General features: G+C 32.7%; 2 protein-coding genes across 6 annotated transcripts; one reads left to right on the forward strand and one right to left on the reverse strand.

Annotated features, from left to right (window-relative positions):
- Nucleotides 1–28859: 28859 nt before the first annotated feature.
- On the forward strand, nucleotides 28860–55652 carry LOC131046031 (argininosuccinate synthase, chloroplastic). Of its 4 annotated transcripts, none has more exons than XM_057979679.2 (11): nucleotides 28860–28970; nucleotides 32490–32637; nucleotides 41680–41744; nucleotides 41878–41959; nucleotides 43184–43322; nucleotides 44927–44975; nucleotides 46694–46876; nucleotides 48323–48397; nucleotides 48480–48665; nucleotides 53343–53431; nucleotides 54843–55652. In XM_057979679.2, the coding sequence occupies exons 2-11, from the start codon at nucleotides 32517–32519 to the stop codon at nucleotides 55396–55398; spliced, it is 1545 nt and encodes a 514-aa protein (XP_057835662.1). In that variant the 5' UTR covers nucleotides 28860–28970; nucleotides 32490–32516; the 3' UTR covers nucleotides 55399–55652. The 4 variants fall into 4 exon arrangements, with proteins under 4 accessions (XP_057835662.1, XP_057835664.1, XP_057835661.1 ...); XM_057979681.2 differs by having other exon boundaries at nucleotides 28861–28970; nucleotides 41689–41744; XM_057979678.2 differs by lacking the exon at nucleotides 28860–28970 and adding an exon at nucleotides 29044–29298.
- LOC131046032 (uncharacterized) lies at nucleotides 39175–58131 on the reverse strand. Of its 2 annotated transcripts, none has more exons than XM_057979682.1 (3): nucleotides 57923–58131; nucleotides 43877–43967; nucleotides 39175–39530 (listed from the first exon to the last, which is right to left on the reverse strand). In XM_057979682.1, exons 1-3 carry the CDS (start codon nucleotides 58014–58016, stop codon nucleotides 39338–39340), a joined length of 378 nt encoding a protein of 125 aa, XP_057835665.1. In that variant the 5' UTR covers nucleotides 58017–58131; the 3' UTR covers nucleotides 39175–39337. The 2 variants fall into 2 exon arrangements, with proteins under 2 accessions (XP_057835665.1, XP_057835666.1); XM_057979683.1 differs by lacking the exon at nucleotides 57923–58131 and adding an exon at nucleotides 57080–57360.
- Between the last annotated feature and the right edge of the window lie 6705 nt (nucleotides 58132–64836).

The following is a 64836-nucleotide window of genomic DNA, read 5'->3' on the forward strand; positions in this document are numbered from 1 at the left end:
TTTTGCTTCTCCTTGGAGGACTGAGCAACCAATGCTTTGTTCTTGGACCTTAAGAGCATGTCCAACTGAGAAATATGAGACTTCTCACGAGACAAACGCTCACAAAATACATCAAACGTAGGCATGGTGAAACGAGATCCCAAGCCATCCATGGTGGAGTAGAAAGCAGAGGCAAAAAACTAAAAATGACCTCGAAGCTTCGAAAGAATCAAGTGAATGTACTTTGTGTCTGTCTTGATCTTGCCACATCCCTGAAGAACAGATCTGGTAGTCTTGAACTTGTTCAAAAAATCCTCAATGGTGGGAAAGGAATCAGGTGACAAGGAAACCAACTCTGCCTCAATCTATAATGCATGAATCTTATTAACCCTCCCGAAGAGAGACTCAAACTTCAACCACATAGCGCAAGGAGTGAGCAACTCATCAAGGTGAAACAAAAGACTTTCGGAGACATGCAAAGAGAGAAAACCCATGACCTCATCCATCTTGTTTCTGTGCTGAAGAAGATCATAAGGACGTTGCAATAGAGGTTGAACCTCATCCAAACAAGACCACAACCCTCATGCCTGGAGAAGCCTCATGATGCGGGGCTTCCAGGTGTGAGAGTTGTGTTATGTCAACAACTCAATTGAAGGATATGCCATGAAAACTCTTCACCTGCACCTGCTTGTGGTTTTTTTATTATGTGATCTTTCAGAATAGACAGAAGATGCAGAAGGGTTTGTTTGTTTTGAGAGTTTTGGTGTTCTGGATTTCTAATATAAATGACAGAAAGCGAGAAAAAAACACCCCCCACAATAGATAAACCCAAACCCTAGTACATACTGATGAGAAGGAAGTAGTGCATAAGCAAAAAAACTTCAAACTGAAATCTCATGTACTTGATGAAAAATATAAGAAACAAGATCAAATATCTGGATAGATAATTCTGAGAGCTTTCTGACGCCTATTCATTTTCGAAAAACGGAGTTCGTTTGCCCATTCTACGGCCCCGGAAGTGCAGAAAAGAGACCCGACTTTGGCTGAAAAAAAGTATAGTCAAACAAAAATATCGAGAAAAAAGTCCAACACCACGAGGTCTAGCTCAGAACCATCTTTGCAATCCTATTCATTTTTGAAAAAATGACTCTGTATGCTCAAGATATGGCTAAAAAATGAACCCCCCCTTAAAGAGACAAGAGGGTGGAGATTCGATGGCAGGGCCTGACAGTGGTGACGCTCTGGCGGTGCTCCGACGGTGCTCTGGTGATGGAGTGGAGGAGGCGGGGCTGCGGCTGAGCGGCGGTGGTGGGCACAAGCAGAGGAGGCAGAGCAGCCTTTGAGCGGCGGCTAGTAGTGGTGGGCATCGATGGCAATGGGGGCCGGGGGGGGGGGGGTCGACGGGGGCGGAGACTACCGACGAGGAGACCTGTCGGTGGCAGGGGCATGCGCTAATAGGTCCGGTCAGCCGGACTGTCAGGGGGTACGGGGTACCTTCCGAAGCCCCAAAAACTTTTTCTTTTTTTTATTTTGCAAAAAACTTTTTCGCCATTGGAATGATTTTTTATTTTTTATTTTTTTTTTCTATTTTTTATTTTAAATCAAAAAATCGGCTTGTATGCCATAAAAAGGCAAAAAATATTTTTTTTTGAAAAAGCATTTCTCGAACCGCATGCCAGGGTCGTACGGCCTAAGTATTGAAGGAAAAAAAAACCCAGAGGCTCAAGAGTCAAAACTAGGCAAGTTATATATGACTATAGGGGTTTTTGGGCCTTTTGAGCACGATGGTGAGGTTCGTTTAGGCCCAAAGTGCTCAGAAAAAAGGCCTATCCGTAGGTGCATAAAAAAACTTCTGAAAACCCTAGATCTGCTTCCAAGCAAAAATTATCAAAACAAGAACAGATAGTTGCAAATTTGAAGCTCTGATACCATGTGAGAGTTGAGAAATACAACACCACAGGAGCCCAAATGATCTTTGCGAGCTGAATAACCTGTTAAAAGGAGATGCAAGGAAGCAATAATAGAAAAATAAATACACAAAAAATATGCTCAAAGAGATGAGAGCTCAATATTCACAAAATGTGTAATGTAATAATGATACAAAGAAAAGAAAATTAACCTCTAATAGGTCAAGAAACCCTAAAAGGGAAAACCTAGGCTTGCACATAATAATTAATAAAAGAATTAATTATTATGCACCTAATGTTAGCTTAAGTGTAAAAAGAGATAATAGGGAACTTAAATAATTAAACAAATGTTGTTTAATTAATCAAGTAAAGACCCAATTACTCTAACACTTTTTCCTAGATTTTTTTTTAAAACATTTTTGAGAAAAGCAAAAAGTAAAAAGAAATATGATTTTCTTTCTTTTCTCTAAAAGAGATTAAATAAATAAAAAGGAATCTGCATATGCATATTTGGAAGGAATTTTGATCAATGCAAAAAAAAAAAAAGATTTTTTTTTTATTAATCTTTCTAAATAATTAAGAGATAATTTCTTGAAGCAAAATTTTCATAAAAAAAATTAAAAAATAAATCTAAGAGAGAGATAAAATATATTTCTTTTTGAAAATACAAATTTCACACATGCAAATAAGCGAATGCAAAGAAGGGAACCTGGATTGACTAAGCTTTTGATGTTGAATCCTCTCTAGCCTTCTTAGATCCTTCCTTGTAGCTTGGTGAGAATTCTTCAAGAGCAAACTTAATAATTCTACAATGAAATGTGACTACAAACAAATTCCTACTACTATTAACAAGAACTTGAGAAATTATTTCACACCAAAAACCATGAACTCCCCTATCAAAAGTTTGACATACAATATATAGAAAGAGTGCACCATATTCCACTTTTGAAAGAACTAATTGAAATGGAGATTCTTTTCTAAAAAAAAAAATTCATGCAACATTGATTGTTGACATAGTGGGAGTTACATGCAAGAACATAAATTTGAAAAGACTCTTCTAGAAACTTCCCTTTTTCTCCTATGACATATGCTAGAATAAATAATTTATAAATAAATCTTATGACCTCATATGTGTCTTCACTTATTAATTCTTTTTATTTAAAATTCCAATCATATTCAATTTATCTTATCCATCTAACATTACTCATAGAATCAATAATAATAATAATAATAATAATAAATTAGGAAAAGAGGGTTATGACATATGATTCCTTCTTAAACAAACAAAAAAAATCAGATTTTATTTTGTGAGAGATGTCAAGCAGGAGCGAGACTCCTGAAAGTGGTGAAAGGATGCCATCAAAATGTAGAACTGTAATGTCATACTTTAAAAATATTGGTGGTGCATCAAATGGAACTACAATTCATCAGTAGTTGCATCAAATATTAATGAAGAAATACATACCTCAAGGGAAGATCAAATTGAGAAAATTGACTCAAATGCCAATGTTGTAGATTATGTTCCAAGGTATACCCAAGGTAGCTAGAATGAGTTAGTTAACTTAGATGAAAATGTCACAAATAATGTTGTTGCGAGTACACAAAAGAAGAAGAGAAAGCCAAATAAAAAATGGAACATGAATGGGATATGACCAAAGAATTTTTAGATTTCTTCGGTGTCAAAGTACCCATTCATTGAACCAATAGAGAATGCAAGAAAAGATGGACCTCAAAAAAATGCAAGTGTAAGATTTGCAGTTATATATATAATAGAGACAAGAAGTTGTAGATAAAAGTAGACATTATATAAAAGCATATCAATAATGTTAATCAAAAAATCATAAATGAAAAGGAACAATCAATGATAAGATGGGAAATAGAAGAAGAAAATCTTCATGTTAAGTATGTCGTTGAATATGATGAGAATATGCAAAGAATAGCAAAGCTTGTTGAATGTGGAGGCTCAACTAAAGCTTAATTTGGAAAGATCGTGACAAAAAAACAAAGCCAAAACTATTTAGTTGAGTATTGTTTTTCATATCTTGACCAGAGTTTGACCTATTACAAGCTACCTTGAATAAAAATAGTTTACTATCTTTTGTGGGTATTCCAAAATTTCCTCAAACGCATTGGTCAATAAATGGTGGATTTGAATGGACAAGTTGTCTTATTAAGGTGGAAAAATAAGATGTATATGAAAAAATAAATGGTTTATTATGTTAAGTATGTCATCAAATATGATGAGCATATGCAAAGAATGGCAAAGCTTGAAGAATGTGGAAGTTCAATTGAAGCCTAATTTGGAAATATCGTGGCAAAGAAACAAAGTCAAAACTATTTAGTTGGGTATTATTTTTCATATCTTGACCAGAGAGTGTCCTATGACAAGCTACCTTGAATATAATAATTTATTATCTTTTGTGGGTATTCCTAAATTTCCTCAAACACATTGATCAATAAATAATGGATGGGAATACACAAGTTGTCTTGCTAGGGTGGAAAAACAAGATGTATAAGAAAAAATAAAAGATTAAACCTTTATGACATTATCTTTAGATGAAGTTACTATGGTAGATATAATACTTCTTGGGTATGTATGCATGGGTATATTGTACACAAACATGTCCACCAACCTCATCTACTCCACATTATTAAAATGAATGTGAATCCCACATCCCAAAATTAAATTTGAACTAGTAGAGAAATATTTGAATGAAATTGGTGGTATGGATGACTCGACAATTTCTAAAAAAGGTGGTGTGTATAAGAGCAGATGGAGTTGTAATGATGTAAGGTCGTATGAATGGTCTTTGTGTAAAGCTTCAAACTACTTCTTCACCATACATGATTGACATTCACTGCATGGCCCACAACATGAGTTTAGCATTTCAATTTGTGAGCAAGTTTAATTTAGTAGAAAAAGTTAAAAATCTAGTTCACAAAATCTACTCATACTCTTGTCAAGTCCCAAATGGTTTGCATAATTTTAAAATTTTGTTAAAGTAATAACCATATGAAACAAGATTCTTAAAGATTTTGATACCATATGTATCTCCTTGCATGGACTAGCACAACAAGTTTTTAAGAATATCAGTCCTTGATTGGACTAATGTACAAATAACGTGAATTCATAGACAAATCTCTTGACCTTTTACATGTAGGTTAAGTGATGTAGAGACACTTTTAAATTTATATGATATTCTCCCTATTATGCTAGAAGAAATAAAAATTCTTGTGAAAAATGTTCAAGAAATAATTATGTACATATATTTCAACAAATTATTAAATAAAATCAACAAATATTGTCAAACCATGATATTGGGATCTGTGGAGAATGAGAGAGTTTTTAGTCTATATGGGTTCTTGAAATAAAAGTTAAGAAATAAATTAGACAAGAATTTGAAAAATTGTTTGAGGATGTATACAACTAGGTATGATATCTAAAGTTTTCCCTATGAAAGGGCACTCATAGTCTAGTGGTCCATATGTGACAGAATAGGGTTGTGCAACACTTTGAAGCATGGTGGCAGTGGAACAAATGACAGTGATACAATGAATAACACGAGTTATAGTGTTTTAAAAAGTGGACATATGTAGAGTAAAGTGTTGGTGTGAATAAAGTCTTATACCCAATGTTTTTGTTATTTTATAGTAGGGTACTTATTCTTATGACTTAAATTTTAAATAGGTCCTAAGTGGTGTTTTTAGAAGTCTTAGTTGTCTGAAGAAGACACATCATATTGTCTCTTTATGACTTTTATTTAATTCAAGTTACCTAAGTCATTTAATAATTTTTTGAGGCTTTGAGAATGGGACTCATCTTAATTGTTAAAACAAATAATAAGATAAACATGGCTCTTAATATCATGGTCAAATTGAGGAGATGAATTGCCAAATGGAATTGGAAAATATTTAGCATTTTCTACATATTTATACTTATTATTGTATTTCATGAATCATATTCCAAAATCCAAATTATCATTGATGATATCATTTATCTCTATCATTGAATAGTGAAATATAATTTGTATTCTTCAAGTTTACATTTATAAATTAATAAGTTAATGCATTATTATTTGATTTATTGTAATTCTTATGCATTATAACAATAAAAAAGAAGAAGAGAGTACATAGTACACTAAAAATATGCCACTAGTATGAAGACGTTCCATTTATGAACTCTACACATAATTGTGAAGAAGTGCCAAATTTATGAACTCTTTATAAAATAAGAGATGTGCATAAGCGTTAGGCTCCTGTCAATGATGTTGGTATTGTTTGTTATCATAAATGTATTTGGTTGTGGTGATCTATATTTAGTGTACTTTATAGAGTTGTTTAATAAGGAAAACCTTAATATAATGTTAAAATATGTAGTAGATGCACAATACCTACTTAGTGATTTATCATGAATGCTTAACTTACAAATATATATGATAGAGACAATAGTAAAATAGAGTTTTAGTGAACATAAGAAACTGATTTTTTAGTAGACGTTGATGAGAAAAGACACAATAAGTAAATGAGAACCTTTTAGTAGACTATTATGAGAGTAATTAAAATTATAAGTTTGTACAAGTAATTATGTAAATCTAAGTTATTTGTAGTGATAATGACATACATGAGCATAAATAAACAATATTTCAATTATCAAATTCTATATATAGCAATAAGAAATGAAGCAAAGTTTGATAAATTGTTATGCAACTTAAGTTTGTGGTTGGTCTGGTAATAGAATGTGACCATTAATGTTGAATCCATATGACATTATTGAAATAAGAAATAATCGTAGCCCAGTTACTAGAGATCCATAATTGTTCTTATTTGTTTCTCCCTTTGTTCCTGTAAAGTTTTTGTTCAAGTATTTGTCATAAAACATTACTTGATTTTGTAAACAATTGCAAAATGTAAAAGCATGTAAGTAGTAATCAAGATCAGTAAAGAGTTGTATGTATACCTTTCCATTTTTTATTTTGATTCTTGGTCAATGGAATTAGCATTAATAATATCATTTCTATAATTTAATGTGAAGTGTCATGTTACTGAGAAGTTGTGCAACATAAAAATAACTGCCAATTTGTCTTGCATGTACTCTTCATATGAATTTTTTTTAAAAGTAGGTAGCAACAATTGAATAATTGATTTGTCTACAAAACAGTGTATTGTTTGTTTGTTCTGAGCCATTAGAATAGTTTTGAGATACAAAAAGAGTAGACATAGTTGACTTCTTCTTCACAACAAACAAAAAACGTAGAACATATATTTCAGTGGCATTAGAAATAATTTTGTAACCGTAAAGTGTAAAATAAGGTGCTTAGCCAAACAAAGAGTTATTTAGTAATACTAGTAGATTGATACATATCTGATTGAAAATATTTTGATCAATTATTTGAAACTTTATAAAAATTGGATCATGATCAGTCCAATATGCTTATGATTTGTAAATATAGCATGTTTGTATGTCTACATTACTCCATATATGATCAATTAGTGGCTTATATAGATTGTTTAATTTATGCAATAGAAAGTAGATGTCATTGTTTTGCATGTAGTTTAACAGTGTTTTTTTGTTTTGTTGTTGTTTTCTATGGACATGTTGATGTTTAACTCAAATGCAATATATATAGTTGTTGAAGTATTTGCAAAGGAAAGTAGTTCATATAACTAGTGTATTAGGTCTAGCATATATATTATATACATTGATTCCAGTATTGATAAAAGTTATTGTTATTGTTATGGCCTCGGTATTAGTCATTTTATGTTGCTTTATTTTTTAAACAAATAAGTTGTTTTTTGTAAAAGTTGTTAGACCATGTATATGATATGTTGAGTAATAGTTTAAATATTTTAATTGATTGTTTAATTTAGTCAATTGGATATGTGTTTGTTGTAAACAAAGAACAACAGATAACATTAAATCATGACCATTGATTATGTCTTCTTTGTGTGAAGGTAAGTTACAAGTATTTAATGTAGATAACAACAAATATGTGTTACTAGTTTGTTGTGGTTGTTGATTTTTAAATTGCCAATTTGCATTTGTTTCAAGTCGTGACATCTCAATGATGACTTTTTTTAACATGAAAATGGGCATGTACTAAAGGTTTTAACAAAAATAATGTCTAAACTAATCTTGTTCGTGATAATGTTGTGTATATCAATCCATGTTTGTTTATGTTAGATGGATTGAATGCCAATCCTTGCATAGTGAGTTCTTGAGATCTATGTATAGTATGAGAGCATGCTAATTGTATTCAGAATTGTTTTCTAATAGTTAGTTTATTTTGGTTGTATAGTTGTTTATTAAGCTTTGTGATGCGAAGTATGGGTATTCAACTCTTGTCAATGCAATCACTATAATATTTTTCTAGTCATTAAATATCTTGTTGGTGTCCAGTTTGTGGATCATTAAATTTGATCCAGACAATGTCATTGTTATTAGTTTTGATGTGCACTTTGAACGCCCAATTTGATCCATTTACCAAGCCATCTACTATATCATAATAACCAACATATATAGTTCAATTAGCATATTTAGTTTTAAGAGTATTTGTGATGGCAAGTTTATTGTGTGATTGTAAAGTGATGTTTGTGTTACAATTTTCATCATATTCGTCAATTGCAGTCAATGTGACTAGTTGCCAAGGTGTGATTGATGGCATTTTTTTATTGTGTATGTTCATATCTTTTCGCGTAAGGAAAAGGAACAAAAAATTTGGATCCATTGGTGGTGATCACCATTAGTCTAGGCCATCAGTTGTTTGTGAGCCAATGTGTATTTTGTTGAGTACCTTAATAAAGTATTCATCCTTTTGTCACCGTCAATTGTAATGCATAACACTTTAATTTTTTTTTTTCCAAAAAATATATTGCATTAATTCATTTACTAATGGAGAATTGTTAAATGCTAGTGAATCTTGAACATGTTGCACTTGATAAAGATCACCACAAAATATGGAGTTGAGATTACCAAAATAGTTGGTAGGTGTGTGCATTATGTCTCATAATCGCTTGTCTATGAAGTGCAAGAACCTTGCACCTACTAAGCAAATTTCATCTACCCAGAGTACACGTAATTGTTGATAACGTTTTGACATTGCATCTAATGTTTCAACATTCGGTGGGATGAACTCTGTCTTGTTTAATGGCATGTGCAATATCAAGTGCATTATCATGCCACCTATGTTTTGTGTTACTTTTTCCTATAAAAGCAAGCATTAAGCCTTTTGGTTTATCTAGATCATTATCAATAGATTTTTTGTATTTGAGAATAAGTGTTTGATATATGAATTTTGTAGTAATGTTTTTGCATGTTCCAACTCCTCCTATTAGGAACAAGTGTAATGGTGTTTTTGTATTTTTTTCAATACAATGTCTTTTATGATTGCTTGTTGCTCTTTGTTCAACATTTGTCTAAGCTTATAGTACTCATTATTGTTAATTATGTGAGGATGTTTTGTAACTTCAAATACATTCTGGCCTGTTTTATTTGATTTGTTGACTTGTATTGTTTGCAATACGTCAATTTTTGCAAACAATCAATTCTTGTTGTCATTGTTTTCTGTATTAAGTTCATTTATAACTTTGTCAAGATCATCTCATGAATGATTTCCATTGTATATTATGCAGTTCATTTTTATATTTGTTTCATGATATAAATATGCACCATGTCACATTTTGAAACCATTTATGAGTTTTTTTTCACTAACCATAAATAGGAAATAAAGTAGTAATTGTTCTCAACAATAATTTTCTAAGTTGATATGTTTGTTGAAGTTAACAAATTGTATAATATTTTCTTTTGATGCATTATGCCATTTCCTACCATCCTTTGTAAATATTGATACAAATTGTACAAGACAGGTGTGTGAAATTGCTTTAGGCCTTGCGAGATAGTAATCTATTAATAAATTGGATATTACATTTTTTGATCATCTAGTTCTTTGTCCAATTGCTTTGTTTGTTTTGGGACAAATGTTTGGTTGTCTTCAGCTCTTGTATCAATGAATACACACTTCCTCGACCTATAGTTTAATGGAAGTGATAAAACAATGTGAGTTCCTTGTTGTGAAGACATTTGTTGTAAATTTAATAATTCATTACCAAGTTTACTTATCATTTTTATGACATCAATATTATTTTTTTCATGGTCTTCACGAATTATTTTGAATGTAGATGTCATTGACTTGTCTACTTTTGTCATGTAGGAGCTGCAATGCATTGTTGCAGTGTATGCATTCAAAACAAATTGTGCATTTGTATTTGCTTTCCATATTTTTAGCAATGTTTTAGCAAAGCTATTATTACATATATCAAATGGTTATCTTCTCAAAAATAGTGTAGGCCCACGAATTATAGATCTAATAGCGTTTATGTAATCATATTTAGTAATATGTATTTCTTCTAGAAACATTCGAAACGAAAATACATTGTCATAGTTTGTGTGTTGTAAAATAAAAATTATGTTTTTTTGCCATGGAAACAATATTTTCTTCATTGTCTTCAAGTGGTTCAATTATTTAAGTTTTTTTCATTGGTGGAAATGGAAAATTGTATCAATATCTTTTTTTTAATTCCTACATTGTTTTGTATGGTGATGTCTATGTACAATAACTATTTTACAATCTAGATGTTCAATGTTACATTTAATATAGTTGTCTACAAATGCTTCAATAGTTCCATTAGTATACTTACCATAAATTGGTGCATTTACAATTCATAAGAGGGAGTGATTGTGTCTATTGCCATGATTTTGAAATTCGATTATAGATAAATAATCTGATATTGTACCAAAAATTGAGTTATTTGTTAATATCAAAAAATTTATTGCATTAATTCTATGTCTATAATAGTGTGCACATGCTACAGGATCTTTTTATACTAAATAAGATTTTTTGTCTCTATTTAAGGCATTGTGTTGTTGACATGTTGTTCTCTAGTGTGCATTATGTAATTCTTCAAGTGTCTTTGTTAATGGTTTCCAATAGTGTTCAACACTTGTAAATGTAATGAAAAAAGTAGGTGGTCCAAGTTGTTGTATCATGCGAGGATATTTTTTAATTCAATTGATGCAAATAATTTGGGGATATTGTTATTCTTCTGAAATCTACATTACCAATATCAGATTTCAGTAATCTTTCTAAATGAGGTTTTTTTTTACATCTTTTGCCAGTAGCTTTCTTCCTTTTAGTTGGCCTTTGCATAGTCTTATCCAAATTGTAGACATGACTTGTTCTATAAGTATTTTAATGGTCTTCAAAAATAGATTTGTTGTATGGTAGGTGAATTTTCTATTAGAGTGTTGTAATTCCCATTTTGCAACTTTTTGGTTTGAGTATTTGTTTGTAATGTCTTTGTCATGTGGGTCTCCAAAGAATAATGTAGGGAAATTCATTTCTTTCACATATTTATCTTTGAAGATCCTAATAGGATTATGTCCTTCTGCTGGTAAAACTTCTATGATCTTGTCTTGCATTTCATTTATGCATTTAGATTCAGTGAAGCCATGTATCAATGTTTCACAAAGAATATCATCTTTTGTGTCACTTTCCACGTCATTTTTGCTTGTGTTGTTTTCATTAGTTTTGTCATCTTCATACTTTAATTGAAGGATTTGCTCCCAATTTTTGTTTAATATTTGAACATTTTCCATTCTATATGATTTCTTTCTATATAATTATTTCAGAAATTTCATGATGATACTTGTACATATCATTCTTGTTTGATATGTGTTTTTGTATTCTAGTTGTCTTTTAAGAGCAATCACAATTATCGATGTTTTATCAGAAGAGCATGGTAATGTTGTTTGTATGACATCTATATCGACTAGTACATTTTTAATTGAGCCAATTAAGCCTATTTGAGACTTCTTATATCCTAATTGATATATTTGTGAAAATTTAATTCTAAGTGTCAATAGTCTCTCTTCTAATTGTGAAAGCATTGTTACATATCACAATGGCTTGTTTGTCCAAATATAATCGGGTGTTGCATATTCGAGTAGTTTAGATCATTTTAATATTGTTTTGCATTTGGAGAAAATATAGTTTGTTGATATCAAATGTCTATTTTTTGTCAAATTAAGATATGCTTGCATTTATTTATTTTTGAAGTTTGCAATGTCTTTCTTAAAATGCAATATTTGACAAATTGAATATGCACATCTAAGCATATCCTGAACTTGTTTCTTGAATAATTCTATTGGTGACATTTTTTCTTTGTTGAGGTGTGTAGACATTCTTATATGTTTTACGTGTATTTGTTTATTGATCTTTCAAAGTGATTTGAAGTTATAATGTATGTTTTTCTAATTTTGGATATATGAAGTTATCTTATGCTCATTATGAGTTCTAATAGATTGTTTAATTTTACAAAGTGTTATGTTTGGATGTCTTTTTGTTTGGTGTGTTTTATATGATAGCAGTCCTTCAAAGTGTCCACAAAGAGGATTTGTATCATGGAAGAGGATAGATAATGAGTCCACACTGGGTGATTGGTTGAAATGTAAGTATTTCTTTGATGTTGTAAGGGACCAAACACTTATTTGTATATCTAGCCATTTTGACAACCATTAATACAAAATGTCTCCCCACAATCCTATTTCTTCATTATTAGTATTGCAAATTTTCTCATTCTACAGAATTATGTCTCAACGTCATCTATTCTATGCAACTCTTATAATGTGTGGGAATCTAATTCATAGTTAAATGAAGTAATTGCTTCTGTATTGCACTGTGAAAGACAATTCAAGAAGTAGTCAATTGTTCCATTACGTAATTGAATTGATGTGTAATATTTATTAAGGAGGAATTCTAGTGAATCAAAAAGACAATCTCCTACATTGTATTTGAACATGCTGACTCTAGACAATCCTTGACTTCTGGAACATCATCTATATTGCATGTTTCAAAATTGTTTGCTAATATATATTTATCTACATTAATTATGTCTTTTTTTTGTTGTTTGTTTGCAGTCGATTTTTTTCATTGTCTAAACAAATATAAAATTTGCAATGGTAAAATAACATAAGTGTGATGTACCTGTGATATATATGTGTAGCATCGTAAACTGTCGCCGGGCTAATTTACACCTCATGTTTGTGCCCCTACTTTAGCCTATCCTATCATCATCAAATGTCTAGGTCTGTTTTGTGCCTATTCTCTAGTTATGATGTCATGTGCACCCATTGGTGGGTCTCCTCGTTGGGAACCTCTCTCCCTAAAGCCTTATTTTGGTCCCTTATACAAAAGGACCATGGCACTCAACACCTTAGGCTTGGACCATGGCACCCAACACCTTGGTCTTTGACAATGGCGCTCAATCGTATGGTCCCCCTCAATGAGGCCCAAATTTGAATTGGGAAAAGAGTGGTATTTTCCCGATGGGAATTGATCCTCATGGCTCCACATGACCATTGGAGATTGGCCTAATTAGTAATTTACCTAGATACTCCTATATAAAGATATTTGATCAACCTAATTTCATCTAAGACTCTAAGTAATCAATTCCTAGCATCCTTGTATCCGTTAAGTGTTCATTATAAAGCATTAGAGATCTTCAAGGCTGCATATTCCTCATTCAATCATTGTGGAGTAAAATTACATCATTCATATGCAAGCATGTGTGTATGATTAGGGTTTTGTCATGCCATTTCATACAACACATGTGATTATGTTAAAAGAAGCAAAGCATCATCATCAACAATTGCATGTTTGAGTTGTATCTTTCCAGTATTTATTTTAGTATTTGCATTATTTCATTCAAGGTTAATTCCTTAACCAAGGTTTGACTTAGACAAACCCCTATACCAAAAATTTCCCCTCTTTTCATTATGTGTAGAAATAGGTACAAAGTTGCATTTTAGAGGATCAATAAGATTCACAGAGATGAACAAGTTCACCTTTTGATGATGAAAATTTTGGAGGACTGGGGCGACCACCACCACAATCCTGACAATCCAGGCCAAATTTTTGGGATTACATCCAAATCATATTCCTTTGATCAGATCCAGGTTTGTGGCTCCATCTAGTGGTTGTATCTCACTATTTATGCATGATCTCTTCAATATTCACCCATTTACCCTAATTTAAACATTTTTACAATTTAGCTTAGAAAAATGGAATAAAATCCTAACCCCAATTGGAACCTAATTAGTATTGCGGATCTTTCTTCCTAAGAGGGATTAAGCCTAGATCTATTAGGTCCATCCCTCTTTCAATGTAATGGCCCTTTAAGAAAAAATAGTGGTTTTATTATATTATGGTGAAACACTAATTTTCACTATTATATTTTGGTGAACCCAAAATCTTAAACCCTTATTTCTAATTTGTGTTCTCCTATATGATTTGTGAGCATTCTAATTTTCAAATTTGCACTATGGTGTAGGAGCGCCTAAAACATTTTCAAATTTTGATGTAAGGGGTCAAGTAGATAGGGTCTAGGCATAAGAAAGTCATTTTGTGATGTAATAAGGTCTTAAAAAACCATTTATGATATTTTTATGGTCATTTGGTTTCAAATTGGAAAAGTATGTAAAATGTTGTAAAAGATGTCAAAGATTGTAAAGTTGTCGTGTTGAAAAGTTGTCAAATTGCAAGTTTGGGGAAGTTGAAGGGTCATGGAGCCCAAGAGTCAATTTTGTTTGGTTTGGGAGGTTGTAAAAAGTATATAATGGCTTTGTGAATTTTGGAAAAGTGGGTTGGTGGATTTGGTGAAGTTTGAGGAAGAAATAATGAATAAAGCATTTCAATTTTCTGCAATTTGAATTGGTTTTTGTTTCTCATTTGCTTCACACATGCTTGTATGGATTAATGGTGGTCTGAAACTGATTGGACATGAATATGTATTGAATTACCTTTCTTTTTAATTTGGTGACATAAAATTTGGTCAATATTTGAGGGAGTTATGGTCATTTTAATGACTGTTACTTTCAGATTTTTCAGTAACAGTCTCATTGCAACGAATTGTACCACCACGTACAATTTTATGATGTTGTAAAACCCATATGGTTTGATAGAGGGGTGATTCTTCTTCCTTTTGCAACAATTTTGAGCGAATTTCATTAAGTTTGTACAAAGTTATGACAAATTTTATGAGATTAGCCCTCATGAGTAGATTTAAAGTCATTATTTGGGAGATGTGTTCCAAAACAACTATACCTCTATTTTACATGTTTTAGAATCCCCAAAATGGTACTTGAATATATATTTAGTTTGTAATTGTTTGGCCTGCCTTAGAAGTTGTTCCATGTCTTGTCAATTGCAAGGGCTAGTAGGAGATAAGCCAGTTAGGGGGTGCATATAGGAGTTTGATGAAACCGGAGTTTTTGATAGTTTCCAAAGGTGTCTATATGATCTATTTAATTGATTTAATGTGTTCCCAAAGTCAGTGGAGTCTTGTGAATGATCAATCCCTTACTTGGTGTTTGTAGCCCTATGAGGCGTAGTGACATTGTGAAGAGAACTTGTGTTTGTTAGTGGTTGAATGTGGAGTTTGGTGAAAAGTTTAAAGTGATATGAATACATATATGGATCAGAGACTAAATTATGCAAGGTTTCCTTGTCTAATGCGATTGGTTATTTGGACTAATGGAAGGTTATGAGCCCATTGTTGTGAAATATGCCTACTTAGTATTGATATGCGTACATGGTTGTGTCAATTGGAACCCGACCTACTGCATCACACTCATAGATTATATTTTTAATCAAATTACATAAATTTAGAGGTTAAATTCATAAACACCCTAATTTATTTTGCTTAATTTGGTTTGTGGGTTGCAAAATTTATAATTTTTATTTTCAGATATAATTTTAGACATTCATAATGGTACTTAATAGATCAAATTTGTTTTCCATTTCAAATATGATTACATTTCTTTTCACTTATATTTATCATAATCATGTGTTGGATAATTGTTTCTTTCACTTCACATTGCTTCTTTTCATTTATAGCACTTTGGCATATTACATTATTAGAATTTCCAAATTGCTTCCTATTAATCAATTAAATCTCAAAGCATTTAACCATGATGCATGTTGTTTTGTGGTGATATTTTTAGGAAAATGAATTACATAAGTGGATCACATAAAGCTTTTGTAGATCACAATCCTAGAGATGCTAATGAAAAACCTAACACTTGTACCTCTCTTATCAATGATCTCATGTGAATGAAGAAAGAGCTAATAATCCTACCAACAATCTCTCTAATTAACAACAAATGTCACAACCCTCCTTTATTACTTTTGGATTTAAATTACAATTTTATTTTATCTTTGGATAAGCTATTTAAATGATTGAATAAATGTTATAAAAAGAATGAAAAATAATAACACACACACACACACATGAAAAATATACATTATTTTTATTTATTTATTTTCCACATCCAATTATGGCACATATTGTGGGAAGAATAAGAAGCTTCTAGAGGATTCTCCACCATCTTGCATGTAACTCCTCCACTAGGCCTAATCAATTTGCATGAAGTCCAAAATTGGGAAAGAATCTCCTTTTTAATTAAATTTTCTAGAGAGTGGAATGGAGGGAATTTTCTTAAAAAATTATATGCAAGTTTCAAAGAAGGGGGTTGATTATGTTTTGAAGGAAATTTTCCAAGCTTTAGAGGTAGATCTTTTTGGTAGTCTCATTTTTGTTGCAAGAATTTTAAGTTGTGGTTTGAAGGATTTCCCTCAAGTTGCAAGGAAGGATCATAAGGGTGGCTAGTGGATTCAACATCAAGCTCACTAAACCAGGTTCTCTCCTTCTTGTTTATCTTTACATTTACTATGAGGAATTCGTAATATCAAAAATAGTTATAGATCTTCCTTTATATAAAGAAATTCTTTTATTAGATTTTAAATCTTTCATTTGGGGATAAATAATAATGATAATGCTTTCATAGTTATTTATTTATTTTATTTCCCTTAAGAAAATATGCACAAGATCTTACTTTTTGTTTTTTTTCCCTTTTCCAAAGATTTTAGCAAAAGAAAATCATATTCTTTTATTTGTTTAAAATCTCTCTCTTTCCAAGATTAAAATTCTTCCCTGTATGATTGAATCTTTTTCAATTCTCTGGTTCTTCGAATGAAAATCTGAGTCTCATTCTTTAAATCTCTCTGAGATTATTAGATAAATAATTCTTTTCTGTGATTTTTAGTTAAACAAATCTCTTTGTGAATATTAATTAAAATAAAATATCTCTGTGAAATGAGTTGAATAACATCTCTGTGAAATGAGTTGAATAAAATCTTTGTGAAATGAGTTGAATAAAATCTCTGTGAAATGAGTTGAATAAAATCTCTGTGAAATGAGTTGAATATAAAATCTCTCTGTGACTATTGGTTGAAACTCTGTGAATATCAGTTGAATAAAATCCTCCTGTGAATACTAGAAAATGAATTATGGAAATAAACAATTCCCCTATGAAATCTGGAAATAAACCTCCTCCCTGCGAATGCTGGAACAAGCTCTCTCTCTCTCTCTCTCTCTCTCTCTCTCTCTCTCTCTCTCTCTCTCTCTCTCTCTCTCTCTCTGTGTGTAAATGTTAACCTCCTGTTTACTGTAAAAAATCAAATCTAAAACAATTGTTTAAATTTTGTTTTATTCATGTTCTTATTTTCATAAATGAATAGCCTCTTTGTTTATATATAAGGATGTTATTAAATAATTGAAAATGTAAACTATATATATATAAAGTTTGTGTCAAATGTTAAAATTTATTAATGTTGCATTATATTAAAATTATTCCAAATGTTAAAATATATTAATATTGCATGTAATAGTAATGACACGGTTTTTGAAAAATATTCGAAGGATTACGGAGGCGTACAGGGGCGGCGGTTATTGTAACCGCCGGAGGGGACAGTGGTACCCCCCACCCCCCTGCAGTCACTGTCACGACAGTAGCCGCAGGGGAGTGGAGGGGACCACGGTGTCCCCTCAACCCTGCGGGCCTGCGCATGCAGGACTGCAGGGGTGATGGGACCCGCGGTCCCCACTCCCCCCTATTTGCTATCAAACAAAACAAATTCGCTTTTTTATTTATTATACTCTTTGAAATTGCAAATTGGAATTTTTAATAATTGTTTTAATTAAATTTTAAGTTAATTTTTTGTTTATAATCATTTTTAATTAAATTTTAAGTTAATTTTTAATAATTGTTTTAGTTAAAATTTAAGTTAATTATCAATGATTGTTTTAGCTACATTTTTTTGTTAATTGCTAACAATTGTTTAGTTAAATTTCGAGTTAATAAATTAGCAAAGGATTGAAATCAAAAATTATTGTCTCAATCCCTTTAGGGATTTATTGGACTACTTGATCAGTGATTTTGGCTCACTTAAAAACAAATAAGTCTTATTATTACGATTTGATCCAAAATTTCCAAAAGTATAAACTAATCACTCATTTGGAACTAGTAACTCTATAATTTAAATATTCTCACGATCGAAGTAAACATTACTTAATCTCATATGTAAATGTCACTATTTTTACATCATGCGCATTAATTATATGTTAAATTGCATTCATTGATGAGCAAGTTACCTTCCCATTATCTTCATACAAGTTACATGTTTTAATATAGGAGTTCATAATTGCCTTTATCATACCATTATATATTAATTAGTTGAGTTGTAGAAGAATGGTATTTCTTTTTATCAAATGGTACTTGGTTGCCATCAAAGTAGTTATTCAAATAATTAACTTCGAAAGGTCTAATTATGTACATTCATTTCGTGATTATTTTCAAGCATGATGTTTTCATAGTTCTTAGTTAGAAAACTAAATAAAGGAAGATGGAAACCAAAACCTAGTAGCGTTCGGTATATACGGTGCCTCTAGGTCACGCTTACGAGTAATGTCGTCGTGTTGAACTACTGCACTTAACGCCTAATAAAGCTACATCAACGACGTCTGTGGCATCATCCCTATAAATCGTCGATGAGTAATAAGGGACACTTGGAAGTTAAAATCCAAGGGGTGGGTAATCCCCCTTGGATCGATAATCTAATAAGATAATTTTCAAATGATTTTACATCCGTTGAGTTAAACCATAGTAAACCCCCTTTAGGGTTGGTTAAGTAAAAATGCTTTTATGGAATTAATTTTTGAAGAGATATTGTTATCGATTGACAATTGGTCATGGGTGACGCTTATGATAAGAATTTAGGATCTAGTGTTTTAGGCCACAAGCAATAGGCCATCTTGAGCCTTTGCTTAAGCGCTACCACCGTGGGTAGCATCCACAAAGAAACTGTCTGGGACATTGACCCTAGAAAGGGTTGCGTACCCACTAATCAGTTTACATCAAACCATAGAGTAGAAAATAGAACTACATACTTTATGCCTTGATCCCGTGCCGAAGCGGGTATGTAGGCAATCTTGGGACGGAGTTGTCCCTCGTACTCAGGCATTCGTGGGTGGGGTCTAGGCTTGGTAAAAGAAAGATTGAGTAAGAATCCTATTTTGAGAGATAAGATAATTAAAATTGGAAAAAGGTAATTCAATGCATAATCGGAAGGAATCTCGTATGGATTCGCTTGACTTCCCGAGGCGGAATTCAAGCTTGTATTATGTTATTCAATTACTCCTAAGGACGACGACCTCGGTGCACTTCTGTTAGAAGAGTGTAGTACTTAGTGAGTGGCTCAGGACCCGAATGGTCCTGACGAGTCTAAGTCTTTGGCCAGAGCACCTCCTATCCCGATTGGATAGATGCCTACCCCACATGGGTAGATGCCTATCCTGAATTGGATAGATGCCTATCCCGTATTGGATAGATGAAATCTTATGTCCCGTATGGACAAGTGCCTAACCCATATGGTTAGATGCTCATCCTGGATGGATGAATGCATAATCCAAATGGATGAATGCCCAGAGTATGCGATTGAATCAAACACAAATGATTAAATTTAACAAAAAGAAATGGTCAAATTTTGTTGGGTTAAATATGGTGGGTTATTACATGTGGTATCAGAGCAAAGGTTCAAATCTAGGCCTTGTGCTCACTTCAATTTATTCAACTAAGGGAATGTTTTGCAATGATTGAAATTAAATTTTAAAAATCTTAAATCAAGAACTAACTAAGTGTTTGTCGAGGGCAAGGGTACAATTTCTTGAGTTTGAAACAAGGGTAGATCTCTATGTGGCACCCCTAGGATTATATGATGTAATTATTGGAATGAGTTGGTTAACAAACCATCAAGCTAATGTAGATTGATATAAAAAAGTTGTTGAATGTTTGGATGATGGGGGGAAAAGGGTCAAAATCCAAGGAAAGTTTAAACCCATTAATATAGAAACCATCTCAGCCATGCAATTAAAGAAGGAAAGGAGAAGAGGAGGCTTAATCTATATGGTTGAAATTGATGAAGGAAAAGAGGAAAATACACCAACCTTTGGAAAATACCCCCTTCTTAAAAGAATTCAAGGATGTTTTTCCAGAAGAATTACCTGGCTTACCCCCTAAAAGGAAGTTTGACTTTTCTATCGAAGTACTACCAGGAGCTAAACCAGTATCAAGGGCACCTTACCGAATGAACACAACTGAATTACAATAGCTCAAAATGCAATTAGAGGAACTCTTAGCTAAGGGATTAATAAGGCCAAGTGTATCACCATGGGGAGCGCCAGTTTTGTTTGTTAAGAAGAAGGATGGAATGTTAAGACTATGCATCAACTATAGGATGTTGAACAAGGTCACCTTAAAGAATAGGTATCCCTTACCTCGCATAGAGGATCTTTTTGACCAAATGAAAGGAGCAACATTTCTCAAAGATAGACCTTCGGTCAGGGTACCATCAACTCAGAATTAAGGAGGAAGACATTCCAAAAACAGCTTTCAGGACTAGATATGGGCATTATGAATTCACAGTAGTTCCTTTTGGTGTAACCAACGCCCCAGCTGCATTTATGAACCTAATGAATAGTGTACTCCATGACTACTTGGATAAATTTGTTTTGATATTTCTGGATGACATATTGATTTACTCTAAGAATGAGGAGGAACATTTAGTACACCTACAAATTGTTTTGCAAAGATTGAGAGAACATAAGTTATATGGGAAATTATCGAAATGTGCCTTCTTCGAGGAAAATTTTGGAGAAGAATTCGGAGGTTCAAATTGAGCAGATCAAATATTGGTAGCCATGGAGAGTGTAATCAAACCCTTAGTCACATCATATGCTCATCCCATAAACCACAAGCAAATCCAAGAACAAAAAACACAGGTTTGCAAACTCAAATCCTCTTAGAAAATCAAACAAATTTAACAGTCTAATTTTGGATCAAGAAGAACATATATGATCTAATCAAAGGCTACACTTGAACACGAAAACCACAAAAGATCAAAATCTTGAATTTGCCAAAGTAAGACAAATTAAACTGATCAAATATCTTTGAACAACTAACTTGAGCAACTAAAATTATTTGTGAACTAATCGTAGTAATCATGTTATCTGCAAACAATATAAACCTTAGACATGACAAATAATAAGAAATAATAAAGCAGGTATGTGTCTCTATGATGATTGCTTGATAATGCTCATCTATTTCTAACAATGAAATCCACTGAGAAGACTAGCCCACATGCTCAATGGCAGTTAGTAAAACAACAATGAATCAACATCAAGTTGTAGATAATGCATGTAAGCTTGGTATCAAAAGACAACAAATTATCATGATATTCACAAATAAAATAAAAGTTGTTTGGAGGAACAAACCTTGTTCACTTTAATTTACTATTCAAAAGTTGAATTAAATTTGGAAGGTAAAATAAGGGAAATGCATGTAAAATCAAAATTCAAAAGAAATATTTAGCTTTACAAAATATAAAGAAAGCAAAGCAATCACATAGATTGAGTTGTGGTTCATTTTTTTTCTTCAGTGAAAACAAGATTAAATATATCGATAATGCCCAGAAACAAAAGATACAAACAAATACAAGAAATAAAACTCATTTCCGTAATTAAGAAATATTGTATTAGACTGCACAAAATGGAGCTCAATCAAGCCTATCCACCCCACATTCAAAAATGAAAAATAAAGAAGAAAGTATACACACGTTTCTCTTTGTCAGAGATTCCCTTTTGTAGTAGTTTCCAACATGAGTTTTCCTAAAATAGGTTCTCGCAACAACAAATTGATGGAGAACTATATTAAATAGTTTAAATAGTTTTTTGGAACACTGAAACCACAAATTAGAGAAAAAAATCTTATGATTGGTTGTCTATTAAATCATAGTGCTTACAAATAAGCCAAAAGCAATAAATTAAATCAAATCTTTATGTCCATTCATATCTTTATTGTGTGATTTTGTTCACGTGTTGTCTTATTGAAAAAGAAAAGGTTCTTTAAATTTGATTTGCAATTTACATTTCCACTATATATTCTTACTTTTACATCTTTTTCCAATGTAACCAATAATTGCATTGGAAATAGCTCTATAGAATTTCTTACTACATATTTAATGCAATAAGACATTGGGAACAACTTTATAGACTGTCCTACTTCATATTTAATGCAATGTTCAAAAATGGCCAAATTATTAATTGATTCCAAAAAGAACAAATGACCCACTTATCACAATGTGACACTTCAAGACTATTGCAAAATAGTCCACATTTTAAAATTAATAAATAGTACTATAAAATTATAAAAAAGAAGGACAAAACAATTCAAGATGATATCATCCTAATAGCAGTACACTGCTACGAGCCAATAGAAATACAGATAAATTTTTTTTGCAAATGTTTTAAAAATAGAAATGAATAAAAACACGAGGGAAAAAGAATATATTTTTAATTCTTCATGCCTAGGGGAAGAGCACCAATTATATTTCATGTTCCCATAACCATTAAATCCTTGCACACCCAACCCCACAACCACTAACTTTAAAAAACCAAAAATAAATAACTAATTGCCCATTAATAAATTTCACATGTACTAATAGTTTCTCATTTTTTAACATTTTTGGACTATAGTTGGCCCATTCATGCACCTTTATTGGTACCCATAGTGCATGACTACTGGGGCATTTGTGCATAAGTATTGTTATTTTCAAGTGCACGATTATTAGGGCATCTTTAAGTAGGTATTGGGTGACACTTTGAAATGTATACTTTTTGACCCTTGCATGCATAACGAATCCCACAACATGCATCATAACTACCCAAAAGCCTTGAAACAATAGCTATGAGTAGTTTAGTCGCATGTGAAGACAACAACAAAAAAATCGTCAAAATCCGATGCATCATTTAGAGTCTGTGAGTACACAAAATTAACTATAACGACTATTGGTGCACTTCCCCTATTGGTTGATGCTTTTAGACTTAATTGAGTTGAATGAATGCATTAATAGTCTGTTGTAGTCACTTTTAGATACCTAGATTGCTAAGTATGTTGTAAAGGTTCTTATTCAGCCACATGTTATGATGTGTTGTTATTATCTTAGTTGTGGTTCTTAGAGTAGGTTTTTGAGGCTCTTGACACAACTGTTGTAGATGTTTTTTTTGCTACTATTATTAGTTGTAATGTTGTTCCAAGATCTTCTCTTTGATATTCTCAGTTAATTTGAACTACACATTATATTGTTCTATTAAATTTGTATTTTGTTTTATTCAATAAATAATAATTAAAAAAAATATAAATACCATTAGTTATGAAAAATGCCATTTATGAACTCTGCCCAAAATAATTGTCTCCTATCACATTGTCTCCTATCAAGGAATACATAGTACACTAAAAAAGATGCCACTAGTCATGAAGAATTGTCATTTATGAACTTTTTACAAAATATTCTCCTATCAAGGAATACATAGTACACTAAAAAAAAAATGACGTGCAATTTAAAAAAAAAGTTAATATGCAACTAAAAACCTAGCATGCAACTAAAAAAAAGCTATAGGGTTCATTTTAACCAATTTGTAAAATAAAAATGAAGATTGTGGTTAATTTGATCCCCTATTTAATCTAATATTGATTGAAATTTAAACTAAACAACTAAAATTAAAAATGCAGATTGTGGGTTCTTTTTAAAACTAGATGAGTGAAAATGCAGTCTGTGTTCAATTTTAACCCATGCAATGAAAGTAGATGCAATTTGTTGTTAATTTTAACCAAAAAGAAAATAAAATTTATGTTAATTTTAATCCCAAATGAAAAGAATTAATCCAAACTAGGGATTTAAACCTCCTAATTAGACTAAATTTGAGATGCAGATTTGGGCTCAAAACTATGATCGTGGATGCAAAACACTTCAAAACCTGCACAAAACACTTTTAAAATCTGCCTCCTAGTTCTACGTGCAATCAAGAACTCATACAAAAAACATCAGAAATGTTAGCACGATTGTTAGTTCACGTCGGGTCCACCAGAAAATGTAGATAGGAAAATGGAAAACATCAAAGCAATGAATAATAGGTAACCGCAAAAACCTAAAATTGCAATGAAATAAATCCTATAACATTCAATAGAAGAATGAAAGCATAACATCAAAAGATAATGCAAACCAAAGTGCTCATGTCACCTCCATTGATCTCCATTGTTTCTTTTTGTCCTCCAAATTATGTGGCTATCACCTACAAGTGCAAAATATGAGGAAAAAGCAAGATTGCCAAATGAAAATGACAGCATGAGGATACTTGAGACGTGGTTGAAATTGAATAAGAAAAGGGTTCAATTTATAGAAAAATTAGGATTGATTGGATGACCAAGATTGAATCGAGACTAAAAATAATCAACGGACAAGATTAAGTGCACAACAGAGTTTCCATTTAGGGAAGGATGAAGATAGAAGAAAGCAAGTGTGGAGATATTATGATAATAAATAATAAAATCTTTAATTATCTTCTCATAAATACCAAATTAGCAGGTTGGAAATATCTCCTCACAAAAAGCAGATTTTTGGATACCTCATTTTGGAATTTAAAATTAAGATTAATGAGATATTGCCAAAAAGATTGATTTTTAAAAATCAAGGAAACATATTAGTTTCCAAATTCGAAAATCAGGAGGATTTATGAGAAAATTTAATAATTAAAAATTATTAAATATCTGCACATAAGAGGATAAAATGGAAGAATAAAAAATTAAGAAAAACATGAAATAAAGATGAATTAATAAATAAAATTTATTAATTTTTATTTTGGAGGAAGATAAATATGATAAATTAATAAAAAAGATTTATTAATTTATTGCTCATATTTATGAATTAGTTAATTAAATAAAATGAGGACAAATAAATAAATTATTAGATTTATTTATTTAGGACTTAGAAGGATTGTTAGTAAAAGGGGGTTTAATTAATTAATTAAACCTAAGAGGCAATATGCACATGATATGTTATAAAATAGGAGACACGGGTGTTGACCATTTTTTAGTGTCTACACTAAGTATGTTGTAAAGGTTCTTATTCAGCCATATCTTATGATGTGTTGTTATTATCTTAGTTGTGGTTCTTAGAGTAGGCTTTTGAGGCTCTTGTCACAACTGTTGTAGATGTTTTTGTTGCTACTATTGTTAGTTGTAATGCTGTTCCAAGACCTTCTCTTTCATATTCTCAATTAATTTGAACTGCTCATTGTATTATTTTATTAAATCTGTATTTTGCTTTGTTCAATAAATAATAATTAAAAAAATAAAAATAAAAATAAAATAACCACTAGTTATGAAAAATGCCATTTATGTACTCTGCCCAAAATAATTGTCTCCTATCAAGGAATACATAGTACACTAAAAAAAGATGCCACTAGTCATGAAGAATTGTCATTTATGAACTCTACACGAAATATTGTCTAGGAGGAGATGCATCTTTAATCTGCACATTTTTAATATAATCAAAATTACCATTACATACTATTCTAAAATACATTCACTTGTCTTCATGTGAAAAACTATAGGTAAAGAATCTTTGCTAAACAAAATGTGAAGGGCTCATGATATCGATTGGGTAGTGAATTTTAGTCTCGTGAAGTGATTTCAGTTGTGGGATCATGGGACTATACAACATAAGGACAAAGAGATCAGTTGAAAGTGAAATATGATGCTTTATCCCATGTGCTCTCACGTTTTCTTATATGAACCATAGAATTCCCGGACAGACTTTGATTTGAAGTTACACTGAAGCATAGTTTGTCCCCTATACTTAAAAAAAAAAGTATTGAAAGATATCTCAACGGCCTTCATTAAGGGGCTCAAATACTTGGTGTAGAGAGAATTTGTAGTCCTCTACAACAATTATGGAATTTTCTAACAAAGAAAGGAATCACACTTTTTCTTTGTGGAATTTTTTTTATGAAGAAAGGAATCGCACTTTTTCTTTTTGCTTTTGTAACAAATCATACTTTTCTCAATATGAATCTTTGGTCACGACCCACTTTGAATCTCAGGCTACGTAGCTTCTAGAATAAGGGGTCTAGTCGCCCAACACTATAATGGAGGTGTGGCCTCCCCTGAATGTTTTTAACATAGACAAATCCTAAGTGGTACCTAGTATCGATTCCTTTGCATGTGAAGAGATGCAGGAACCCCTGAAAAATTGTACGCATCTTTACAGTACAAGACAAGCGGGACACCCAGAAAAATAAATTTTATACTGGTCGGCCTCCCTGAGTACAAATTATTTTTGTCATGCATAGAGATAAAAGGTTTAAATATGTATTAAGGTACAAATTAGACCGAATCCCAATAAAGAAATATGAGTAGATTCTAGCCATTCAACTTAGTTTAGTCAAATATATTGAAATAATCGAGGATTAACTGAGACTCCAAAATAGACAGTTCTTTTCATTCTTTAAAGAGGGATGAAGAGCTATTGTTAAACCTGCACATTTAGTTTGAAGAAGCTTTTGAGACTCACCAGGCTTTTGCAGGTCTCGGGTTCAATACGTGTAAGCTTTTTGCTCCTCTTCCTTGCTTTTCATGCTTATGAGAATATTGTATTGATCTGCTACTGCACATTTTGTGTGAATGGCAAGAGAAAAGAACAGTACTTTAAAAGGTTTTTAAAAATCTGGGTTTTAGGATATAGAAGTTGAAATCTATTGGTTTGCAAATAGTACTTTTTATTTTTTCATAACTTTTGGAAAAAGTCACTTTTTAACTTGAAGATTTTGTAAGGGTCTGATCTTCTTTTGTTTTCTTCTCAAGGATTTTTAAGTAACTAGTTTTTGTTGATGTTTTAGTAATGGATTTGATGATGTATTTAAAATTGGTTTTGAACATTGTTTTATAATAGATCTGGTAGTAGAACTGGTTTTGAAAGTTTTTTTTGGTAATGGATATGATGGTATATTTAAGAACTGGTTTTAAATTTTGGTCTTGTTATGAGAAGATTAAAATAATAATACAAATTAATTGATATAGCTATTCATGACAATATGCTTACAAATGATGGAAAGCTACAAGATAATAGTATTGTAGAAGAACATAAACAAATAGAACAAATAGAATATAAACAATTGTTGTTTTGGTGGGTGAGGTTTCATATGTTAACAATTGGTACATTGGAGTCTAGTGCATTCACTGTACACCACCTGTTTATAGTACAAACATGTCTCATATTTAAATAGCTAGTGTATTGATTCTAATACATTGACCCTTCTCTTATGGTAGGAGAAGGACCCATATGTAAATGGTTGGTCTATTGATTTGAGTGCACTGACCCCATGTTATGGTAGAACAACATGGTAGAAGGAGGTCCCATAAAGCTGGTGTATCACATTATAGACAAATGATGCATTGACTCTAGTACAGAAGCTATTAGTACAAAGCTATTAAGGGAGGCTATATAGGACCATTCCATGAGAATAAAAGATGTGTGTATATAGAAGATATTTTAAATTTTTTGTAGATAAAAAATGAAACTATAATTTTTAAATATTTTAAAGCTATTGTAGCTCAACCCATTAAAAATGAAAAATAATTCTTGTATAAAAAATATTTAAAACTTTTTATAGATTAAAAAATGAAATTGCAGTTTTTAATATTGTAAAGTAGGTGTATTTAGTTGATGTATGATCAAATGTGTGTTCAAATCACATAATAGACATTTTGTACATGGAAATATAGTGCAAAGTTAAGCTTATAGATTGATTTATAACCAATTTTATGTTCAAATCTCATGATAGACATTTATTGTGCTCTACATGTACATGTAGTGCATAGTTAAACTTATTAGTTGATATATAACCAATCTTGTGTTCATTTAGCCTATTGCACATGTACATCTAGTAAAAAGTTATCAGGCTTGTTGGTTGAACTTGATGTATAACTAACAGTATTGGTTGATCTATAAGAAATCTTATGGTCATTTGTTGTTTTTAATATTATATTATATTTATAATTGTGTATATGATTTACAGATTTTAATAAATATAACTTTATAATATATATTTTATTTTATTAAAAATATAATATCAATATAATATTGTACTAAAATATTCTATATTTATTTTTTAAATATTTTAAGCTTAAACAATTAATAAACATAATTTATAATATAAAATAAAAAGGGAATCTGCGTCTAGATTCAGTTAAGAGTTTTAAAATATAACCGACATGATAGTGAACAAACCGAAAACAATTTAGTAAGATAGTGACAAATATGATATTAAAAAACAATATATTTTCGAGAATTCAAAGGTCAAATTTGCAAATTATTATAATAATAATGACAAGTTGAAATTAAAATATATTACTTTTTCCCTTGTCGGCTCCCCATGGTATTCAAGGTAGATATTTTAATATAAACTTTTAAAATATAATATTTTACTATTATCGTAATAGTTTGGAACACATTTTAATTCTAAAGTTGACCAACGAAGGAATCACAAATTTTCTTTTCCCTGTAGAAACGAATCACCTTTTAGGTATTGATAATACGAATCGTTGACTATTAGGGTAATTTTGAATCTTGACAGTTAGGCTCCAAAAATTCTGGAAGGTGGTAAGATTTCACACTGAAAAATCTCAAAAGGGATTTGATTCTTTTTCATATGTGGACAGCCAATATTTTCATTTCAATTTTGCCATGTTCTACGCAGACTCATATTAGATATTAGAAGACACGTCGTGCACGCAACTCCGTAAGTTTTTGACCGCCGACTGCTCTGCAGCCATTGAATTTTTTGGTCACGTGATTGCTGTGAATATTCATAAATATATAAAATATTGTGGGTTCATATGAAAACCTAATCCTGACGAAGGCTTCCAACAGGATCTCCCACTGTTTAAACAGCCCTTGCATTGAATATACCTAGGACAAATAGTAGCCTAAAATCCTCAAATAGTATTTTCATTTTTGTTATATAGATGAACAAATGCCGTTAAACCCCGCACATTCAGTGTGAGGGAGGTGCATAGATATTCTCGACTCTTCCCTCCAGGATTTTGCAGATCCAGATTTCTTTTCCTGTAAGATTTTTTTGTTTCTCTCTGCACTGCTTTTCATGTTTATCAGAATATTGTATTCTTCTGCTATTTCACATTTGGTTTAAATACCCGGAGACAAGAATAACGCTTGTGTAAAACAGATATAGGGTTTTAGGATATAGAATCTGAAATCTGTGGTTTTGTAAAAGGCTTTTTCCTTATTTCTGTTAGATTATTTCGATTGTAAATAGAAATAACTTCTGGAAAAGCTGTCACTTCTTAACTGCAGATTTGTTTTTTCTTGTCAAGCGGTTTTTGGAAATAGATCTCTGAAACTTTCAAGGGGTCGGTATTTCCCCTGTTTTCTTCACAAGGGCTGCGAAGTAATTGATTCTTTCTTATGTTTTGGCAATTGATCTGGTGGTATGTTCAAGAACTGGTTTTGAACTGGGTTCTGTTTTAAGAAGATAAATCAAGCAATTTTAGGCATTACTTGGGTTTTGATTTTTACAGTTGAAGTCACACTTCTGTATATAGAAGATAACTTTTAGCGTTTTGCAGTTAGTTAGCGACGATGATCCAATTTTTTAATCTTTTGAAATCAATTCTCTTTTGCAAATGAAGAGTATCACAATGCAGTAGCGAATGCTCAGTATTGATCTAAGTATTTTGTATACTGGAACACTTGATTGTTGCATGTATGTTATTACATTATTATTATATTGATTATTTATATATATTATTGTTTACTATATATTTTGTCTTACGATAATTAAATGTAGTATATTTTATATTATTATTAATATTACATGCCTGTATAATACATATATTAAAATATATATTATAATACTATATTAATCTGCTGTGATATTATGATGAAGTGAGGTTATAAATAATAATGTTAAAGGCATGGTTATCATTTGTTTTGGCCTTCAAAAATGATTTTTGACTAACAGTATAAGTGGTGATGCATATTTTGATCTTTTTAATCTTTCGTGGTCTGGCAATGTAATTATGATAGTCATAGCATAGGACTTATTACTTTTAGTTGACTGTAAAATTACTTAATACTTTTCTTTTAATTTAAATATTGAAGAAACTTGTCACTTTGCCGAGTTTCTCTAAACATAGATTCAATCTATGTTTAGAGACAAATAACATTTCAAATTTTTATGCAATAACAATTGATACAAATAATAACTGATTTGGATTGGTTGGAAGGCACATTTAGCAATATCTAGTCAAACAAATATGGTTGCTATAATTCCCTTTCATTAGACTGGAATAGATAAAAATCTGGTCAATGGTGTTGAAAATGGGACCTGTCCACAAAGACAAAGTACTGTGGTAGCACCAGGAATGAGGAAAATTCATTCTAGTGTTTGACACCAATATCTGTATTATCTGCTATGACTGAGTGCATACACACTTTCTAAGCATGTAGCTTCACTGAGACATTCTCACCAGTCATTTGGCTACGTCTCTGCCTTTCTCACCAACAAGTGGAACCCTGTTCTTGTGCTTGACATCGATGTGTATTATCTGCTCTATCAATCTGGCTATGCCTCTGCCTATCTCGTAAGTGCTGCTCTGGTCTACCACCCAGACTAAAGTGTATTTTGTTTGCTGCTCTACTGTCTAGACTAGAGGAGGATTCATACCCCAGTGATGCTTTACCATCCAGACTAGACTGTTGTCTTGACTATATTCTAGTCTATACTCTAATGATAATATTCATCAGGACTAGTGTGATTTTTCTATTTGGCATACCCACTTCTCAGATTGCACAAAATTTGTCCTATCATATTAAAATTCCCCACAAAATATTTCAAGATGGTTAGAAATTTATATGTGACCAGATGCAACCCATAGCTAATAAACTTTAAACAGAGGCAAAAAAAAGTACTTATCTGGTCAAGTCAATATTTTTGATTGTGTTATCTAGGGGATTCAGATCTCCACATCTTCAATATCATTAAAAACTGTTTTACCTGGAAGATGGTGAGCAGTAATTATCAATTTGTTACGAAAGTCTGGATGAATAACAGATAACAGTGAATGCTGCTATGATATGGCATAATTGGATAACTGCAAACAATGTCAAAGTACAAGACTCTTGATTGCAACATGTAAAATACCTATTTTAATTAATAGAAGCTTAAAGGCAAACCATACAGATCTAGTTTGCAGGAAGATTGACATTTTACCAGATCTGTAGATGGTTGCCCTTTGATGTTCTCCTAACAAGCTTAGGTATAAAATTTATGCTATATTTAATAAACTAGCAGTTACTAATAACTTGAGAATGAAAACTATTCTTGAAAGGTACTTTTAGCTTCTTAACTGTTTTTTTCCTCATTAATATTTTCTGATGGAGATGAATATGTACAAAATAAAAGTCTTTTTTCCTTGATTTGTATTTCTTTTTACTTGACTTTGGTCTACCTTATGAAAGATTAATTCTTCAATTTATGATCTGGTGCATAGTTTGACTCAGTCATGAGAAAATATCTTGATAGTTGATATATTTATGTATGTATAAATGTGTTTGTGTGTGTTTATATATTGCTTGATAAGTGTTGGATGAAGCTATGGCTGTATGGGGTTTGTTAGCTAGGACCACATTTTTTCTGCGGAATAAGCTGAAGTACATTCTTAAGATCTAGTCATGGGCCACCCTCTAATGCACTCCATTACACATGGGTCACATTTGAGGGTACCTGATATTTGTTGGATCACAAACTCTCCACATGTCCATGGGGTTATAGGGTTGAACCTTGGTGGGGTTATACTGACCCTCTCTACTGTTAGGCCACATCCCCTTACAGTTTACACTAAAAAAGCTTGTGTAGTTGCTGCTGCTCATAATTATTATCGATATTCTTCAAAGTTCATTTGAATTTTATCCATATATATGGGATAGAAACAATATTTTCTCCATTTCATAAAATTTGCCTTATTTGTTCAACAAACATTGTTGAGCCTGTGTTAGAAGTGTCTTTTTTCTTTGAACATCATGCACAGGAAGTGTGCATTAATAATTTTAAATTTTTTAAAAACCAAAGAAGATTTCATTTGTTTCAGATGGTAGGAAAGAGTTTTCCACAGCCATGAATTTAGTAACATGGAGTGCTTTTGGATTCAACTGTGTGTATTTTTACATCTACCATTCCCCAGTAACGTGAACAAGCATTGAAATCTGTCTAATTTTTTTAATTTGAAAATGGGTGCAGGTTGAATTGAAAGTTGCATATATTGATATGGCTCAACTTCAGTCTTTTTCTATGTTTTCTTCGACCAAATTGTCTCTCTCAAGCCCTGTAAAAGCTGGTGGTAGACACACTCAAGATTTGAAATTTCTGCATTTCAATGCTTCTGCAGGTGAGGCAATTACTGCAACTTTTCTGCATGTTCTTATCGCTCTCAAGTATTCCTAAAAAATATGGGAGGTTGTTTTAAAACAGCCATTCTTGAACAATCTTTTTTCTGATAAAATTTAAATATAATATCCTTGAAAAAAGGGATTCAGTTCGACAAGTACGTCAAGAGACAAGTAGCTGATTTATTTTCAAATACTCTTTGTGGAAAACCTGAAATTTTTTCCCTTTGGCATGCCATTGTCATGCCCATATTTTCTCGTATCATAGATTGGCTAAAAAAACTTAAGTATGACCAAAATTAAATAGCATTAAGTTTTGTTTGGGATGTTAGTTTTGATCAGATTTAATAATCAGGTAGTTTTTAACTTTTATATGAATCTTTATTCTCAGTTTGATGTTAATTCAAACTATGTAAGGTATCAATTCAATCTGTCACAATATATAAACGATCTTCAGGGTTTATATATATATAGCCATGATCTTTAGTGATGATGAATTGCAGTATGATGATAACAACGAAGTGCTGTGTTCACTGAGTGCTGTAGGTTATTGGCTTACTCCAAGTTGACAATAATCACGAACTGTGTTATCATGGACTGCTGTATAATAATATCTTATTTATCATTGTATGGATATTATCGACCTTTACCATCTATCCATCTTATATCTGTCACGCTCCAAATGAATCATACTAGTATATGATGCCTCATGACTTTCAAAGAAGTCGTGACTCTTCACTAATAGACCCGATGACCATTGGAATCAAATCGATTCAAATATAACTGACGTTAGACAATATGTTAACAAATGGAATCGGTTATGTAGAACTGATACTAACAAATATGGATTATGCAATGCAATTCGATAATCTAATATGATAAATCTGTAAACACAAACAGTCTAACTGATCTGCATCTTAAGTACGAAAATAATAACAGGGACAAGTAAATCAAATATACAAATGTCCATGGCCGATAGGCCAATTAGACATTTGTATTAGCTAGGGTGATCAAAGGAATCCGATTGTAGCTATAATATCTTCAACACTCCCTCTTAGCTAGGGAGGAATCCTTTTCAATCTCTACAAGACACATCACCTCATCGTGATGACTAACACAATGACTACACTCATGTGTATGAAAGAAGCTTATCACCTCATCATGATATTTGACCACAATGGTTACTCCCATATGTGGAAAGGAAAGATATCACCCCATTGTGATATCAAGCATTATGGCTTATCCATGGATATCACTTCATGATATCCACCATAGATATCTCCTTATGTAATATCCACCATTATGGCTTGTCCACGGATATCACTTCACATGATATCCACCATTATGGCATACCCATAGATATTACCTCTCAAGATATCAACCATTATGGCATATCCACAGATATCACGTCACATGATATCCACCAGCATGGTTTATTCATAGATATCACCTCACGTGATATCAACCATTATGGCATATCCATAGATATCACCTCACATGATATCAACCATTATGGCATATCCATAGATATCACCTCATGTGACATCCACCATTATGGTTTAATCATAGATATCACCTCACGTGATATCAACCATTATGGCATATCCATAGATATCACCTCATGTGACATCCACCATTATGGTTTAATCATAGATATCACTTCACGTGATATCAACCATTATTGTGAGATCGTCACCTCACAATGATATTCACCATGGCTCATCTAGAGGGTAAACACACAAGTACAAGAAAATCATCACGGACTCTCTCACGTGATGTTTGTCATGGCATCACACACGACATCCACCATGAATCATATCAGAGGGTGTAGATCAAAGCTTTCACCTTAAGCCTCTCTCAAAGAGAAATGCAATCACAAGAGTTTACACTTTAAAACATCTTTTGAAAAGAAGAATACATTAGTGAATAGCGTACCTTTCCCCCATGTCTCTAGAAAGTTTACATAGTATCTTAAGTGAATAGCATACCTTTCCATTATAGCATACCTTTCCACCATGTCTCTAGAAAGTCTTTCACATAGTATCTTAAGTGAATAGCATACCTTTCCACATGCTTTGACCTTTCACGAAATACAAGGTGAGAGTCTGCATCACTCTTGGTGTATTCCAAGCTCATCAAGTATTTACCTATCCAGGAATATCATGACCTAGAAGTCAGCATAAACGCCTTCCACCCTACATGCATAGGTCTCCATCTCATGAATCATAGTCATTCGACTGATCACTAGAGAAACCATCTTGACATGGTCCACTCCCTCTGAACCAATATAATCAAGATCCTCGGATATCAATAGAAGCACATTCTCTTAGCTACTCCCTCTGTCACGGAAGCATCCCTTGCTCACATGGTCCCAATCATGGAAGATATCTTGCTTTAGGATCCTCATCATCTAGTATGATCCTCATACGGTTGGAAGTGTTGTATCCAAAACCACCATGGATCTACTGTCATAAGATCAAGCCCTAGGTAGGAATATGATCATCCTAACAAAATCCCCTTTCAATATGCTCCCTCTCACTGAGAGAGCCCTCTTGCCTCAATCTTGGCTTTGTAACCCTAGATGCTATCATTACCAGCACAAGTACCTCTATGGCTTTCACAAGTGAACCGTTGCACCTTTGCAAGTAGATACCTCTAAGAATGTGAATCCATCTGAATCCTTTTGTGGAATAGTCCCACCAACATCTGCAATGGAAGATCACCATTGCAAATTACATGACATGTGTTTCGGAATTCAATTAAGACTTTCCCTAACAACCAATCCGCACTATGGAGTCCCTTGCCTGTCCTTTCCAATCAAGCCCAAGAGCACGGAATGAACACCCAGTCATTCAGCCTCCTAGCCCGACCTAGGGGTCGGCGTACTTGATGGGGGACTTAGTGCTGCTGTAATGTCCCTATTTGGGATTTGCCTTAATTTTAGTTCTGAGACAACCATTCAGACTTAAAGTGAGAACTATAATATAAAATTTACCCAGACTGATGACATTTCATTATTAATTTAAATTTTAAGAATAGTTCAAAGGATAGAACTTATCCTGATAACTTTTTCTGATCTGTATACTTGAAATATATATATCTCAATTGTTATAGTGCTGCTTAACTGAAACTTAAGATTAGTGTCATAATAAGATAGATTCTCCACCTTCCAGGCCCCTTTTCATATACCTTCTATTTCTTAGAGACATGCTCTTTAGAGAAATGTCCTCCTATTAATTGTTTCTTGTGTCCTCTTCCTAACTGAGGCTTACTCAAACTACTCTTTCTTTTCTGATACCTGCATCTGATATATTAAAATCTTTTATATTGCTACCTTTTAGTTATACATTCCTTAATGTCCCTTGCAAATTTAAGGAACCAAATCTGACACTTCTCTGACATCTTCTGTGGGTTGTCTGCTGAAGATTTGGTCTTATAATTGCATCACCTGCAGTTTGACGTTGAAAGAAATAGATGAACTTGAAGATAATCTAGACTTTTATTTGAATCTTTAATCTCAGTTTGATGTTAATTCAAACAATGCAAGGTATCAATTCAATCTGTCACAATATATAAACGATCTTCAGGGATAATATATATATAGCCACGATCTTTAGTGATGATGAATTGCAGTATATTATCGACCTCCTACAGGTTGATGATAATCATGAACTGCTGTGTTCACTGAGTGCTGTAGGTTATTGGCTTACTCCAAGTTGACAATAATCACGAACTGTGTTATCATGGACTGCTGTATAATAATATCTTATTTATCGTTGTATGGATATTATCGACTTTTTCCATAAATCCATCTTATATCTGTCACGCTCCAAATGAATCATACTAATATATGACGCCTCATGAATTTCAAAGAAGTCGTGACTCTTCACTAATAGACCCGATGACCATTGGAATCAAATCGATTCAAATATAACCGACATTAGACAATATGTTAACAAATGGAATCGGTTATGTAGAACCGATACTAACAAATATTGATTATGCAATGCAATTTGATAATCTAATATGATAAATCTGTAAACACAAACAGTCTAACTGATCTGCAACTTTAGTACGAAAATAATAACAGGAACAAGTAAATCAAATTTACAAATGTCTAAGGCCGATAGGCCAATTAGACATTTGTATTAGCTAGGTTGATCAGAGGAATCCGACCGTAGCTATAATATCTTCAACATGGGAGATGTACCATCCTGTTCACTGCTTCTTATCCATACAGCATGGCTCTATCGTGCATCATGTACTAGGCAATTATCATTATATTTTTGTTTCTCTTCTCAGTCACCTAATTTTGTTGATAGGTGTATTGGATTGAATTGTCTCAAATGTCTTTCCTTTTTTAGTATTCTTGAAAGTGTATTGGAGTGAACTTGCTGTCGGTAATAAATTTTAGGGTCTTGATCTGCCTATTTTTCTTATTATCAACCAGTGAATTGAACTTGACAAAGTTATTAAAACCATCAAACTTTTCTTTAGAGGATATAACCCACATTTTCCTTGAGATATCATCGACCAACAATAGAAATGTCTCACATTGAGGGTTGGTAATGATTTCTTGAATAACTCACATATCTGAGTAAATGAGATCTAAAGCCCCCTTTCCATGCCATGCTATGTTGGTAGGAAATGAGTTTTCTTTGTACTTGTAGGCTAATTACTTGCACAAATATCTTGCATCTCTTAGATATATAGTAACCCATAAACCTACTACTTTTGCTTAGCTTGTCTAAAAGTAAATAGTGAAGATTGAAATGTTCATATCTCTCATGCGACAAAATACTTTTGTTGTCCTACAAGTTCAACTATCGTCTATACACCACCTTGCTTAATGCTTAAAGAAATTATTTTGTCCTACTTGATGTTAGTTTAATACATTTCTTTCCAAAAATCTGTCTAAAAGGAGAACAGCGGAAGCCCAAGGATGGATTAGTATCCTAAAGATAAGTAGAATGGTGTTGGACCTGACTTTGAGAAACACAAAATCCTTGTGAATGAATTTTTCCTGATACTTTCATTATTTGGCATTTCTGAGTTTTACTTGAAATGTAGATATGTAAACTACTCTTGTTTCTGTATTTTCTATGTTCAAAAACTTTCTATATTTGTTTACTAATGCCATTTATGGTGAATCTGATGCTTATTCATAGGTGTCTTCACAAGGTTGTCACTACATTTTAATATTACGTACCATTCTTGGTATGTATAGGCTCTGTGAGGTGTATTGCATGTACATAAATAGAGGGAACATGAAGCATGTACATTAATAGATAGAACATGAAGCATGTATATTGCAAGGTGTGAAATTTGTATGTAAGACATGAATATGCGTATGGCATGGGTCATACACATGAATACATTTCATGGATCATACATATGAATACACATAAGGTGTAAAACACCTATATGAGTACTCATAAGGCATAAGGTACACACATGAATACACATAGGGTGTAAAGAACAAAGTATACAAATGGAAGCACATAAGGCAAGAAGCATTTATGTAAAACCAGAGTTTCCGGAAACTCCTTTGTCCCTCCCCGGGAACACGTTTCCCCGTATCCGTTCCCTTTTTTGAAACGGATACGTATCCGATACAGCCCAGAGACACGTCAAATATTGTACCCACGCATGCCCAAAAATCCTAGATTTCCAACCATGCTAAATACTAATGTGATTTGATTTTTTTAAAAAATTGACGTAAATCTTCCTAAATTTAATTTTAAAAACTTCATTAATGCATTTAAAAAAAAATGGTATTAACAAAACCTACACCAAATGAGAAAGACAAATGAAATGTTTTTTTATTTCAGTGACCCATTTTTTGGGTTATCTTCCAATGCAACTCTTCTATTTTTGCATATTGTAAAATGATAAATCAACTTATCATTATTTATGAAGAAATTATGTGTCTATATTGCTTTTGAAGTAATGAAAATCTCCTTGAATAACTTAGAAAATTGTGTTAAATATATGTTTATGTGTTTTTTATGAATGACGTGTCCAGTCTTATCCATATTGGGGGTCTTAAAAAATAGCCATATCCGTATCCGATACCGTATTGGTATCGGATACCAATACGGTATCGTTGGTATCGGATGCCGTATCCGTGTCCATGCAACTTTGCGTAAAACATGGAGTATACACTAAGGCATGAATACATGAAGTGTACGCATGAAATATATACATGAATTTACTTAAGGCATGAAGCATACATGTGAGTGCACGTAGTATACGGTATACATATGAGGCATGAAGTAACACACATAAATACATTAGACGTGAAGTGTAAAGCATAGAATAATGGATACATGTAAGGCAAGAAGCAACGCACATGAATATGCATAAGGCATGTTGTAGTACACATAAGGCACGGAGCAGCTATGTAAAAAATGAATCATGCATTCAAATACAAATAAGACATGAAATAGACACATAGATACATGCAAGGCATAGAAATCATACACATGGATACACTCAGGTCATGAATCATACACTTGAATACGCATTTGTAAGGCATGGAGCATATATGTGGATACATAAATATACATTTGAAAGGTACTCATGGAGTAAACATGCTGAAGACACATCAATTGCAAGGTGAACACATAGATACATGTAAGTCACAAGGCATACATACAAAACACATATGCTGAAAACATATTAGATCTGAAGCAATACAAATCATACATAGCAAAAGAATTCATATAAAATACACATGGAGTAAGCATACTCAACACACATTACACACATATAGGAATGCCTTGTTGCTCTTAAGAGAATGATTTTCAAAATAGTTTTGCCCCGCAGGCTGGTAGAATCATGCTCTGATACCACTTGTAATGTCCCTTGTTGATTACAGAGTACAATGTTTTGCCTGGGTTCAGATTATAGGAAAATAAATCAGACAGCAGGAAAAGAATGTCTATAATATCACTGGAACTATGTTTATATAACTATGCTTATATAATAGATTTAGAACAGTGGAAAGCCCCTTATTAGCTTAATATATCAGACACAATGCCTGGAATAGATAACAGAATTAAGTACAAATCAGAGATAAGTAAATCAGAGATAAATGAATCAGAGATACCAGCATAATAAATATCAAGAAAATAATTTACGTAATTTATCTTATTATACTGTTAATTTGCCAGGAGACAGAAAGACTTTGTTTTCTTATGGTCACAATTGATCATGAAGATTCATGTTATTATTGTTCAGAAATTAATGTATATTTAGGTTTCTTAATTTAGGTCTTCTACCCTATCCAAAGAGGTAGCGGATGGTACAGGTGGTTCATCATACCAGACCCAAGCCCAGGAGCAGTGACTTGCCCTCGTGGCCTACTGGCCCGTTACTACACAGTAGGTGGATTACTTGGGTGGGTAATCGACCCCCCTACAGATCCCCTCTCCCTGCAAAGGCAGTTTTATTTGTTCATGCTTAGTAAATTTTATTATGCTTTCAGGAAGTTATTCCAGTTCAGCACTTCAATCAAAACTATTTATTAAGTTTATTTAAAGTTACAGAAATCTGTATTAAATTGTTCTTCCAATTTCAAGATATCTTGAGGGACTCATAAATAAGATGAGACAACTTCTGTAAGACTTCCTGTTGAGGCAAAAGCACAGACTATGCCCAATTTCGTATAATTATCCTCAATCATTATTTGCACAGAAAGACAACTCCTAATTATCGTATCATCTCAGTATGGAATAATGCAATTTATGTAAATATTAATACATATATTCTAGATGCAGACATATTTCCACGGCTCATAATAACTCTGAGTATGACGACATACCTGGGTTCTCCGCCTTGGTCTGTCCCGTCTCTTGTCGCTATAGATTTCCCTTTTTTTCCTTTCGTCGTATTGATTTAGTAAAATGCAGTTCACGTATTATTATTTCTGGCTATCACCTTTTGCTCACTGGGATCGGATTGCTGTAGATTGTTTCTTCCACGCAATATGGAAAAAATATCTTCTTCCCTCTCGATGCTTTATAGGAGGGTGGTGACTCAAAGAAGAGTCGCCACTATTCAAAGTAGCTGACTTTTTCTCTAAGATTATGTGGGCCCCTTTGGAGATAAGTGACCCATGATTTTTTAATATTATTAATTTATTTCATAAAACATTTTATGAATAGCATCAGTTAATAAATATTAATTAATTAATAATAATACACTATTAATTAATTAATAGTAATTGTTACATTTATTTCATTTGTGTATAAGAAATAAATTAAAATATTAAATTAATAAATAAACAATTAACAATATTTTAATTGCTATATTTTGGTTGTATTTCTTGATTGGGAAAAATATGATGATCAAGGACGGAACATGACAGTAAAACGCTAGTAGCAAACTATATATAACCATAGCAACTATATCTTCTTCATCTACTATTTTATTGATATGGGGAAGTCGGATCTCTTAGGTCTTTCATCTTAAGTGAGTTAGCCCTCAATAATCAAGTTTGTATTTTGTAAAAATATTCTATTATGCTGAAGATGTTTAGTACTTGATTTTTTGCTTGTAATATCTAAATTCCTTTTATCTGCATACGGTTTTCTGCAACAGATAAAGTCTTATTTAAGCTGCTTATGAATTAATTCTGTATTTGATATTTTATTGCATTTTGCAAAAGAAAAGTCTGTATATGTAAAAGATAGTTGAGTATCCAATGTAAGCATGACCAATTGTTCTGCCAACATGAGAACCCAAAAGTTGCAAACTTTGCCCTTTATTTATTAGATGTTAGATTCTTTACCATCCTCACATGGGAGGGACTCTAACTCTTGGAAAATGGAAAGACTATAGATTTGTCCAGTATTTGGGGATATTTTATTTGATTGGTCATGTATAGGATTTATAAAATGTGCATTACACGGTGAATGCACTTCATCATGCAATCAAAGCATTTGATTATAATGAAGTTAAGGGTGTGATTTTGATGTTATGGAACTGTCAAAAATCTTCTATTATTTTCATACTTTTCTAACTTATTTTACATTTACAAGTTTCTACAGGTGGTAGAACATCGCTGCGAGTGTTGTCTTCCAATCAAAACCAAATCTTTTCAAACGTGAGTACTTTGGGTAAATTAATGAGTTTATTATGTCTGGAATGAGATTGCCACATGTCACATCAAGGAGCAATGCATTTCGTATTCATTAATGTTATATGAAAAGTTATTTCTCATTTCACTTGATATCTAGTCAGGAGAATCATCAAGCAAATTGGCAGGGGAAGATATTACTCTCGATGCAAAGTGTTCAAGCAAAGTCTCCCAAATTCCAGGTGAAGAATACCTAAAACAAATATTCTAGAGCATCTCAACTTATAATTTAAAACTTTGGCTGCATTTGAAGATTTGGATTCAATTTATTAATATGAAAAATAATTTGATTATCTATTCTTACGCATTCACTATTAAATTGTATTTGAAGCCTTTTACTATGTTTGCCTAGGCACATAAATTGTGTATTGCATTGTTACATTCTAGTAGTATGTAATATGGAATACAGACATAGTGATATACAAATGCAAGATGTCAAGAGGTTTCATTGCAAGAGGTTTCTTGGTACATGTTGGAGGGTTATGCTTGTTTTTAAAGAATTAGCCCATGGCATTAGATTTGCAAGGCATAGTATATATTTTCAATCCTTACATGAAGTTGGGTTTGATTTTGACATTAGTGGACATGTTATGACGGTAGTTTTCATGTTAGCATAGTGATGTATAAATTGATGTTAGTCCTCAGTGTTTCTTTTTCATAAAAAAATCAAAACAACAATGTTAAACATGCATAAACATTTTGACACGTACCAAATTGAGATTAGAGTCCAGCTTAAACTAGCCAATGTGTATTTGCTGTTGTAGATTAAGTTCTATTTGATTTCTATGATTCTGTCACTGACACATGATATTTTAAACCTCTAGCAAAGAGGCATAGCATATGGAAAATGTCTTATGATTTTTTTTTACAAAACTGGAAAAGTTCTATCATAAAGGTCATACGCAGATTGTGTATTTTATATCTTATACAAATTATGGCTATTTTATTTTTCTATATATCTGTTATGGCTGTTCTAATCCAGGGAAGAAAAGGCATTTATTAGGGATGAATAATACATTGTACTTAGAGGTTAATGGTAGCATCATAAGGATCTTCCTTTGTAAATTCTATGAAGGTGCAAATGATATGTTGTATCATAAGTCATCTGTTTGTTTTATCTCTAAGTTCTAATTAAAAGGTACTATATCAAAGCTGCCTATCTTAGTTTACTGACAACACTGATGGCAGAATCTATTCTGTATGGGTTTTTTATTTTTATTTTTGATATATTTCAAATTTGCAATTGATCTTTTTTCAGAATAACAAGTTATGTGTCAGAGTTTCACTTTTATTTTTTCATTTATTCTTAACATTTGCAATGGCTTTTGTATTGTTCTGTCCTTGTTTAGAACTTATTTTAAGATTTCAGAGTTGCAGTTACTGATATTGAAATTTGATTATTGTAGCAACTAAAGTGGCATTAGTTGCCGAAGAAAGGACAGAAACACCAAAGGAAAGAAAAGGAGGAATACGTGGAAAATTAAATAAAGTGGTTCTGGCCTATAGTGGTGGATTAGACACGTCAGTGATCGTTCCTTGGCTGAGGTTTGTTTCTTGCTTTAACTGTTAAATTTTTACTTGACTCACACTAAACAAACTGTTAACTTCGCTTCTCAATGCTACAAGTGGTTTGGTTGCTATTTGTCATTTACTATCCACCTGCAAATAATAGAATGTGTAATTGTTCAATGCAAGGCACAAGTTATAATCAAACGTGTTCTATTGCGGGTCTTTAAATTGAGCAGAATCTGCCTTTCATTTTGTTTCTGCGATTTCTATAATGTTATTAGCATGCTACTATTTACAATGACTTTTATATGGCTGGATGTTACTTCTTATTTTCAAATGTTTTGTAAACATGTCCATGAAATGCATTGTTTACCTACATACGCAAACAGATTTGAAGAGCTAGAATGTATTAATGTTTGAGTACATCAATAATAAAGGAGTAGGAAATTGGATAACAAATGATGGATTTGTCACCTATAGTTATAGTGTATACAATCAGGACTACTAGTATGCTCATAGTTGAACTGATATGATGACTCATAAGAAATGAAAACAAAAGTGTGTCATGCAAGAATGGTTACATTGATTACCTTGCCATTAATGGGTGGAATAATTGAGTGCCTCCAGCCCATATTGACAGTGGTATTTGGGTAGTGGATGCAGTAATGTTTTGATCATCATCTGCAACAACAGTGATTATGATGTCAGCTTGGCAGCTAAGATCATTCTCTTAATCAGTGAACAATAAGTGATCGAGTATCCTTGATACTCTATGTGTTTTTGGTAATGTGAGCACGTTATAACAGAAACATTTTCCAGTTTCAACCAATGAAATCCCATGTCATTATCAAGCCTAAGAGTTGTGCGTGCAATTTGGGTGCTCAAATTCATGTTTTACCAAAGACATGGAAAACATACAAATGTTGGGCACGCACAGCATTATAAAAGTATAAATGAAATTCAGCAAAAAAATGGAAACTAAATAAGTAAATTTCATGTGGAATATAGTGTGCATAGATAAAATTTAAAAACATACGTTTTACATATGAAAAAAGCTGTTGATAAGTTATTTATATGACTTAAATTTTTTATGTTACATTCACCTAAGAGCTTTATACATAAAAAGCATATGGTTGGACCTAAAACATTAGGCAATTTTATTATGAAGCATGATCTCCTTTTCCAGGTGCAACTCTATCTTTTTCAACCTATACTCTCATCAGGGTTTAAATTAAAAGAAGACTCCTTGTGAGGATATATATAAAAAAACTCATTGTGGTTTAAATTTTTTCATCTGGAAGAGATCTATTCAAAGTTAACTCTAAGATCTTTTCCCTATAGCAAAAACGGTAATCTCGCCTTTGCTTTTTATCTTTAAGTGCAAAATGGAGCCAAAAGAGATGTATAACAATTCAAAGTTTCAAATTAAATTTTGAAAAACTTGAGAAACAATACAGCATATGTAGTGGGTTGTGATTTCTTGGGGTTAATCATGGTTTTCTTGTGTGTAATACTACTAGGATCTACATAGATTATGTTATAGTTCTTTATTTTTCTTTCGTTAATTAAATTAAGTATTTAATAACTATGTAGTTAGTGATGAGTTGGTAGCTTGTTGACTCCTATGTTGTGTTTTGCAGGGAAAACTATGGCTGTGATGTCGTATGTTTTACTGCAGATATTGGCCAGGTATGCACATGTTATATATTTGTGCCTGTTGTAAATTTGTGGCGTTATACCATGAATCCATATTGTGTGTTTGTTGCTGGGTGGTCTTGAAGGATTTGGTACTTAAACCAATGTTAAAGCTTTCCTGTTGTGATTTTTAATCTGATGCATTAATGATTTCTTCACCATATTTATGGACTGCACCCACTACTGACATACATTTTCATCTGCACCCTTTCTATTCTTCTCTAACGCTCTTAAGATTCTTCTGAATATTAGATGTAGTATCTCAATTCTTAGCTTTCTGGTTTTTAATGTGCTTAATTGTTTTGGCATCAATGATTATCTTCCTTTCTCAAAAATAATAATTTAATTACAATGAAATTCCTGCTTAGAAATTCTTGATGAATTCAGAAGGTAGGTCAGATGGTACTGTTACTATTATTGTATATATATGCATTTAGCTAAACAAATTGCAATTGGCCTAAAGCTCAGAAAATCACAAGGCATATTTCCTTGGATTCTAAATCATCAGATAGGTTTTCAAGAATTTCTGTTTACCTACAAATTCCTATAAATGAGCTCTCTTTCATTTTAAATTTAAAAGCTTTCAATGAATAGTGTTACACAAATATCATGTTCCGACATGTTTGGTTCTCTTGGAAAGTTGATATTGTTTCTAAACAAATGGTAAAGAAAGACTTTGAATGCAATTATTTCATAAATATAAAACTGTAAAATAATAGGAGCCTTTGCCAATAAACTAAGAATCAATAACCCTCCATTGAATTTGTGGATGCAGTACATCAGGGCACTTTTCTCATGGGTGTTCTGCTAGATCAATTTAAGGAAGCTTAGAAAACGGAATACAAAGTTGGCCATTTTCTCATGGGATGCAGCTTGGGGGCACAACTAGAAAAATACTACATGATTGACAGCCAGCACCTTAGAGAAAAATTAGAATTTATTAACCAAAGCATGCTGGCATATCAATCTAATAAAGCATTTTTTTCGATTTGGTGCATAATATATTACTGTAAATCAACAGAAAATGCATTAAAGGAAAACAGAATGCCCAAGAACACAAAATTTCCTATATGCAAGTCCATTTCTATCGGAATGTTTTTTTCATCTTGCCCCTTCCAGATTAATTTTCTGTATTCTCTTCTCTACATTTTGCTTCTCTTTGGTCATTGATAATTTGATATACCTAATTCTAAATATTAGACTGTTGGTTTATGAAAGTTTGGTCTATAGGCATCATAAACTTAGACGTTTAAAGCTTTATAATCTGCGGTATTGTTTATATTAATGTTCCACGCCTTCACCAATTTTTTGGTGTTAATCATCTCACTTAAATAATTGTTTTGGTCATATAATCAATTTTATTTATTTATTTTGGTTAAATTTTGAATATGAAGCATATTGATTGCGAGCATGATTTTTTGTTTTGAGAGAAATACAAATTGGCCTGTATGTTTGCACAAATATGTTGTTTTTGGTTTTTAAGTTAGGTGCTGAATTGCTGATAATCTGACAATAATGTCATCTGCGAGAAAGCCAATAATGTTTGCTCTTTGGCTTGTAAGAATAATTAGTTTTTTGATTGTGAGATTCTATAATCTGACAATAGCAACATCGGTCATATAGGTGGCAAGTGTGGTTGTTCCAAAGTTGGGATTGTCAGAGGTATGTCCACAAATTTAATTTTCTAACTTATGTGGACTTTTTGTTTGAAGGGTATTGGTGAAACTGAAGGCTTAGAAGAAAAGGCTACGGCCAGTGGTGCAAGCCAACTTATCATTCAGGATCTGAAAGAAGAATTTGTGAGAGATTATGTCTTTCCATGTTTGCGAGCTGGTGCAATTTATGAAAGAAAGTATTTGCTAGGAACATCAATGGCCCGACCTGTCATTGCAAAGGTCAGTTTTAATTTTCGCAAGTTACTATAAATTTATTTTCGTTTAGTATGTCAAGTCATTGTTTCCATGCAGATACCATGTACCCTTTGATGGTATCATACTAGGACTGGCTAACACGCAGAAGACAAGCAACCCACTTTTATAACGCATTATTTAAATTCTAAAACATCTAAATATGCTTTTTTGGACAATCCGTAGTTACTATTGCAATAGTACTAAATCAACTTTGATTCTTTATTGTCAGCCATATATTGAATCTGTTTGACAATGTCAATTAAATTATTGACAAAGTTTGGTCTTTTCATTTGTCTTGGGATGTTATCTTTTTGATGGTCTTGCTTTTAATGTATTTGGTGTTTGATGGGTCAACTCTAAAGTTTGGTCTTTTCATTTGTCTTTGGACAGTATTTTTTAGATGGTCTTGCTTTTTAATGTATTTGGTGTTTTTGATGGATCAACTTCCAAGAAGTCTTGACCCTTGACATGTCACCCCAATGAGCATCACCTAGATGCAATTAGCGCTAAATGGACCATTCATGCTTTATGAGAGATGGACTCATGTGAACTGCTACTCATGAAATATGGGTAAATAGATTTGACTAAAATAACAAGGAGTTGAATCTTTTATAAAACAACATGTATTGACGCATTGCAAAAAAATACCTCCTAATTGTAAGTGGTTGAATGTTTGTTACTAAAATAGAATGAGGTGAGAAGTTTGTGAGGGTATATCCTTGAAAATAGAATGTGCAACAAAATCCTCAAAGTTGAATGAGAAATCATCCTGATATTTGCATGTAAATTTTATTTATCATTGGTTTTAGAGCATCTCTAATGCATCGTCTCTGATGATTGTTGCCATGGGGCATCTTGATATTTATTTTAACTAATATGTATGGCTAAAATGAGCATTAGATTAAAGTAATTTGTTAATCTCTTTTTTGACTCATGTGCTTTATTTGTGTGCTTTGTAAGTGAGGAGCTTAAATTTTGGAAAAGTTTTAAGTTGTATTTTTGTGAGAGAAGATGTTTTCTGCTCATAAGTTTCTATATTCTAACTCTAGTCTGAGATTTTCCTAGATTTTCATAACTTATCATGGTAATTTGAAAATGTCTTTATCTTTTGATTTGCTGAAAATTTTCGGATACAGATAGTTGCCTTTATGGTATGTAGTACTGCGGAGGTCAATATCTTGTCAAATTAAGTTTGAGAATATGAAAGATTGAAGCAGCCATGTCTTTCTTACTATTATTTTTTAAATTTCCTGTCTCCAGAGCAGTCGAGGCTTTTGCACTCATTCTAATAGTTTTTAGGAGGGAATAAATATGTAAACCAAATTTGTTAATAGTCCAAGGATAAACTATTCTAGCATTGATAACTGTCAGAAATAGCTTTTAAACAAATATACTTTTATTATACGCTTACAGTTTCACTTATGTTTGTAGGCTATGGTGGATGTTGCTAGAGAAGTTGGGGCAGATGCAGTTGCACATGGATGCACAGGAAAAGGAAACGATCAGGTTTGGTTCTATAGGTTTTTGGTTTTAAGAATTGCTGGCGTTTCATATATAAGCTAAATTGAAGTGTTGTATTCTACTGCAGGTTCGGTTTGAGTTAACTTTCTTTGCACTAAATCCAATGCTGAATGTTGTGGCACCTTGGCGTGAGTGGGATATAAAAGGAAGAGAAGATGCCATTGAGTATGCTAAAAGACATAGAGTTCCTGTTCCAGTAACTAAGAAATCAATTTACAGCAGAGATCGAAACCTATGGCATCTTAGTCATGAGGTGATATGAATTTCTTTCCTCTTGTTTTTCTGTGAGGTGCTTGCAAAGAGTTGTAGCTTCACTTAGGCTTACTAATCTGTATAACTGTATTTATACGAACATGTGCATTGAGTGTTAAATTTAGTGATCAGATTATAATTTAAAAATTGTTTGTCTATGAACAAGTTTCTCCTCTTAGAATGGAACCTATACAGTTCTAACTTATGAGTTTAATCTTTCTTAATGAGGATCTGCAGTACCTAGATGAACCACGACAGAAGAGGGAGAATTCAATTGATTGATGACTGTGTAAGACAATGACAGAGGTCATGAACTGCTGTTGATTCTGGACAGTTCGAATATGAGAAAGTGGGACAGAATTATTAACCTTCGATCTTCTGCACTTGTTTTTTCTGTTAGAATAGAGGGAGAGATTGAACAGAGATATGTAGTATAATATCCAATCCAACCAACATGTCTCTCTAACCATCACTACTCTCCCTTAGAATTGGTTAGAGATAAACACGTCTAACTTAACTATCACGACTCTCCATAAACATGTCTAAAAGACAGGTTTAGATAATACGGATCAATCAAGGAATCAGACTAATATAAATTGAATTATAGAATCGGTTAATATACATTTGAGTATAAGATCAAACTGATTTAATCGATTCATAGAATCGAACTAACAGTAACCATATGTTGATTGATTCATACACTAATCCATCTGTTTATATTTAATCAATTCATAAATCGTATTATAATTAAATATTATTTAATCTTAACAATATAACATTCATTTGTAAACTAAGTTGTCTAAGGCTGATTAGGCCAATTAGACAACTTAGTTTACACTATCAGATCAGATTACTGACTGATGCTAATCTTCAACACTCCCTCTTAGCTAGGGAGGTAATCTACTCAAGATCTAAGTCACAAACTTATCACTTCACTGTGATAACAAACAACATGGAATATCCATAGACATTACCTCATGTGATGTCCATCATTATGGCTTATCCACATATATCACCTCACATGATATCCACCATAGAGATTTCCTCAAGTAATATCCACCATTATGGCTTATCCGTAGATATCACTTCACATGATATCCACAATTATGGTATATCTACATATATTACTACATGGCATGTCCACGGATTTCACGTCACATGAAATCCACCATGAATATCTCTTTATGTAATATCCACCATTATGGCTTATCCATGGATATCACGTCTCATGATATCCACCATTATGGCATATCCATAGATATTACTACTAGAGATATAAGCCATTATGACATATCCATAGATATCACGTCCCATGATATCCATCATAATGGTATGATCAATCAATATTGTAAGATCATTGCCTTACGATAATGATCAGATGTACAAGTGTTCACTATTGAGAGATTGTCACCTCACAATAATGTTCACAGGGGCTCATCAAGCATTGAACCAAAATTGTCACGGAGTCACACACATGACATCCACCATGAACCATATCAAAGGGTGTAAATAAGGGCTTTCTCCGTAATTCTCTCTTAGAGAAATGCAATCACAAGAGCTTACACTTTAAAACATCTTTTGAAAATATGAATACATTAGTGAATAGGATACCTTTCTACAATAATCTCCACATTCTTTGACCTTTCATGAAATACAAGGTTGGAGTCTGCATCACTCTTGGTGTATTCCAAGCTTACCAACTATTCATCTATCCAGGAATATCATGACCTAGAAGTCAGCATAAAGGCCTTCCAGCCTACATAAATGGGACTCCATCTCATGAATCATAGTCCTTTGACTGATCACTAGAGAAAATCTTGAGGCATAGTCCTGGTTGGACATTTCATTGCGTAATGACCATATTTGTCACATCTAAAGCATTGAATTTCTGAAATGTCCTTCCTTCTTTTGTGTGTAGGAGCACCATTTCATTCCTCATCTTTCTTTCTTTTGGAGTCTCTTTTCTTACCCTTCTTCTTTGAGGAGTGCGCGGCAAGAACTTGAATATCTTCATTTGTGGAGCTTTGGCCAATACCTATTGTAGCCAATCTTGACTCTTCTTGAATGCAGTGTCTTCAATCAATCAAACTTAGGGAGTTTTGATCTTGCGCTTATCCCTTGAATAAATGACTCCCATGATGAAGAAAGACCATTAAGAGCCAACATCCCAAATCACTTCAAAAATGATGTGACTCCCTCTTATATTTTCAGTTTTATGTATATCTCTTCTCATGAATATGCTGTTCTATTTCCAGCATTATTCACACACTTATCACTCTATACCCAAATCTGATTTATAATCTGCAATATGTCTTCATCTCAATACTTTGATCTCCTAAATGATCATCTTCATTTTCTTCATTCACACCATACACACACTTCCACAAATTTCCTTTTGATTTATAATATTAGCATTCTATTCTCACACTCACGCACACACTTGTCTTTCACATTTGAATGTCATTTGTACCTTCATGTTTCTATTAAAAGATGCCCATTTGAAAAGTCACACCCTTTGTACACACTTTTTATTTACTAATCGCTGCAACCTTTTCTTAATCATACTTTAATATTAGTTTGTTTGAACTTGCACTTTCTTTCACCAAGTCAGTCGTGGCAAACTACCAAGTTGTGTTTATCATTACAAGTAATCTTTTTATATTTGCATTCTTAACAAATGTTTATTGTAAACAATTCTAATCGCCGCTGTGTGCAAAGGTTACCTCATATGTTAATAATGATCGCTGCACACTTTACAACCTAACTGTTATATATCTGTTTGCCACTTTGTATTAATAAAGTTGGCCATATTTAAGAAATCTACCCAGCGTATGAAGTCGACCATGCTACTCTTATTCTGAAACTTTTATTTATTGTGTCGGCTTTATCAAAAATTATGTTTATCTCCATGTAGAAGAGTCTGCCTTCAAAAACTACTGCCTTTGATTAAGATGACTATTTCTGATAAAATCAATGTTTCCTCATAAACAATGATTATGTTTTATTGTCTAATAAAATATTAAAGTTGCACCATTCTGATGGAGTCGCACTATAATAAACTTCTTATTACGAACCACTGAACAAGTATGAAGTTGGCTGATTTATAAAGTCATCCATATTGAATACTCTGAAGTCGCTATTGGTTTATTTAATCGCCGCTCTCCTTAACCCATTTCATAGATTTAGTGTTGCTTTTTCTGTCCATATTGACTATGAACACATCCCTTCTTTTGTTCATTCAATCGCTAATATATGTTCGAATTCCTTCATATGAGACCACTAAGCATTGTCATCAAGAATATATCATTGATGTGCCTTAAATTCAACAATGGTGGTGTCCACGTTCGAGCTCTGCATCCCAACAGTTGGCAACTGCTCCATATGAAAATGATACTTCGTCTTTATCTCTTGAATCACTCCTATATTAATGTTCTTATCTTTTACATCCAAATTCAATGTTGGTTATCTATCTTCATCGCTGTCTTCTACATGATGAACAAGTCGTATTAGATTGCATACAGTCTCAGGGCCTTTTCCCGGGGTTCGTACCCGCTCTGATACCATGTTAAATTTGGTGATCAGATTATAATTTCAAAATTGTTTGTCTATGAACAAGTTTCTTCTCTTAGGATGGAACCTATACAGTTCAAACTTATGAGTTTAATCTATCTTAATGAGGATCTGCAGTACCTAGATGAACCATGACACGAGGGAGAATTCAATTGATTGATGACTGTGTAAGACAATGACAGAGGTCATGAACTGCTGTTGATTCTGGACAGTTCGAATATGAGAAAGTGGGACAGAATTAACCTTCGATCTTCTGCAGTTGTTTTTTCTGTTAGAATGGAGGGAGAGATTGAACAGAGATATGTAGTATAATATCCAATCCAACCAACATGTCTCTCTAACCATCACGACTCTCCCTTAGAATTGGTTAGACATAAACATGTCTAACTTAACCATCACGACTCTCCCTTAGAATTGGTTAGACATAAACATGTCTAACTTAACCATCACGACTCTCCATAAACACGTCTAAAGACAGGTTTAGATAATACGGAACAATTAAGGAATCAGACTAATATAAATTGAATTATAGAATCGGTTAATATACATTTGAGTATAAGATCAAATTGATTTAATTGATTCATAGAATCAAACTAACAGTAACCATATGTTGATCTATGAATCGATTCATACACTAATTGATCTGTTTATATTAATCAATTCATAAATAGTATTATATGTAAATATTATTTAATCTTAACGATATAACATTCATTTGTAAAATAAGTTGTCTAAGGCCGATTAGGCCAATTAGACAACTTAGTTTACACTGTCAGATCAGATTACTGACTGACGCTAATCTTCAACATTGAGTATCATGGTGAACATATATATCAACTGCCTTGGTTAATGCATCTATCGAGTGTGTTTGCATTGAAGGCGTTTGTACCCTCAAAGGTGGTTTATCTATTATTTTGAGATCTGTCATTTTTTTTGGTAGCTTTAATGTTAAATTATCAAGCTTAATGCAATATATCATCTGGCTGATTTGCTTTTTATGTATCTGTTGGATTAAGTGAACTTTAACAGAACACATTAACTCTTGCCAGTTTTACAAATATTAAGATTAACTGGCAAATAATAAAGGTATTGTTTGTTATATTTTTAGGGAGATATCCTTGAAGATCCAGCTAATGAGCCACACAGTGACATGTTTCTGATGACAGTGGACCCAGAGAAAGCACCAAATGTAGCAGAGTGAGTTTCTACGTCCTATCTTTTGAGATGATATTTTATTTGTAAATACTTTAGGCACTTTAAGTTCTATGCAGATAACGATTTAGATATTCTGCAAAGTGCAAGCAATAATTTATGAAAATAATGAGTTGAACAAGTTTATGTTGTTCGAATCTTGAAATGGAATTGTAGAAATTTGCAAGAAAGGAAATTTAAATGATGTGTTTCACATCTCTTTCTGTCAAGGGTAACTGGGAACATTACTGGGCCGAGACTGGTTTTGGAAGGAACAAGACCCAGTCTTGGATGTGGTAACACATTTGCAGATGTCCTACAACTTATGTGCCACTTTATTTTGGTGCGGTGTTTTGGACTTTGGGGGTCATTCTTCGGAATTTTGAATTTTCTTTACCGTTGTATCACAACCTTTTGGACAAAGAAATGTCTCAATTTAAATCAGAATAACAAACACAAGAACTATAAATTTGAATGTAACAACATAGACATATTTACTAACCTTATTTTGAAGGTGAAAATTTATACAATTTCTTAAATTGTTCAAAGCCATACAAATTGATAATGGTGGAGGTTGCAAGTTGTATTCTAAAGTCATAAACATATCACTCTACAGAAGCATAAATAAAATAATAAATATATTCATCCTCTTCCAATATTTGCCCCCTCCTTGCTAGATTGCACCATTACTAGGCTCTATGCCTGTAGACTCTTTAACCTCAGACAGAACATCTTTAATGCCCTTAGGATCATAAATTTACATCTTCTTGAACTTAATTCAAATCCTACAGGGAATTCGGAAGGAGCGTAATTTTTGTTGTCAATAAGTATCAAGTTTTTACTTTTTTTTTGCAATTTGAAAGGAAAAGAATTTTATTTTCACTAGACGGGTTAAGGTACACTGTAGTTTCATTCAAAAGGGCATGCGCTAATTACATTAAAGAAAACAAATATAGTTTATTGATTTAAATTTATATGAAAATACTCATATAAATGACTTTTGGCGATTTCTATGGTTGGGAGCATCACCGAACTGTATTAACCATGTCAAGATAGCCCTAAAAGTCACAGTTCCTTCTGTTGAATTTTTTTTAATCAAATTTACCTTTGTACTAACATGTTCTCTCGCTTTTTAGATACAGGATTTGTTTTCTTATTATTTCCACGTAGATGAATTATTTTGATGCGATTATTCATCTCATTTTAAACAAAGAAGCCTTTGTTGCAGTTTGGTTTATGATTAGCAAGATTTACATTTTAGTATAACTCTTTTAAAGCTTTAAGCCACTCTCCGCATCTTTGAAAGACTTACAGTATTGTTTTAAACAACTCTTTTTGAAACATTTTTTTCTAAAGCTTCACTTGTTTATTGGAAAAAAATCATCTAATATATCTTTGATAAAATTTGATGTCGCAGATATGTCAAGATAGGCATAAGATCTGGAACACCAGTTTCCCTGAATGGAAAAGAACTTTCTCCTGCAAATTTATTAGCAGAATTGAATACAATTGGGGGAAGACATGGTATAGGACGTGTTGACATGGTGGAGAACAGGTTGGTTGGCATGAAGAGCCGGGGTGTGTATGAAACTCCCGGAGGCACAATTCTTAATGCAGCCATACGGGAATTAGAATCCCTTACACTTGATAGAGAAATGATGCAGGTTAAAGATATCCTGGCTCTAAAATATGCAGAGCTGGTTTATGCAGGTAGATGGTTTGATCCATTAAAATACTCAATGGATGCATTCATGGAAAAGATCACAGAGACAACTACTGGAACTGTAGTATTGAAGCTTTACAAGGGTTCTTTGTCTATTGCAAGTCGAACTAGTCCATACAGTTTATATCGTCAAGATATATCCTCTTTTGAGGAGGGTAGCGGAATTTACAACCAAGCAGATGCTGCTGGTTTCATTCGTCTCTATGGCCTTCCAATAAGAGTCCGAGCTATGCAACAAAATGGAATATAATGTTAAAAAGGATCTTTGCCATGCTATTTTGTACGTGATGACGGGGGTGAAGGCTGTTCTGCCATAGAAGTTGCATATGTGTTCAGCTTGTTTTGCATATTTTGCATCATAGCATTCATATTAGTAGATGACTGTCAAGCACACTGAGTAAAAGCTGAAAGGTGTATGATGAAACTATGTGATTATAATTCCACAGTTCTTGTTACAGAAGTTTTGTATTGCAGTTCACTTTGAAAATTGATATTTTTACTTCACTCCTCCTGGCTAAGAGCATTGGATTCACACCATAGTTCAGGTGGTATTGTGTTTGGTCCACTTTTGGAGATATTAGTAATGCTACTAGCTACCAATGATAAGATTGTTGTAGTTCTAAAGTCAATCCATGCTGATCAATATTTTATAAGTAGTGGTTCACATCTCATAAGCATGCATGCTCCATAGTGTTGGAACACCAGAACTTTCTAGGAGATGACACATACCAGTAATACTTTGGCTCAGGCCTGCTGAACTATGGAGTTTCCTTCAAACATGCTTGTTTAGCTTGCTATGTTATTTGGAAAACTTTCCACAAGTATTTTGCCTTTTGAACTATTCATTTTTGGGGTTCCCTAGCTGATTCAGTTTTATGGAAGTGGTGTTTCCATAGGGCATCAAATAATTTGAGGTAATTTGGTTGGCTTAGATTCAGTAGTTTTGAGTCAATCTCTATTTAACTATATGAGTAAACATGTTGACAATAACACTTAACATTGCAGGCTATTATTCCTTCATTTAAACAGGTTGGAGTCCTATATACTTAATGATAAATAAGAGTCAAAAGGAGGAAAGAGGAAATTCCTAGATTAGTTTGTGAAAAGCATCCAGATTTCTTTGATAAGAAGTTGGAATGTATGGGAACAATCCTGCACTTGCTGAGTGGTAGAGTTTCTTAATACAAACTATAAACTGATATGGGCGATGGATTGGACATATTGTTACACAAGAATCAGGATCCTCAATCGTTCCATTCCTCTTTACCCCTCAAAGACACTAACCGGAAATGAGTATTTTTAGAAGGCATAATCAGATGTTGTCACAAAATACATTTGTTCTGTAGAATGCGTTTTATGAAGAAAAAACTCTCCTCACTGGAATTAACTTAGTCTTAACCTGTAACAATTATGTTAAAAAATCCTTGAAACAATTTGGTTCTATGCTAGCCAACATTGTGTCTGTATGGTAATATGCTTTGTAATACATCATTTCTTTTTCCCCCTTGAATGCCATGAAAGGAATGGCCGCCCAAACTCTACATTGAATGCAACAAGAAGCTGGGGTGAAATTTGACAGCGTACCTTAGCCGTGCAATGAATTTCGTGATGGTAAATCATTTTGAGTGACAGTACTTCCATAAATACAAAATAATTGTTTTACATGAAACAATGGCAGATGAGTTCACAGAATAATATTTAGCTTAGTGTACAACAGCTTTGCCACAAATCAATTTCTGTGCAGGCCACCACTTAAAAAAGATTAAAACATGACAAAGAAAATTTAATCAATAGGTTACTACTGTATTCTAAATCAAACAAAATTTATTAAAACTACGTGCAGTATTAATCGAATCGTTGGATAATGACTGTAATCAGTCCTAATTTTCTGTGAAGGCATAAAAACATCGGAAAAATTAAACTACTCTTACCGTATGGCAAATTGAGAACAATATGCCAGGTAATCATCGTGCCGTTTATAGAGACTGTATCACGGCAGAGCAGACGCATGGATCATCGCACGACATTTGGTTGGAAAAAGTGGCGATTGAGGAAGAGTACTGCTTAAGAAAGAAAATTAGAGAAGGCATTGGCACTGCACAGAGGCCTGTAACTTTATAGTCATTCCGATGGCTTATAAAGGCGTTCACTACCGGACAGTGTGAGGACTAGATTCGTCATTAATTAAAGGATGCCTTATCACCATTGAATATTATGAAAGATATTAATTAATCAATTTTTTCCATTGGTATTGTCATTGGATCGATTTTTCCTGTAGTATTTAATATTCTATTTTTATTCTTGCAGGCGTCATCTATATGCCAAATTTCACTATTGCCGTTGGCACTATACTATTGCATTGATTTTTTCTAAACTTCCAATTAATCCGTCCAAATTAAACCAATAATATGCTATAATTTTCTGATAAAGATCAAGATCTGTTTTTGCTAGAGCGAGCATGAAAATTTCTTCATGAAAAAACAGTAAAAAACAAAATCTTTTCTTGATTCTTACTGGTTCAATAGTTTGGAGTAATCTTATTCTAACCTTAACGAGAAAAGCATTTTGACATTTTTAATGTAAATGTCCATTTCTGCACTATTTGTGCTTCTAACTGTAGACACGCTTAAAATTTTGTTTAAACGGAATAACTAATCCACACCTTCGAAATTTACTTGTCTGGAAGAATCTTTTCGGTGATAATATTTGCTTTATTTCACGGGATAAATTCAAAGAAAATAATAACAATTCTGTGTCGCGCTGGAAGCAATTACCCTGCATAAACACCAAAATTCTTCTACAATTCACCCCCTTCGATCTTCTTGATTCGTCCAGATGCCCTGGTATAAACATGTATTTAAACGTCATTAGGGGATCTTTTACCTAAACAGGAAAAAGACTCTGCAAGGAATAGTGTGCAATGATTTCTAAACGTTACAGACAATGAGCGCATTTTATACGCTTGAAATTTGGTTTGTGACAATTAAACTTCTGGCCCTATTAAATCAGTATCTTGTAAAGATCAATGTACAAAACAAGAACGAACAAAGAAAAAATAATTTATTTACGGAGCCATGAGGTTCAAAGACACCCTCGTTTTCTTTACCCAATGGTTTGGTTTCACTATACATTCCTTTCTACATTACAACAACGTTTTAGACGATGCTTTCCAATTTCAGGTTGGGACCCCACACAAAATATCTTTGGATGTCTTTCACATCAAGTTTTTTTATAGTTGTAATTTATGTTTTATTTAATTATTATAATTTATGATGTTAAATTTTGACATACATGATCATGACACAATGGCCCTTGCCTCTCACTTTAGAATGTCTCTGTGTGTTAAAAAAGAAGCAATTTAGTTTTTTTATTTTGTACTAAAATCCTGAAGATCAAATATAAATATTATGTTCAAAATTGCAAGTATATCTCAAACCTTTTATTGAGGTACAAGTAGAAAATATTTTTTTCTCTCACGTTCTAATATAATTTCATTCTATTTATGCTTGGAACACCTTGGAACACCTTGCAAATTAAAATATTTTTATATTTTGTAATTTGATAATATTGTTTAGACAAGTTTTGTATATAATATTGTAAATGTATCACATATGGGTGATGCATTGGGATAATAGTTAAATGAGCATATGGTATTTGGGCTTATTAGACAAATGCATTTAACAATTTTGGATAATTGCAAAATGCATTCAATATTGTAAAAGTATTTAATGCTTGTGACACGTGGACCGACTTGGTTGAGAGAAAAAAGGGGCCACCATGGAGATGGTTGAGCATTAGTTACTAGTGCATTGGTTGCATTGAATAATTCTACTTTGGACATTAAGTAATGGTGACAAAAGGCTATGAAGATTTTAGTTGATTTCATCTTGTTTCTTTCTTGCTAGGCTTGGGATGGAGTTATTCATAGCTTGTTGGTAATTGCTTGATCATCTTATACTTCTTCATTGTGAGTGGCACTTGGCTTGATTGCTTCTTTAGATCTCGAGGAATATGGATTAGAACGCTCGACTCTCATTTGTTTAATGGTTGGTCTCATGGAGAGAACAACAAGAATTGCTTGTTGTATAAGGTTAGATCTTGCATGATTTCTCCATGGTTGAGAGAGCTGATCTCTATGTTAAGGCTCTAAATGTAATGTTGTACGGTAACGATTTTGTTATTGGAAATACATGTTTTTTCGTTGTTTTGGAGGCAAGGGTTTTCTCGAAAGTTGTCTTTTTTTTATTTTTATAATTTTATTTTTTCTGTGATAATTTTCTCTTTCATCCTTGTAATGTGTGTTTTATGTTAGAATGTTAGAATTTATATAGGCTAGTGATTTCATTGTAACATTAAAATTAATTTGCAATGCACGGTTAAGGTTAGAAAATTGCCTTCATTTTCTTATGTTTGGTATCCATTTAGTATCATAATAAGTTAATGATTTGGGTATTGGCACTCGTATATTTCCTTCTATTTGGTATTGATCTTGGTTTGGAGGATGGAGGAGAAGCCTTCCTTGGACAATGATATTAATCATTGTTCCTCGTATAATGGATTAGAAGAGGAACAACAGAGCACACTTTGAGCTTTGTGCTCAAAATGGATGATTTGCTTGATTATGACATAATTGTGGGTCATCATGTTGGTTTCCTTGGAGTTCATCCCTACATTGTTGGAGTTGGTCATGTAGTGGCCTAGAGCTTGTGTTATCATTTTGAATGATTTATTGGCTACATGGAGGTTGTGAAATTAGATATTTCGTCTCTCATGTAGAGGCTACAAAGTTTGGTTATATGATGACCTAGAAGTATCCTATGCATGAGTTTTTGGCATGACATGGTTGCATCTGTGAGTTTTTAATAAGGATATCATGATGCCATGGGTAGCTCTAGAACAATATTAGTGGGATCTTTAATAGTGATATGTATTTTCCAATTTGATAGATGTCATTTGGTGTTTAGAATGTGTAATTGGAATGTAGTGGACTCTATATTACTAATTATATTTTTGGCATGATATGATTGCTTTTGAGTAGATTCTTAATTGGACACATGATATTTTGATGTGAAGATGTGAATCATGGAGCTAAGAGAGTTCTTGGAGTTTGTAATGATCATGTAGTTGGAGCATTGATTATGAGTTGGAGATAACTTACTAGTGTTGAATATAATAATTTGTGGAGTATCAACAATGTGATTTTTGTGCAATAAGGAGATTCACCATGATAGTGGTGGAGGAAAGTTACTAATATTTTGAGCATCCCAGTTATTTACTTTAAAACAACCATTCTTGAACAATCTTTTTTCTAATAAAATTTAAATATAATATCCTTGAAAGAAGAGATTGAGTTTGATAAGTACGGTAAGAGACAAGTAGTTGATTTATTTTCAAATACTGTTTGTAAAAAACTTGAAACAATTTTTCTTTGACATGCCATTATCATGCCCATATTTTCTCATATCATGGATTGGTTAAAAAAGAACTTATGTATGACCAAAATTAAACAACATTAAGTTTTGTTTGGGAGATGTACTATACTGTTCACTACTTCTTATCTATATGACATGGCTCTATATGAGAGTTCTTGGAGTTTCTCATACATTATATTTTTGTTTCTCTTCTCAATCACCTGCTTTTCACTTACCTAACGTTATTGAAACAACACTCTGGTTACAGGTTTTGATAGGGGCAAAAGCAATTGAAGAGCAGGAGGATGTAGCCCTACCAGATAAAGAAGTTGAGAGGTGTATTGGATTGAATTGTCTCAAATGCCTTTCCTCTCTTAGTATTCTTTAAAGTGTATTGGAGTGAACTTGTTGTTGCTATTAAAAATTAGGGTCTTGATCTGCCCATGTTTTTGATTATCAACCAATGAATCGAACTTGACAAAGTTATTAAAACCATCAAACTTTTCTTAAGAGGATATAACCCACATTTTCCTTGAGATATCATTGACCAACAATAGAAATGCCTCACATTGAAGGTTGCTAATGATTTCTTGAATAAATCACACACATTTAAGTAAATGCGATCTAAAGCCCCCTTTCCATGCCATGATGTGTTGGTAAAAAATAAGTTTTCTATGTACTTGTACGCTAATTACTTACACAAATATCTTGCATCTCTTAGATATATAGTAATCTAGAAACCTACTACTTTTGCTTAGCTTGGCTAAAAGTAAATAGTGAAGATTGAAATGTTCATATCTCTCATGCCACAAAATGCTTTTGTTGCCCCACAAGTTCAACCATTGTCCATACGCCACATTACTAGAATTTTTTTGTCCTACTTGATGTTAGTTTAATACATCTTTCCAATTATTTATAGCAACGTTAAGATATTTGTTAGCTAGTTGATAGATAATATTTTGTTTTAATTTTGAATAAATTCCCATACTATGAATTTAATTGCATCAGCATGAACAACCTTAACATACACGTCCCTTGAATTGGATGTGTTCTGCCATTACCCAATGAAACACAATATATAGAACTAGAATTAACCTATCTCTATGATAGGCAAAGTGTCAAGATACACTATAATAAAAAATTAACTACATGTATTGATATTATCCCCTAAAGATCTATAGAATCAATTGTCTCGTTAGCTTGGGAACTTGACTTACTATCGGATAGAACATGTTGCTTTGGGCATTTTCTTTTATATGCCCAAATTTATGACAATAATAAAACTTTGACATTTTTGTTTACATTTTGAATCAAAAGTCAAAGTTTTCTTCACTTTGTCCTAATATTGTGCGACAAGTACATTGGATTCAACCCTTTGCAACATATAAGAATTGAATTTTTCAAAGGTGAGAGATTGATGCTTTGCCAATAGATGCAAAGAATCCACAAGTTTAAAATGCTAGTAGCAAATTATAAATAGCCATAGCAACTATATCTTCTTCATCTACTATTTTATTGATATGGGGAAGTTGGATCTCTTAGGTCTTTCATTTTAAGCGAGTTAGCCCTCAATAATCAAGTTTGTATTTTGTAAAAATATTATATTATTTGTCCGAGTTCTATCTAGGTAGATGCTGAAGATGTTTAGTTCTTGATTTTTTGTTTGTAATATCTAAATTCTTTTTATCTGCATAAGGTTTACTGCAACAAGTTAAATCTTATTTAAACTATGTATGTATGAATTTTGTATTTGATATTTTATTGTATTGTGCAAAAGAAAACACTATATATGTAAATGATAGTTGAATATCCAATGTGAGCATGCTCAATTATTTTGCCAGCATGTGCACTCACAATTTGCAAACATTACCCTTTATTTATTAGACGTTACATTCTTTATTATCCTCACATGCGAATGAATCTAACTCTTCGAAAATGGAAAGACTGTAGATTTGTCCAGTATTTGGGGATATTTTATTTGATTGATCATGGATAGGATTTATAAAACGTGAATTACATGGTGAATGCACTTTCTCATGCAATCAAAGCATTTGAATATAATAAAGTTAAGGGTCTGATTTTGGTGTTATGGAACTATAATAAATCTTCTATTATTTCATACTTTTCTAACTCGTTTTATATTTACAAGTTTCTACATGTGGTATAACATCTCCGTGAGTGTTGTTGTCTTCCAGTCAAATCCAAATCGTTTCAAACTTGAGTACTTTTTTAATTAAATATAAGGCAAACATAGTAAGAATGGGCATATTATGAAACTGTTGCCTAGATCATAGTAAGCATATTATTCCCAAAAAGGATAGTACCATAATCGAACAATACTACCTCGACAAACTATCAAAATATAATTACAATATGTGATCAATGAAGACTCAAAAGTGGGATTAGTCTGTACAAAACATTAAAAATTAGCTAGATAATAAGTTAATCAAACAAGATTTCTCCATCTGGAGAACTATTGTCTCCCACTATCTCTATCCATGCTTTCCAACCATATGGTTCATAACTCCATAGCAACACTTTACCCCACATGATGTGGTCAAGATATGGGTGTATGATAGGTTCCACAATAGGTAAAGTCTGCTCTTGTGTAGCCTTCCTCTTCTACTCATTCAGTTCCCTCATAAAATTGGACAAACATGGACCTATCCCTAGTTTGCCTAGTCCATGAGAAACTGTGAGATATCTCCCATGTGAAAACTCTTGCAGTACCATCTTGTAACAACCTTCCAAATTTCCTTCTAGCAAGCTTCATTATCACTATGACCTCCAAATCAATGTTTTGAAATATGAGTCTCCTCGGAGACTCAGTAAGAGATCTATCCTTGCCATTGAATACATTATCAGTTATAAATTTTCAAATAAGACAAAGTATTCCAAGAGAAAAGACAGACCAAAAAATATTACAATTTTTCTTGAGGCTCTAAACATGACTAGTAATAACATTAATATTTCTGCCCATAGAAATGCCAAATAAACTCCAAACTTCCTTGGAAAAAAGACAGTCAAAAAAGATATGGGACATTGTTTCAGGAAGGCGGCAAAAGGAACAAATGTTGGGCTCATCATTGGGTTTCTTGGTGTGGAGTTTTTGAAGGATAAGGCACCATAGGAAAAACTTCTTCTTTGGTTCATTAGGACAACCCCAAAGGGTATCACACACTTACGTGATTGGGATGGTGTAAAACTTAGGTTCCAACAAGTGTTAACATGGGAGAATACATCATCATTATCAGCAAGGAGTTTAAACACAACTTTGGCTTTAGTATTGAGTAATAGGCATCCATCAGTCCATTTGAAGGAATCATATCTAAGGCTATTATCCACACAAGGTTTGGAAAGAGTAAGGTGGGCACATGCCATTCTAAGCACAAAATAGGTCTTCTACTGAGTGATAGAGATATCAAAATTCTAAACAATATCATTCCAACTCAATAAAGATCCATCCTTGATTATATATAAGAATTTCTCTAGCCCCTTTAGGGCCCATAACTTGGTTGAACACCCTTGGAGCAAGGCCAAAGGTTTACCATTATGCTTTAAGTTCCACCAAATAGATCTCTCCCCACATATCTCCTTATTTTCCCATATAATGTCATTATGGGAGATGAACTTCCTCACAACCTCCCAAGGTTTCCATATTGATTTGAATACTATAGAACCAGTCGGTTTGATATCAAATGACCTAGTAATTATATCCCTGGGTGACAACCCTTTCCAAGAAGCATTTTTCTTAGGGATAGATTGGGATAGATTATCTTACAAGAACTTTGCAAGGCTCGTCCCCCCTATAGGGCCTTAAATATCCATTTAGTTGCTAGAGAGATACCCTGCCATCTAAAATCCTTGAGGCCTAAACCTCCATCACTCTTGCTCATAGTGCACCATTGCCACTTAACCACATGCATATTTTTACCACCTTTCCCATCTATCCAAATAAATTCTCTGATTTGCTTTTGAATATGACAAAATTGATAGTTGTTGAAGAGCCAAGCTAAGGTAGAATATATATTATATGAGGAAAGTATCTTTTGACAGGCTAGTAGTCTCCCAAAAAGAGATAAGTAATGCCTATTGCACATTCTGAGTTTCTTATCAATATTTTCTTTAATCCACTCCCACACTACCTTTAAGTTTGGACTAGCATCAAAAGGCAATCCAAGATATCTAGCCAAATGACTTTGCTCACCCCACATAAGAGAATATTTATGAAACCATACAGGGGGCTATGATTCCCACCCCGACATAATAGATTTAGG

This window comes from Cryptomeria japonica, chromosome 3 (genome assembly GCF_030272615.1).
Source record: "Cryptomeria japonica chromosome 3, Sugi_1.0, whole genome shotgun sequence".
NCBI lineage: Eukaryota > Viridiplantae > Streptophyta > Pinopsida > Cupressales > Cupressaceae > Cryptomeria > Cryptomeria japonica.

Bases quoted from the DNA above. Each gene is read 5' to 3' on its own strand.
- LOC131046031 (XM_057979679.2), top strand. From the start codon at position 32,517: ATGGCTCAACTTCAGTCTTTTTCTATGTTTTCTTCGACCAAATTGTCT. The intron at 41,745-41,877 runs GTGAGTACTTTG...CTTGATATCTAG, and splicing joins AAAACCAAATCTTTTCAAAC to TCAGGAGAATCATCAAGCAA. The intron at 48,666-53,342 runs GTGATATGAATT...TTATATTTTTAG, and splicing joins TATGGCATCTTAGTCATGAG to GGAGATATCCTTGAAGATCC.
- LOC131046032 (XM_057979682.1), bottom strand. From the start codon at position 58,016: ATGACGTTTAAATACATGTTTATACCAGGGCATCTGGACGAATCAAGA. The intron at 43,968-57,922 runs GTAATTGCTTCC...CTGTTGTTGCAG, and splicing joins AATTTTGGTGTTTATGCAGG to ATGATGATCAAAACATTACT. The intron at 39,531-43,876 runs GTAATCAATGTA...ATCTGAACCCAG, and splicing joins TTCCACCCATTAATGGCAAG to GCAAAACATTGTACTCTGTA.